This window comes from Polypterus senegalus, chromosome 2 (genome assembly GCF_016835505.1).
Source record: "Polypterus senegalus isolate Bchr_013 chromosome 2, ASM1683550v1, whole genome shotgun sequence".
Lineage (NCBI taxonomy): Eukaryota > Metazoa > Chordata > Cladistia > Polypteriformes > Polypteridae > Polypterus > Polypterus senegalus.
Genome location: NC_053155.1, coordinates 39,473,669 through 39,545,757, shown reverse-complemented (window position 1 = coordinate 39,545,757; position 72,089 = coordinate 39,473,669).

The window sequence follows — 72,089 nt, the reverse complement described above, 5'->3', positions numbered from 1 at the left end:
AAGCAGGATAGGCTTAAAAAATAGATAAAGTAACAGTAGTGGACATCTTGCATATAAATTAAACAAACCCACAGTATTTTGTTTTCACACATAACTTTTTATATCTATTACCCAACTTCATTTGGAATTCATACATGATGCTTTACCTTGACAGGTCCTTTTTATAAAAAATTGAAGCTAAGGCTTGTAACAGTGAATGTGACCAGAAATTGTTATGATCTGGCTGGGTAAATAAAAAAAAAAAAAAACATTTAGACTAGGAACTGCAGTGAGTCAGTCAGTCATTTTCTAACCCACTTTGTCCTGAACAGGGTCACAGGGGTGCTGGAGCCTGCCCCACCTAGCATAAGGCGCAAGGCAGGAACAATCCCTAAACAGGGTGACAGTCCATTGCTGTGTGAACACACACACACAAATACACCCCCCAACCACACACTACGGTCAGTTTTGTAATGCCAATCCACCTAGCCTGCATGTCATTGGAATGTGGGAGGAAACCCATACAGACACGGGGAGAACATGCAAACTCCATGAAGGGAGAACTCGGGACACGAACCTTCTCCTTACTGTGAGGCAGCAGTGCTACCACTGTACCAACTGCAAACTGATTTTTTTTAATTATTTACCAATATGAAGACATGAACTCTGGATCAGAAGTAGAAATCACAATACTAAGGAGAAACATGGAAATCAAAATTAAGAAATATACTATGGTCTGAATTAGAATGTGCTTTTTTTGTGCAGATGAATGTTCACAAGTGGTAGTAGGAAACAATGCAGATATTGGCCGAGGTGGAGTAGGTGAAAGTCAGATAGGTGGCTTCTGTAAAGCTGTGGTGTGAACAGCTACACAGAGCAGATAGACAGACAAGAAAAAGGGTGCTCACGGTCAGCCATGATGAGTACCTACTGACAGTCCCATCTGGTACAAACTAACAGAAGCGATACTGTGCCACAAATCATAGGCAATTTAGGTTATTATGGGAGTAATGGGTCACAATGTACACTGCATTGAACCCTGCTGCATATGGCACTTTGTAGCTGCATGCCAACCCTTATCCAATGTTGAAACAGCCTACATTGGGTATCTCAGCATTGGAAGTGAACCTTTGATCAGTGTAAGAAGGTTGCCAGTCATATGAAAATAATTTTCTATTGCATTATTTAGAAGGCCAGGTACATGTGCATTGTTTCCCAAAGGAAGAGATGGTACCAGGTTGCACTGTGGGCAGAAGAGAAATCAGTGGAAGGCGATGTTTTGCTGGGAATCCCTGAGTCTGGGCATTGGTGTGGATGTTCATTTGACACATTCCAGATGGAAATGGCATCTTTCAGCAGCATAATGTGTCCTGCCACACTGCACACACTGTTCAAGAACAGTATAAGGAACATGATGAAGAGTTCAAGGTTTTGCCTGGCCTTCAGATTCCCCAGATCTCAATTCAATCGAGCAACTGTGGGATGTATTGGAGCAACAAGTTGGATGTGCTGAGGATCCACCTTGTTACTTACAGGAGTTAGAGGATCTGCTGCTCACATCCTGGTTCCAGATAACACAGTACACCTTTGGTGATGTGTTGGCAGTTTGGGGCTGTTATGGCAGCATATGAAGTAGCAACAGCATGTTAGGCAGGTGGTCATAATGTTTTGCGTTTCAGTGTATTTTCCATCTGTCCTGTTTAGTAATTGTTGCTGTGGGTATTCTGAGCAGTTGGTGGTGCTTAGCTACTTTTAAAATGCAGGTAAGGTGACCATTCCATGTGTTTGTAAACATGTTGCTTTTGACTACAGAAGACATGTTCTTTCACTATCAACATCCATTCCAGTTTATATGTAGATACATTTCTGCATTTTGATTATAACTTAATTCTTTTGTATTTGTCTTTTTAGGTTTAATGAAAAGTCTTGAAAAACAAGGTGTCTACGGCACAGAAATGAGTGTTTTTAAACTGGTAGGTAAAAAAGGTCAAAGTAAATAACCGATGTTAGTCAGAAATACAGGCAGGGTCAGAAAACCAAGAGATTAAAATATACAAGCCAAATGCAAAGGCAAAGATCAAAAAGGAAAGTCAAAAAAGCAGCAAACCAAAAAAAGGAAGAAAAAAGCCAAAGTCTAAGATTTTAAATACAAATATAGCACAAAGATACTTTTAAGAAGCTGCACATTGCGTAATAATGAAATACAATACATTAATGTCTGTGTAATGTAAACAGCAATGGGCACAGAAACTTTAAGTAATATAATAGCAGCCATGACAGAAAAAGGCACAAAATGGTGGTGAGTGCAGCCAAAAGTGAAAAGAGAATGATGGCATGAAACATGAGAACAACTGAAGAATGATAAAATTTAAAAGGATGTACAAAAATGAGCCTTAAAATTGACAGATTATATTGCCTGATTTTCCAAAATTGTGCAAGTAGTCATCTCAAAAAACAGAAATGAATGGATAAAATATTGTTTTGTGAAATGTTGCAGTATAATAAGTTTGTTTTAAAATATCTTCAAAAAGTAATGCACTGATAGTAAAGTTTATTTACAGCCATGAATTAGCCAATGATTAATAGATTGCTATAAAAGTGTACACCTGCTGTAACCATTCAGGAATGAACTCCTCCATCCTTGAAGAATATATTCGAAATGTGTGCATCTGCCTGCCTCTTCATCAACTGTCTGTATAAAAGTCATATTATGTGAAATGATTTACATAATAATGGAGCTCTTGCATCTGTTCAATTGTTTCTTTTTCTTTTTTTTACATCATGTAAGGTGATAAAAGTAATATTATACATACACAGACGCACATTGGTTTTTTTTTCAGTAGCTTTTATCCCACTCATTTTTACTTAACTTAAAAGTTCACAGATCAATGCCTATTTATTTGATAAAGCCATTGTAATTAAAACCACAGACTGTTTTAATGTACATTATTCTGCAGTTTAGTTATTCCTGGAGTTTTAACACTGGTAGGTTAAATAACTTTGATCTGGGAACATAAATGGCTTGCTTTAACAATTAATATTAATACAGTGTATTTTGAACAGAGATAATCATAGCAATAAAAAATCCAGTTATACTGTTTTCTGTGGCTAATGATAAACCTTATGTTTGGTTAATATTTTTGTTATACCATTTTGGAAGCTATAACAGTATTACTATTGTGCAAACTACATTACAATAATATTAATTCAGACAATGTGGTCATTTTCTTTATTGACTAAAGTGAGGTCTCGAAATTCTATATTTAGGAATCCATTCTGAATTATTAGGGTACTGGAAGGAAGATTCTGTAATGTCCACTTGGGAGGCAATAAAGATATATAACAATAATAATAATAATAATGATAATGATAATAACCTACATGCTGAATAGATAAAGCATTGGATTTGAAGTCAACAATAACAGCAAAGTAAGCCACCTATTCTATGTGGATGACATGAAGCTGCCTGCAAAAGATAAGGCCCTTTTAAGACAAGGTTATTTATAAATTGCTCAAATAAATTAAAGGAACACTTTGAAAACACATCGAATCTCAATGGGAAAAAAATTCATGCTGGATATCTACACTGATATGGACTGGGTAATGTGTTAGGAACGATAGGATGCCACATTGTTTAATGGAAAATAAAATTATCAACCTACAGAGGGCTGAATTCAAAGACACCCCAAAAATCAAGGTGAAAAAATGATGTGGCAGTCCATTTTGCCGAAATTTCATTGCAGCAACTCCAAATCGTACTCAGTAGTTTGTATGGCCCTCACATACTTGTATGTATGCCTGAAAACATCGGGGCATGCTCCTAAAGAGACGACGGATGGTGTCCTGGGGGATCTCCTCTCAGATCTGGACCAGGACATCACTGAGCTCCTGGACAGTCTGAGGTGCATCCTGGTGGCGTCGGATGGACTGAAACATAATGTCCCAGAGGTGTTCTATTGGATTTAGATCAGGTGAGCGTGGGGCTAGTCAATGATATCAATTCCTTCATCCTCCAGGAACTGCCTGCATACTATCGCCACATGAGGCTGGGCATTGTCGTGCACCAGGAGAAACCCAGGACCCACTGCACCAGCATAGGGTCTGAATGGGTCCAAGGATTTCATCTTGATACCTAATGGCAGTCAAGATGCTGTTGTCTAGCCTGTAGAGGTCTGTGCGTCCCTCCATGGGTATGCCTCCCCAGACTATCACTGCCCCACCACCAAACTGGTCATGCTGAACGATGTTACAGGCAGCATAATGTTCTTCATGGCTTCTCCAGACCCTTTCACATTTGTCACACGTGCTCAGGGTGAACCTGCTCTCATCTGTGAAAAGCACAGGTTGCCAGTGGTGGACCTGCCAATTCTGGTATTCTGTGGCAAATGCCAATCGAGCTCCATGGTGCCGGGAAGTGAGAACAGGGTCCACTACAGGACATCGGGCCCTCAGGCCACGCTCAAGAAGTCTATTTCTGATTGTTTGGTCAGAGACATTCACACCAGTGGTCTGCCGTAGGTCATTTTGTAGGGCTCTGGCAGTGCTCATCCTATTCCTCCTTGCTTAAAGGAGCAGGTCCTGCTGATGGGTTAAAGACCTTCTACGGCCCTGTCCCGCGATCCTAGTGTAACTATTAAACAATGGACTGAGTGTAACTCAAAGGCTAACTAAATGTAACTTATAGCTGAAAGTGCAAGAGGTCTCTGCCGCATCTTAGAGAAACTACCAACATCCTTTTCGAAGGTTTGAATGAGGCAAATGAGTAACAAGCACCCCTCCAGATAGAGGGGATAAACTGATGGAAAGCGAATGCACCCACCTACAAAATCCACTAAATGCCCATTTTTTTTGGGAGAATCGACATAAGTTAGAAATTACTGGTGGCGTTAGTTGATTGGAAGAACTGATAAGGTTCTGCATATTAACTCTTTTAGGGCGGATGTCGACTTTTGTCGACAGGAGGGGTTGAGGGCGAATGTCGACTAAAGTCGACATCCAGGGATAGAGGGCGATAATCAGCTGTTAATGGCGACAAATCTCACTGTCACGTCACAGGCATTCCCTCTGTGCTTGGAAGAATGATAGACTCGTTGACTCGGCAACTAATCCTAGCGTGTGCGTGAGTTGCAAAATGTAAACAATGGCAAGATGGTATCGACATGTGACAATGGAGCGAGGCGAGTGCAGAAAAGAAAACACTCGGCAGACAATGACAATGTTTTGCGCATTATCGCGGAGTCGGACTCTGATTTTTCAGAATCGGATTTTATTGACAGTGATCAGGAGATTGAGCAAGAGAGTGAGAAGCCGGCATCAGCTGATCAAACCACCAGCCGATGCGCGCCAGCAGATCTGCTGCCAGCTGAGCGCTTCGCGCAGCCGATGCATCTACAGCAAGGTTCGCGTGGGATAAATACACAGACATTGATCCGTTGAGAGCCGAGCTGGCTACTGGACTTCACAAGACGGCATGGCTTGCTGTTGGACACGACAGATCACCAGCTGCTGTACTTCAGGCTGCTCTCTCCTGATGCTGCTTTTCAGCTACCGCCAGACGAGATAAACAGGTAGGCAGAGAAATTTTTTCAATCACGGGCTGCGTTTGCATCGCATTCTCATTTTTCAAAGTGTAAACACACAACAAAAGACGAGATGAAGCGTGCTGTGGTATTACAAATAGAGATGGGACAGAACTGGTGATATAACTTCAGGGAGCATTGGTCCAAACGTGCTTTGTCCCTGGTGGCTTTGGACAGGTTATGCAGCATGGTGATAGGTACGTGCTGCTGCAAAGTTTTATTCACTTCTGTAATAAACAGAAGCAAATCCCATGGGGTGAGCGGGCTATAATGCCATGCATAAAGTTCATAAAGTTTCAGAAGATGAAAAGAGGTGACAATACGGTTTTCATGCGGGCAGAAAACTTGGTGGCAGTGGAATGGCACAATGGCAAAAGGGTGACTTGTCTCTCTACAGCACACACTAACAATATATGTGAGAAAGTGCAGCAACAGACAATTGAAAAGTAGGCACCAAAGCAACACGTATTGTAAGCAGTGCAATGTGGCAATGACTGAAATTGGCTGCTTGGACCGAGATCAGACTTTGCAGGACTTTGCTGTGTAAAATGTATGTGATATGTATGTGAAATCATAGAGTATGCAGGCTCATACAACATGCAAGACAGTAATATTTGTCAAAAGTAAATATTTTTTGTTGATTTGATATGTTAAACAATTGCTTTGTGTTCTTTTTTAAAAAATGTTAGTTTTTGGAAAAATATTCAGCCCTGGGAGATAAGAAAAAAAAAAAAATTAGCCCTAAAAGAGTTAAGAGTGAGATGATGTGATGTAATCAGAAAAAAAGTAAATGAATTCTTTAATTGATTGCTCACTCCCACTGGTTGAGAACTGATATTGAAAAAGTAGATTGAAAAGCAAAAAGCTTTTGACAACATGAGACATACTTCACCTGAAGGCTGATGTCAAAAGATGTTATATTAAGACATGTGATGGTGATCATGGACTATTCAAACTTGAGTCTCATAACTCATCTGTCATCTGCCTAAGAGATTACATCAAGATAGGCAAGGATAAGATCATACAAGTAGTTAGAGACCATGATGCTGCCAAAAGTTACTCTCTTTAGAAAGAAGATTAAAAGATAAAAGAGAAATTAACTGAAGGCAGCTCAGAAGCAAGCTTAGAATGTCAAAACATAACTGAAGAACAGTTTTGAGAAAGTGAAAATAGAACTTCTCAAGAGCAAGCCATTACATAGACAGTTCTATTGAGACTTGGGAAGACCATGTGTTGATGGAGAATTGTCTGCACAATGGCTATGCAGTTTTGTTCTTAATTGAGAGACAGAGTACTTGATAATTATAGCTCAGGACCAGGCTCTCAACACCAGACACAACCAGAGAAACATCTTGAAACAACCAGAAGGCAGTAAATATAGATTATGCAACAAGGCAGAAGAACACATAAGTCATATTGTTGCAGGCTGTACAACACAAATACATACTGTCACACATGTGTGATTAGGAGGCAGTCAAAGAGCCTAAAGGTGAGTAAAACATCGCGAGATAGAGGGTTGTCACGTGGTACTTACCTGAATCTCTTTTGCCCGACAGAAAACTGGAAGAAAAATAACTCCTCCACTTCCGGATTCCAAAATGGTCGTGACGACGTCACTTCCGGTCCACCATGATGACGTCACTTCCGGCTCCATCAATTCACATCACCTCCGTCCCATCCTGATGACGTCACTTCCGGTTCCTGTTTTCAAACGTCACTTACTGCCAACCATTTCCTGTCCCATAATCCTTCCCTCTATAAAGTCGCCATTTTGTCTCAGGAAGATTGTTCATTGTTTTATTTTAAGACTTTGAATCGTGTTTTCTTTGATTGTCTGGACGACAATATATGGGGACGGTCCCCAAAACTTTTTCTTTGTTTGAGTATCATTCTTTTGAAGAAGAAACCTTATCACAATACACAGAAATAATAAAGTGGCCAGCTATGTTCACTGAACTATATTCAAGCATTGGGGGGTTCAAGATAAATACTATGAACATGAGTGCGACAAGGTCGCTAGCATCAATGATAGCATCATCAAGTGGGACATACTAATAATTACTGACAGAACCATTTTAGCTAATCATTCTAACATTGTGCTGACCTGCCTGTTGATCAATTTAGCCATTTTACATGATTCAAAAAAAAAATGAAAAGCTCAAGTAGATACAAGGACCTGAAAATGGAGGTCAGCAGGATGTGAAACTCTAAAACAAGAGTTGTGCCAGTTGCAGGTACTGTACTGTACTGTGATGGAACAGGTTAGCACCATACTCCCCGGTTTCTTTTGGGAGTGTTTTCAACCCAGCACTGTTGATAGTCATAGACCAAGATGAGCCAGGCATTTAGGACACACTTATATAGCAAGGGGTAGTGCAAATGTGTTCAATTTTTTTTTTAAAAAACCATCACAAAAAAAATCTTCAAAAAGTGCAGTGCAGTTTTTGAAATCTTCAATAAATACATAATTCATAATATTAGTGAAACTGTGTGGTTAAAAATCCAATGCTTTCATCTTAAATTGACATTTCCTCTGCTTACTCTGCCTGAGCTTTTGCAGCCAGAAGAGATGTCCTCCCGACAGGTGCAGTCAACCAGTACCTGGCTCGGGTCCCCATCTTCTGGACCTCGGCATTCATGGGGTGTCACGCCGCACCATACTTTGTCCCCTGCCACCATTTCTTTGGCATCTGTGGGAGACACCACATGTTAGGTTGCTTCTACACCTAGACAATGTTCAGTAGGAGTGCCCCTTCTTTAGCCTCATGCCCCCGCAGCCCTGAGGCTCCCACCCTACCACCTGCCTTCATTCTCAACAACAGGGCTGTCCCCGACCCTGCCTCACAATCTTTCTGATGTCAACCTCCATTCATTTTCCTTTTTCTTCTCACATTCTCACTGTTTCTTTCTGTTCCATCTTTGTCTCTATTCCTTTTCATTTTGCCGTTCCGTCTTCTGTCCCCTGTCTCTACTGTGCAGGCTCTGTATATTTCCTCGATTGGGTGCAAGTGTGATATGCCTCTCCTCTGAGGTAAGCATGAGACACCTAACTGATGCTCCGATGCTCGCATTCACACACATATGAGCGATCAGCCAGGCACCCCAACCATCGCTGGAGCAGAGCATGCTCATGCACACCCACACTTAATTCTGAGCCTGCATGTTCTGGGCGTGATTGTTTATTTAAAATTTGCAGAACACCACGGACCATTTCTCACGCCTACATTAAACTGATTTTATTACAAAAGTCCCTTAAGAAATTAGAATTGTTGACATCTCCGTCCTACAGTGTTCTTTACAAAGTTCACATGTCTAAATTTTCTACCGAGTGATTATTTATCTGGGAGTTTAATATTATAACTCTGGCCCATAAATATGCCATTAATATTACAGTGTATACATTTTTCAGTTACTAAACATATTTTCACTGTGCTTTTCACTCCTATGGAAAAAAAAATGGCTTAGAAAATGCAAGCCTTAATCAGAAAATTCAACACTAATAAGATTAAAATAAATTATGAATTATATGGAATGAAATGGAATGGATAGGTAATAAAATAGAATTAAAATGTAAGATTTTAACTGCCCTGTGGTGAGCTGGCGCCCTGCCCGGGGTTTGTTTCCTGCCTTGCACCCTGTGTTGGCTGGGATTGGCTCCAGCAGACCCCTGTGACCCTGTAGTTAGGATATAGCGGGTTGGATAATGGATGGATTTTAACTGCCTCTTATAAATGCAAAGTGCCCATTCACACTTGTGTGTTGTAAATTTCCAGTTTTGGGCAATTTTCTAGTACTGTATTTTAAAGCATTGTTTCTAGCATTGTGTCCCCAGAATCTCTTGTTTGACTTTCTGCTATTAATCCTGGTGATCACAGTATTACAGAGTATTACAGTGTTGTGAGCACAAATATTGGGTTCACCTCATTCTGCAGCAAAACATGTCTAGAACACAAATCAGGACTCTCTAAGATGAACTAGGGTAGTGCCTTGAAAAATTCTAGTATTATACATGTCCACAAACATGTACGGTGGGTGATATGTGATGGTGTCTTTATTATATTTATGTAAGAATATTCCTGTCACTTCAAAAAACTTATATTAAAGAGTCGATTATTCTATTGCTTCATAGAGATATTGCATGTGGCAGTCAGTACATCATTGTGCATGTGCTGATTCCGGTCTTGTAGTGACTGCTAATGAGGTAGAGGCTAAGTACATGTAGGCTATTTCGTGTAATCAAATGAGAAGAACTGAATAGGCATTATAGTCATATATATTTAATCCTGGTTGTTTTGAGTAGCGTATTTAATATTTTTTAGTATCACTGGGAACCAGATTATCACAACAGTACTGGGTATAAGGTAAAGGTCAGAAAGAAGGGTGCTGTGTCCAATTCTATAAGTATCTGCATAGTTTTAATCCACTTATTATCTATAGATATTTTGAAATGATTTGATCAAAACACAAAACATTGTGAGATTGGGAAAGGATGGAAAAATGGGATGGATGTTACTTCCTTCACAGTACACAGAGGACTAAATGTATTTTGTTATTTGAGAAGAATTACTGACACATCTCTAATATTCCATGTTTAAACCGATAATGATCTGCAGTTGATCACAGTCACTGGTACCAATGAATCTTGAAATAATGGGCAGAACCTGCAAACACCATACAGATCTTGGCTCTGTGAGCGAAGCAGGAATGACCTCTCTGCAATACCACTTTGCCTTAAAACATCTGTACCAGATGTATTACACTTTAATGTGTTCAAAACTAAGTGTATGCCTATAATGTCTGTTTTATTCTTATCACTTGATTGCAAGCTACAGGTGTAGTTAAGCTCTCGCTCAGTAGCTTTCACTAGATAGAGATATAAGAATAGGAAGCGGCTTCATCACTTTTATATTTTACTCTTGGAACTTTTTAAAGGCCTGAAAAAGAATATCTTAAATAATGATTTGGTATATATTTAGACAGCCATGTACAGTAAGGCTCATGATTAGGAAAGTCAGTTAACTTTTGAAAACCATCACCATAATTTTTAGAATATCTGTTCCTCTTATTGTTAATTAAGTTCATATATGCAAACAATTTCTGTTTTCCTTTCTGAAATCACACTGAGGTTGCCCTATTATTTGTTGGCTCTGGAGAACAGCTCCTGAGGAATAAATTACTTGAGATCAAGAAGTCTTTTTCTTAATGTTTAAGCTGAACTCATTTTAAAGTAACGGTCTTGATCCACTGTACTACTTCCCTCCATAATTTGAAACACTTCAATCACACTGCCTGTCAATCTCCTTGAACTTAAAAGCTCTTCTCTCTGCTTTAGATGCTCAGCAGTAAAGGAGTGTCTATAAGCCCAAAAGACCTGGTGGTATGGACTTTGGTTTTACACCATTAGCGCTTTTGTTTAACCAGTCCTTAATTTTGTCTTCTGGGGTCCGCCAATAGCAAACAACTTCGAGTCATACACCCTACATCCTCCTCTGATAAGGTACAGTGTCACTATTTCAAATCTCACGTTTGAAATCTTTGTCACACTGGCCGTTCTTTCGACTACAGGTAGGTTTCCATGGTGACCTTTCACCTTCTTTCTCTCTTTTAGCACACCTTTTCTCTCTGCTGGCAGCCACTAAATGTCACCTCTCTGTTCTTTCCTTTCCCTTCCTTCCTTCCTTCCTTTGGGTACACACCTTTGCTTCAATTTGAAGTTGCACCTGTAGATAATAAAGCACCATTAGACACGCGCCTTGATGTAGTGCTGGTTCAAATCCAGAAAAGCCTTGTTACTTGCAGGCCTTTGAGTCAGTGGATGACTCGGACAGGGCACCAAACACCAATGCAGCATTGTCCCACCACTGTATTCTCACTTGCTGGAACACTAAAAACCGTGATAAGCTATAATAACCACTACTTTTAAAGTGTCTGTGGACTCAGCTTACCACAATGTGTTGCATTGGAAGTGACAGCTGAAGAGAACAACTTTACTGAAATAAAGTTTGCAAAGCTCATTTTGTTTTCTTTGATAATCGTACTACAGACAAATATCCAAATTCAGAAAATCTTTGCATACTATTTTAGGAATAAACGGTCAAAGTTACTATATGAGATTTGTTGACGAGATTCAGGCAATGGACGCAGCAGGTAGCAGTGATTTTCTGGATATGAAGTCATGGCCAAGTTTAAATGCAAAAGACGCCAACCTGCAATCACACTCAAGCAGTAGTCATTTCACCAATGATGATGATGGCTTGTTTTTAAGTATGGTGAGTCATTATTTTCTAATATGACAAGACATGAGAGTTTATTTCTATCAATGGACACAAAATATACACAAAAAAATACCTTTTCACACACAACCGAGAACCATGTTACAAGTGTAAGCCTGTTATAAACATTCCTATTAGCATATAAAATAAAAATCCTTTAAATTTTAAAATATACTGATGAAGCCATTCACTTGAACCAATTGTGTAATTTGTTACAAAAACAATTATGATTATGTTCGATTTGTTATGCATGCTGTCCTTTAAATATTCTTAATAACTGTTGCAGATAACACTTAATTAAAATCACCATGGCCTTAGAAGTCATATTTTTAAGTGCAGGTGACATTCATGTTATAATTGGGGTAAAAGTAAATATAAGATCAAATGGATGGTGTCAGGCTGATGGTCAGCATTTATCTGCATCTGCCAAGGATACAGCACATTTATTCAATTAAACTGTAATCATTCAAATAGAATTGCTAAAATCAAAAAAATGTAGCAACCTTGAAGCAGAAAATTCATTATGCATGATGAGTGCTTCAATACAGAAAATTCACCTGGAACATGTTTTTTTCTGCGTGTCAAGACTCAAAATGTATTCTTTGGGAAATATACTGTTTTCTCAAGTTATGTTTTTTTTTTACTGGGCAAATGTTTATTCTTTTCCATACATAATTTTGAAAACCACTTCAATATTTGAATTTCAAACTTGGGTACTTTGCTTACTTGCTGACACTAAATTAGCCCTTTAGGATTAAATGTGGCTGTCGACCCCTACTCTCTTTTCTGTTTCTTTTTCCGGTTTCTTTCTTTCTTTTTCACCTACTCAAAGCTTCATGATGCTCCAACAACGATGGATGGATTAAAAGGCAGAAGTCTACGTGACCATCATCATCATCAAGCCCTTCCGTGAGAATCCTAAATCCAAAGAGGACTGTTTCATTTATGTTAGGTAGAATGCCCAGAGGGGACTGGGCGGTCTCATGGTCTGGAATCCCTACAGATTTTATTTTTTCTCCAGCCGTCTGGAGTTTTTTTGTTTTTTCTGTTCCCTTCTGGCCATTGAACCTTACTCTTATTCGATGTTAATTAATGTTGATTTATTTTGTTTTATAATTGTGTCTTTCATTTTTCTATTCTTTAATATGTAAAGCACTTTGAGCTACTGTTTGTATGAAAATGTGCTATATAAATAAATGTTGTTGTTGTTGTTGTTGTCTGTGTGAATGTACTCTACGTTGAACTGGCGCCCACAGTTGGTTGTTGCCTTTTGCACATTGCTGCTGCGTCAGGCTCTGGTTTGAAAATGACTTGACAAAATGAATGAATGACATTCTACATTATTACCTTTATTTCCAACTGAAATATTACCAGAGTGTCATTCAAAAGATGATATTGGATTAAAGAGATCTTGATATCTTATCTAACTCTATGTGTCTTATTCCAACTTTAGGTAAAATCTAAACAATTTTTCAAGTGCTTTATTTGTAGTTCTTTCTGGTTATTCTCAATGTTGTCTAGGTTCTTCAAGACTCTAATACCAGTTCCCAGTTTGGTCATTGGATTCTTGGTTTTGAATTCTGCTAGTCCTTTTGTATAAGAATAAGACTCACTCGTGTGTTATCAGTTACATCCATTAACTTTATTAGAAGGTTTAGCAGCCAAATTTATTAAAGATAGTGGTCTGAAACTCAGGAAAGTGAGAACACTACTTTAACAAAACAAAAAAAAATTCCACTCCTATTCAAAACTTTTAGGTGTATTTTATAGACTTGAGGGTGTTGAATCCAAATCTGGCAACAGAATTGCTGTATTGCATCCAATCTTCAAGAGAAATGGTAAAAAAATTAAAATGGAAAAAAAACTTTACACAAGATTACAACTGCAAATCAGAAAAAGTTGGGATGATATGGTTTAATGCAAAAAAAAAAAAAAAATGCAGCGATTCTTACAATTACTTTGGCTTTTATTTTATTGCATTCAGTATGAACCCAAGATATTTCGTGTATTCTTCTGCTTTACAGGCCTGCAACATATACCAAAAAAAGTGAGACGGCGGCAAATTAGGGTCAGTAATGAGGTAAAATAATTTAATAATGATGTGATTTCAAACAGGTGATGTAAATGTAATCATGATGTGGCACAAGAGAAGTATCCACGAAAGGCTGAGTCTTTGAGGAGCAAAGATGGGCAGAGGATCTCCAGTTTGTTAACAAATGCATGACAAAATTATTGAAATGTTTCAAAACAATGTTCCTGAAAGAAAGATTGAAAGGGATTTGCATATTTCTCCCTCCACAGTGCATAATACTATTAAATGATTCAAGGAATCTGGGTGGATTTCATTGCATAAAGGGCAAGGGAGCAAGCCTAAGTCAAACAACCATGATCTCCGATCCCTCAGATGACACTGCATCAAGAACTGTCACTCATCGATAGCTGATATAAGTACTTGGGGATGGCCTGATTACTTTGGCAAATCTTTATGTTAACAATGTCCATTAGTGTCTTTGATTTCTCTGGGCTTGGAGGCATCTGGGATGGACCATCACATACACAGTGGAACTGTGTATTGTAGTCAGTTAAATCAGTATTCTCTATCTTTTTTGGAAGAAATGGATGCCGTGTGCTCTAGACCAAAGACGAAAAGAACAATCCAGACTGTTATAAGCAACAAATCCAAAAGGCAGGGTCTGTCATGGCATGGAGTTGTGTCAGTGCCCTTGGCAAAGATAATTTATACTTCTGTAATGGCAGCACAATAATGCGGAAATGTATATCAAGATTATAGAGCAACATATGCTGCCTTCAAGACGACATCTTTTTCAGGGATGTCCATGCATTTTTCAATGAGACAATTCAAAATCGCATTCTGCACATGTTACAAAGACATGACTGCAGAAGAAGAGAGTCTGGGTACTGTACTGGACTGGTCTGTCTGCAGTCCTGACCTGTCCCCAATGGAAAATGTGTAGAGAATTTTGAATGGAAAAATGCAACAATGACGACCCTGTAGCACACCTTAAGATGTGTTTGCAGGGAGAAGGGGACAAAATAACACCTTATACACTTCATCGCTTGGTATTCTTAGTCCCAAAATGTGTTGTGAGAAGTAATGGTGACATGACGATGTGGTGAACGCTTTACCGTCCTAACTTTTTTTCATATACAGTAATCCCTCCTCGATCGCGGGGGTTGCGTTCCAGAACCCCCCGTGATAGATGAAAATCCGCGAAGTAGAAACCATATGTTTGTATGGTTATTTTTATATATTTAAGCCCTTATAAACTCTCCCACACCGTTAACATTATTAGAGCCCTCTAGACATGAAATAACACCCTTTAGTCAAAAGTTTAAACTGTGCTCCATGACAAGACAGAGATGACAGTTCTTTGTCACAATTAAAAGAATGCAAATATATGTTCTCTTCAAAGGAGTGCGCGCATCAGGAGCAGAGAATTTCCGAGAGAGAGAGAGAGCGCTCGCTAAGAAAAGCAAACAATCAAAGAATCAATACGTGCTTTTGTGCTTTTAAGTATGCCGAAGCACCGCGATAAAGCGGCATTTTTTAGAGGAGCGTCCGTATCCTCTAGGCAAACAGCCTCTGTGCAAACAGCCCTCTGCTCACACCCCCTCTGTCAGGCTCAGAGAATGTCAGAGAGAGTGAGAGAGAGAGACAGTGAAAAGCAAACAATCAAGCACCGCACGGGAAGCATATTGTATATCATTGAGGAGTTTTAGTTAATATGTAATACATGCTCTGATTGGGTAGCTTCTAAGCCATCCACCAATAGCGTCCCTTGTATGAAATCAACTGGGCAAACAAACTGAGGAAGCATGTACCATAAATTAAAAGACCCATTGTCCGCAGAAATCCGCGAACCAGCGAAAAATCCGTGATATATATTTAGATATGCTTATATTTAAAATCCGCGATGGAGTGAACCCGCGAAAGTCGAAACGCGATATAGAGAGGGATCACTGTATACTGTATATTAACAAGTGAAGTGAAGTTGACCAGACAATACAGGAATTGTCTTTAGGTTAATACTGTCTGCAATGAAGTAAAAGTCAAAGCAAATGTAATAATCACTAGATTTTGCTTATTTTTATTTTCCATTCTATCCCAACATTGTCTGATTTGGGGTTGTATATTTTTAACTTTAATTATTTAGACTTGGAAACATATACATTTCACAAAAACGTGTTTTAAATACAATAATCACTTACAAGTCACTTGGTAGTATTTTTTTGCAAGCTTGTGAAGATGTTTCATGGTGGAATGACCAACAGATCTTTGCTAACATACTCACTCCACCTCCATAATTCATCAGAGACCAGTCCCATGTTCTTTGGGAAAAACCCAAAGGAGAGTGCAGGAAATGGATTTTCAAAGATATGTTACCACCAAGTGCTTGGTAGGAAGAGAGAAGCTCCTCAACTAGTTACTCGTAGTTTGCCTCCTTTGCAATCCCAAAAAATGTGGAGCGTGTTTTTTTTCAGTAATGTAATGCAATGTAAAGTGTAATTTTTTCTAATTTACTTACATGTTACCTGTCAAGACAACCGGAACTTGTAAAAACCATTTAAACAACAACTTTCTCTCTTTTTAACAATAAAAAGGATTTTTTAAACCTTCTAAATATAAATTCCTGGCTATTTTGTAGGAATAAGAAGAGAGAAAAGAATACTTATTAAGTGCAAAAAATGTGTAGCCAACACTTGATTTTGGGTGGTTTCTACTTCAACTAACACTAATAATGAGGATGACTGCCATTTTTCAGTTCAAAATATACCTCAAATAATATGCTGAACATGAAAAATACTGATACAGTAGAGTCTCGCTTATCCGACATAAACAGGCCGGCAGAATGTCGGATAAGCGAAAATGTCGGATAATGGGAGGTGTCAAGAAAAAGCCTATTAAATGTCAAACTATGTTATAATTTTACACATTACGAACCTCAGTTCACGAATGTCTCTGGACACGTACAAATCGGGTTATGACCAAAAAGTTCGCCAAACTTTTGCATCTGTTCACGACCACACACTAGGTATACGAACGAGCCAGTTTCCCTTTCAGTTTGTGCGCGCCAATGATTTTCGCACATGTTCAGTCTCTCCCTGTGCATTCCCTGTGCAACAAGAGAGAGAGAGCGTGAGAGAGAGACACACACGCACGCACACATGTGCGAGAGAGACACACATGTGCGCGAGAGAAAGAGAGACACATGCGTACACACACGTGCGAGAGAGACATACACATGAACGCACGCACACACATGCGAGAGAGAGAGACACAGGCACACACACACACGCGCAAGCGAGACACAGGCTTGCACACGCACACACGCGTGCGCGAGAGAGAGACACAGGCGCACACACACACACGCCAGAGAGGGCTCACCACATAATCCACAGTAATTATGTTTTACAACAAAACAACAGAAAAATTTAACTGAAAAAATGAACTTAGCAACTAAAAATAGACAACGCTCATGCTAGCAACTTGCAGTTCTTGTTGCCAATTGATGCGTTTTGTTTTTTTGGGACATCGGATAATACAGAATGTTGGATAAGCGAAAGTTGGATAAACGAGACTCTACTGTACTATAAAAGGGTAACTTATTTTTTAAGAAAATCAACATTTTTTTAAGAAGGTATTTATTTCACTGGATTTAATACCTTGTGGAAATGGTTTGCGGAAGAGAAATTCAGATTTCACAAATTAATTCAGCACACCCAAATCTAATAAATACATTATTTTTTTCTGCACAGGAGGATTCTGGTGCAGATCAGTGTAATTGCTGTGTTAAATCTGTGGTTTAAATAGTGACAGAACATTCAGCATTTTAAAATGAAACTCCTCCAGTTTTTTAGGCGGTATCAATGATTCCCAAATAAGATATTGAGGTTAATGGTCTCCTATACAACTTAGAGGATCTCTGACCAAGGTCCTGAAGAATGGCTGAAACCTGATGAGATGCCATGGGTCCTGTCTAACTACACCACATTCAATCTTACCAGCAAGAAATTTGTGTGTAAAAATGTACTCTTTTTCAGTTTTTAACTTACCCTCATCTTTTTGTATATGACCATAAGAATCAGGTAATGCTAAAATTACTTAATCCATTCAAAAGGTATTCATTTTTTTCTGAAGTCTATTTTTAATGTGTTTGGTTATGCTAGCAAAAAATGCCTTCATAAATTTTGGGAAAAGTCTCTAACACTCTTCTTGTCCTTGTTATGTACAGACCAAAGTAAAACTGTCCTCTGAATGTATTCTCACAAGGGTATCATTTTCCAGTACTCATATTAATAAATGTGCAGGTTCATACTGGTTCAAAATATACAAATGCCCTGCTGGAGATCCAAGTTGCTGCCAGAGGCGGAGTGGGACTGTCTTTCATAATTGGCTTTGTGATAACTACTTGCAGTTGAACTTTGGGGAGAAAAACTGAGATTCTAATTGTTGCTCCCCCTAACCTTCACTCTGAGGTTAATCTCAAGATGGCTTCTGTCTCTCCAATTGCCAAGTCAAACTTTTCAAATCTTGGAGTTATTTTCAATCAGCCTTTAAATTCACATGTAAGGTCTGTTAGCCACTCCTGTTTCTTTCATTTAAGAATCCTTTCTAAATTGAGGTCTGTAGTCCCAAGGCCAGAAGTGGAGATGCTTTTACATGCTTTTATCAACTCGTGTCGTGAATACTGTAATGCTCTGTATATAGGGTGGTCCTGATCTAATTATGCAATTTTCATTACGCTATAACTTATTAAGTTTATTACATAGATAATTCACAAAAAAATTATTTTTGCTGCCGATAGATTGCAGCACCTTCCCTACATTCCAAAATGGCAGGGAGACAGTTGTCAGTCGAACAGCAGGTGCCTATGTGTTCACCTTTTCATAATTGCATAATTAGATCTGGACCACTCTGTATAGGCTTGGATAAATCCTGCACTTGGCTACAGTTAGTCCAAAATGCAGCTGCTAGGCTTTTAACTCGATCTGGTCAGAGGGCACATATTACTCCCATTTTGTATGCATTGCACTGGCTTCTAGTTTATTACAGAATGAATTTTAAAATTTTGGTGCTTACCTATACAGCTGTCTGCAAACAAGCCCCTCAGTATTGTATATTATTGGCCATCTGCACCACATTAAGGGCTGTTGGGCACTCAGGTCTGGGTGACAGGGCCTTGTACTCAGCTTAAGCTATATGGGGACTATGCTTTTCAATGCATTGCATCAAGGCTTTGGAATGGTCTTCTCTTAGTGTCACGCACAGCCAAGTCAGTTGATTCTTTTTGTAAGCAACTTAAGACATTTTTGTTTGAGTAGGCTTATGAACACAGCTGAGTAGTTTTTGCTTAGACTTTTTGTTTATTTTTAATTTGTTCTCTTGTTTTGTTTTATTTGGATGGTACTTTTATGTGTTTTTGTTGTACAGCGCTTTGTGATGTCACGTCTGTGAAAAGTTCTTCATAAATAAATTTTGCTTACATACTTACTTTCAGTCCTGGAGTGACATGATACAGACCAGCCCACCACCTGTCAAAGATATGGGATTTTGTGGAGGTGGCTTCACATTTCTACCTTTGGTAGTTAAGGCCAAGCCTTCCAATCCCTTTTACCACATCAGCAACATGCTCTGTCTTGGTGATTGTTGGAGATCAGAGCAGACAAAAAATATCAAGACTTTTGGAATGGGGATGTGCTATATAATCATAGCTTACAGCAGCCTTCACTACAGTCCTTTAATCTCTTCCTTTAGCCTCCTTAGCTGTTGTTGCCAGTACAACCCTTTCTTTTCTTTCACATGGATCTTGGAGTTGAACTAACTTCATTCCTATCCACAGGCCCAGCCTCATGTTTAATAACAAAGAAACAGGTAATCAATAGGACTGCTACAATGTAGTGAGTACTACCATGTATCATAGTGAATTATAACTTTGCAATACATAATACAGGATGTATGTATAGCTATATTATATTACTGTATGTCCTTCTATAGATACTTTCTTCATATCCTGCAGTCATAATTATATTTCACACTGGTCATGTAATTTCTGTAATATTAGTAAATACCTGCAAACCTCCATCCTGTCATCCAGAGCACAGAACCACATGTTGAATATTTAGTACCTGTTGCTGTCTTTTCTTTGCTACCTCCTGTCTCTGCCTTATCAGGTCACTGGACTGACACTCTGTCGCTGCTAAAGCAGATGGAGTAGAATGGTGAAGCACAGATGCTCCATTTTTGTTCTCCCTGGCCATTCATAGCAGGTAGTGTTTTGGTTACTTAAAGTTAACATCTTAACACTCATTAACCTTTTCTTTCTTAACACGCTACAAATTAGCCTAAATTGTAAAATTACCTACAAAAGCTAGGTAGAGACGCTAAGTTGCAATTATACTTGGTCACTAAGTCATTTAGTGTCATGTGATGCACCCCACATCGATGGCAGCTCACAAAAGACAATAAGGCTAGAAACTCAGTGCATTGGAGGTAACATGACAGATTGCAGGGCCAATCACATTTGCTATTTTATCTAGCTGGCTACTTTGCTGTCACCTACTGCTACTAGAGTCGTGAACCAATGCAGTGTTGTAAACAAATTACTTTTTTCAGCCATTCTAAATAAAACTGATATTTTCATACATCACGTTGCATCCTTGCTTTCTCAACACCACCTTTCTTTTTTCATTTGCCTTTGGTGTCCATTGTAAACGGGTTAAGTGTATTGAGTGGGTTAAGAAAAAGGATGGATGGTTGGGTAGTTTCGGTTTCACATGTATGGGGTTTTACCACCTGGGGATGGGGTCACCTCTTTTTCTCTTAGAAAAGATATGCACTGCAGTTGGACTGGCCCAGAAACATCACCAGCCCAATATGGAATCTCTGTTTTTTTTCCGATTACCACTCTGCTCCAGGTTTCTGTCTCTGTTCTTGTGAATCTAACTGAGATGTTGTCTAATGTGGATGTGAAGATGGCGAGAGAAATTGTCTTTAAGGATGTCTGTTAATGTTTTGCATTAATGTGTTTACGCATATATGGTCACATCCATAAAGCACTCTTTTCATGGATCTGAGTTCCTGCCTCATTTATTCTGCATTTAGTTACAATTATGCCTATCATGGTAGAAGGCCAGAGAAGAAATATATTTTTCAAGGCCTTAATAAAATAAAAATATTGCTTTATATTAATAAAAACACACAAAGTATCCTACACTTTGATCCAATTTTTCTTTATTTTTCTTTCCTTGTAGCTGTATTGTGCCTTACTTTATTGCATAGCTGACAAATAGCACATCTTTTTAAATACAGTTTAATAAATGTGTTCTGTCCTTGCAAATTACTTCTGTCAGTATACAGGTTAACGCCTTGAAAAAAATACTGATTTTTTTTAATGTCTATAATGGGCATATTGCTTTCCGCAGGTGATTTGCATACAGTTATCTGCAGTTTTCTTCTGTCTGTATTGATCATATGCACTTTCCAGAATTGTTCCTAAAGATAGGCAATGAAACCAATTTACTTTGTGACATACTGTGATATGGTATCTGTTGTTATCTATCTATCTATCTATCTATCTATCTATTTAACCCTAACCCTAGCCGTAACCCTATCTATCTGACGGAAAGTATATTATCAAAACCAAAACCTAATCATTAACCATTTAAGAAATACTCCACCAAAAATTATCTTTTTTTACATGCTACTTACCCCCATGTTGTTGTTTCTGATGGCTGAGAAAAATTTTCAGTCTCTAATTTTCATGGGACACAGACATAACATTTCTGATAAAACTAAGGACCAATGCTGACCAACAGCAAACAGTATAAAAACTTCTGTAAAAATGAATCTTCAATTCAAAAGCGGGACTTGTGTGAAGTCAACTAAAAATCAATCGATTGATTTATTTATTATCTTTTTGAGCTCCCGTTGAATTAAATAAAGTTATGAAAAGTAAATAGGAAGTAAACATAACACCACAATTTAATACACAATTAAACCAAAAGCACAAAATCAGACACCAATAACTTATCAGATGCAAAATTAATAACCTACATGCAGTAAAAGAAAAATGCTTTTCTAAAGAAGAGTTTGTTTTTCTGCTGGACAACAACAGAGCATTGTTCTTCACTAAGGCAGGCAGCAGTCTTTCCAACAGAGTGAAGAAACAAAAATGGGGATGCGACAGAGAATAGAGTAAGCTTCTGTAAATCACACCCTTAATTTGCTCTTGAAATCTGAAGACATTAAATACCTTTAGCACAGGTCTATATTGTGTTCTTCTGCCTTCATCTAGGTGCCAGCCTACACACCAGCCCCCAACCTCACAGTTTGATGCCTTTTAACATATTGGCAAGGGTGAAGCCATCATCGGTACAGCAAGACCAATTTGCTGCAATATTCTTAAAACGTTGTCTACTGCAAATCACCTGCCTATTCAATGCAGTGAAACTTAACAGCAGTTATAACAAGACTCGGAGTAGGTGTGTGTGAATGGGTATCAGCTCACTCCTAATAATCTAAATTTAATAATATACAGTATCACCATGTTTTATCATGAAAATGTTATCATTTAGCAAATTATAACTCATTGAACTGTCAGGGCATGAATTTAATAGGATCTATCTGGCAACCACTGTCTGTCATTAAGTTTGACACAAGTTAGCCAGAATAGGAAGTATTTAGCAATTAATGTATCAGCAAAGCAGATATAAATTACGAAGGATTTAAAATGCTACATCATTCAATTAAAATGCATAGATTCCTTAAATAATTAAAAAAAAAAACTCTTTCAATTTTATAATTTCTCTAGTTATACAGTAGCCATTATCCTACAAACTTTAATCAACTTTTGTATGATGTGTCATTTTCTTTCCATAATTAAGATGGTTAGAAATTTCACTTTAATGAATCTTTAATGAATGCAATTAATGCATTTTAATTGCATTAAATTAATTATTTTATGGGTGCCCCACGATTTTATTTTTAGTCACATATAACCAACAAAATCTTTTAAGTGCATTTTTGAATAAAATTGTTTCACTTAAAAATCATTTTCTATATATTTTTTTTTGTATTATTATTTCATAATGGGTGGCACGTTGGCATCCCGGGTCCTCTCTGCATGGAGTTTGCATGTTCTCCCTGTGTCTGTGTGGGTTTTCTCCGGGTACTCTGGTTTCCTGCCACAGTCCAAAGACATGCAGGTTAGGTGCATTGGCAATTCTAAATTGTCCCTAGTGTGTGCTTGGGGTGTGGGTGTGTGTTTTTGTGTGTGTGTATGCCCTGCGGTGGCCTGGCGCCCTGCCCAGGGTTTGTGTCCTGCCTTGCACCTTGTTGGCTGGGATTGGCTGCAGCAGACCCCCGTGACCCTGTAGTTTGGATATAGCAGGTTGGATAATGGAAGGATGGATGGATGGATATTTCATAATGAAAAAGAAAAATAATTTCACTTGAAAATACCACCCTTACCAAAGTATTATCTGAGATGATTGCTTTTTCACTTTACCCCACGTGCAGGCCCTGGTCTATATTATTTCTCCCTAAATCACCATGTAGAATCACTTTGTTCCTGTGAGGGTGTGGGTTAGCTCCACACTGCTGCTTCCCTCCAGGTGCATCTTGAACTCGCCATCCCAATACCATAACCGAGATGAGCCGGGCAGATGAGGACATCTACCTCCAAACAAAGGGTAGATACAAAATGACAAAGTGCTTTTATTAAAAACCATTGAACAAATCAAAGTTTCCACATAAATAGTGCAGTTAAATCTTAAATAAATAATCCGTAAAAAATCCATATAAACAAGGTTTCAAACATGGCAGGTATCTTCTCTTTAAAGTCACAGTGCCCAGTGTTTCTTTTTAAAACTGATGTCCCACCAGCTTACCCTGCTTGGGTCTCACAGCATGGAGAGACATCATCCAACAGGTGCAGACAACCTTCTGATCTGCTCATGTCCCTGCTTCCCATCCCTTGGCGAAAAATGGGTCACTGCTGAGCCTCCACCTCTTTGACTCATGCTGCCTTGCGGGGAATCCTCTGGAGTATTTTTGTTGCTTCTCCTCCCATGCTGAACTGGAGCAACCCTTAGCGATCTAGAGCACCAGCCACAGACTCCTCTGGCGAGGCTCCATTTCTGTCCACCTCCTTCTTTCTGTCTCTCTCTCTCTCTCTCTCTCTCTCTTGCCCTTCTTCTCCATCCTTTAACCTCCATGCTTTCTTTTGTTTCTATTTTTTCTTTCCTCCTTGTCTTTTGCCTCTTTTTTGCTGTGCAAGCCCCTCTGTGGTACCATTGAGGAACCTGACTGATCCACCCGCATTCTGCACGGTACCCCAATTAACCGCAGAGTGAAACACATTCAGGTACGCCTGCACCTTTTCACGTGTGATTATATAAAATTTACCTGACACCACAGACCACTTATCACAGTCCAATAACAATGACAAGCAGTAGATTTTATCTTTGAATCCATATTTGAGAGTCAGTAAGGGTGCAAAAAAACTATGTCTTCTCAGTTGAAAGCAAATTTTCTGCTTGTGCTATGGCACTTCTCAAAACTGGTCTTTAGATGAATGCAGATTACTGTTGCTTAAATAAAGCATCACATTTATTCTTAGACTACTTTCCTTTATACCTCTGATGCTCTATTTAAAAACAGAAATTCCCATAAGGATTTTTTGATGTGTATGGATAGAAAATAACTGAAAAGTTTATTTAATGATTTTTTATAAAACACCCTGACATCCAGTATTGTAATAAATCAATATACAAATTGTATTTCACATTTGTTAGTATGGAATAAACATGAGCAACTTTTAATTGAAATGCATGCTTCAATCAGTACTGAGAAGTATATGTTTCCAACAAAATCCCAACAGCACACAGAATAATATAATCAGTGCCTCAGTGAGAAACCCAGATTAAACCATGACTGAACAAAGAGAACATTTTAATCAGACCGTGCATGTTATTTTGCAAGCTAGGGTTGTAAGGATGAGGATTGACTGGGGTCCAGGAATAACATTTCCATTACTGCCTTTTCTGAAACAGCAGTGTCAGTGCAGCTTGAGAAAGAGTTGGCTGATTAGTTTGAAAATGTAATTTTCTAAAAATGAAACACCCATAGAATTCATATCCACCCTTTCTCTTGCAAGCAGATGACAGACATCAGTGAGTGTATTATTCAAAATCTGCTGCAGATGCTAAACTTCAAGTTTTGCTGACTCTGAACAGCATGTGCATGGAGCTGTTATCAGTGTAGTAATAAAATATCAGAGCCCCCAGTACATTAGCAAATACAAAAATGAAAACGAGACTGAAAATTCTTAAGAATCAGTACATCTTAAGTGTCCTGTATTTTTTTGATAACACTGAGTTTAAGGAGGCACAGCAGTGCAGCCACTTCACATTACATGGACCACCTTTTGATTCCTGGATAGACTGCCTTCTGGCTGGAGTTCAGATGCTTCCCTCTTGTTCATGTGCTCTTACACCATTTGTTGGATGCGCTTTAGTTAACTGTTTCTTTTGGGTACAGCTGAGATACAATGAATCAGCGAATGAAGTAACCCTTTTGGTCATAGAATTGGGCCTGGGAGCTTAATACATATGTCTAACCCTTTACATTATTATGTTGTGGAAATAGTGGCATTGTCTGTAATAAAATTATGCATTGCAATGCTGTAGGTTTCAGTGACAAGTGTGTAACTTATGGAAAACATCACAGTGTCACAATTTACCATACTTTCATAAAATAAAGAAAGAAAGAATATGCAACGCTGGTTTCTTATGGTTTGCTGTGGGTTTTACCTTGAGCATGAGAATTGTTTTCATATCTTCATTCATTAAACCGGCAACAGTCTTAAACAAGAAATCAAAGATTAGGGAAATGCCTGGCAATCAGCAAGAAAATGTGGCAAAAAACAAAACAGACATGAGTTGAAGAGAATAAAGAAAGGGTCTATCCTTTGGATGGTTTTGATCTACTAAAAATCAAGACCACAAAACCCTACATTAAATACCTAAAGCACACACAAATATTTTTTGGTTCATTAGTTTTCTCATTTTTATTCAACAGCAAAACAATAGACATAGTGGCAGAGCACATCATTTTGCCATTATTAAGAATGTTATGTTATTTTTAAATTCTTTTTAGTACAGTGGTAACTTGAGATACGAGTTTACTTCATTCAGTGACCGAGCTCGTAAGTCAAAATGCTCGTATCTCAAATCAATTTTCCCCATTGAAATTAATTGAAATGAGATTAATTTGTGCCAGCCCCCAAAAAAACACCCCAATTTTTTGTTAAATGTTTTCAACATAAGAAAAATGTATTTATAATGAACAAATATTGTATACAAACAAAATAAAACCTAATACATAAAAGAGAATCTCAAGAAATAAACAGATGTTGGCGAAGCTGATTAGCGTATTGTAAATTTTTTTTCTTTCACTTTTGCTTAACTTAATTTTCTTCTTCACTAGTTTTTTTTTCTTTTTTGCCATGCTTTCCTCACTTTCATTCTCAAGGTGTTTCAATAGAAACCTATCCAAGGAGCTTTGTTTAGTCCTCCCCTTTAGAATGCTTCTGAAATAAGTTAGGCAAGTCTCATTAAATAGCGCCTCTGCACTATCAGTTATAACTTTTTCGGGATGGTTCTTTTCAATAAAGTCAAGTGTTAAGCAAGTGTCATTAAATAGCGCCGCTGCACGACAATTTGCAATTTTTTTCAGGGTTTCTTTTCAATAAAGTCAAGTATTAGGCAAGTGTCATTAAATAGAGCTGCTGTGCGATCAGTTGTAACTTTTTCAGGGTGTTTCTTTTCTTTAAAGTTCGAAACTTTTTCCCACATTGCAAACACTTCCTTTATCTCACTTTATGAGGTAACATCCTCTGCCTCTGCCTCCTCTGCGATACTGATCTTCTGCAGAACCTCTGTATGTTGCAGCGTCTGTAGTTCCATCAACTCCTCCATCGTCAGTTCCTCGGAATGTGCGGCGACAAGCTCTTTAATGACTCGCATTTTGAATTTTGGCTCGTTACTCAAGGCAAAAAAATCGACCTAGTGATGGCTCGTAACTCAAAAAACTCATACGTTGGGGCACTCGTATCTCAAGGTACTACTGTATTAATTTAGAAGTTCATTTTAATCATCATTTTGTTAATGTTTTTCACATTACACTTATGACACCACCCTTGCTGAAGCTGATAAGAACATAAGAAGTGTTTGACCATTTACCTCAGCATAATTAATCTTCAATTCACCTAATGTTTCTGGAATCTAAAAGTCCATATTCACAAACCAAAATCTTCATTTAAATAGACTATGGTATAAATATAACTGAACCAAAAATGTCAATATTTCTAACCAAGGAATAATAAAGTGTAAGAGTGCCACAAACGCAAAAACCAAGTCAAAGCACCAAGAGCCATAATGGTTAAAAGCCAATTAAAAAAACAGAAAGGAATTTTGAGAATGTTAGGTACATTTGCCCAAGATTTGTTTTATGCTTTTTAGGGGTTTGAGTGACCTGCAGATGTTGAGTCTTGAGGTCTGCAGGTTATTGTGATGCAGAACACAAAATGGCAAAAAGGAATGAACAGGCCTCAAAATGAATGAAAACTCAACCAGTGCTTCACTAGTCAGCTTCAAAACAGGCCTCACCCTAGGCAGCCAGTCCCCAAATACTTAATGCAATAAAATAAAATAAATTGTAGAGACGACAAAATGACACAAATTAAAATATTACATTTCTAGGTAACATGGATTGAGACTGATTTCTACATCATAAAGTCATCTCAGCTGCTATGCTTTCATGGTCTTCTGAGCTAAGTTCCTGATGCCTCTTTTTTGCTGAGTGCCACTCATTTGCTCAACCATCAAAAGAACTGTATTTCTACAAAGGAAAATGAGAATTTAAAGATAATAATAATATTTATTAATAATAATAACAATAATTCATTACATGAATACAGCTACTACTTGATCTTTTGTATATTCTGCTGGATGCACGTATTAATAATATGGACCACATCTATGTTCCTCTTCTGGAGCTTGGCAAAGTTGCATGACATGGTGAAATAGTTGCAGAAAAAAAATTCAGTTTTGATCTTTCAGTAGTATAGCAAAAACTTCTGCTTCTCTGCCAGTATTGGGGTCAAAGTCACCTGAGACCCATATGCTCTCAAAACAGTGAATGAGGTCCTCTTTGTGATCAAACAAGGCATTGATGGCAAAGCTGTGAAAGTTTCATCTGAATTTGCTGGATGTTGGGAGTCTCTGGACCGCTATTTTATGAAGAATGCTTGACTGATTGGGTGATCTGGGAAAAAAGCTGGTAAAAAAAAATTCTTACTTTGGATATGTGAGAAGTGGACTGTTGCATTATCAGGTTAAGCTGATGAGTATAACAGTGAATGTAGTGGGCATTTGCATACACATCTTGCATTTTACTCTGAACACCTCCTGTGGGACCCCTCATCACACTGACTCCATGATATGCCTGGCAGATGAGCTTACTTTTCTGTTCCTCAGGAATGGTGGCACCAAGACACTCTTTAAATGCTGTAGCAGTGGACGCAGCTGTAGCTGACTGCATTGGGATGAACTCAAAAAATCTTTCCTGCACATTGTTTATTTCATCAATGTAGTTGAGACTGTGTGGCAATATCCATTGTCTCATTTGCCAGTGTTGAGAAAAAAATCACTGCTCTGTGTTTCTTTCATAATTACTTCTCTCATAACAGACAACATACAGTCCAAAAGCTCATTCTGTACAATTTTTGAAGTTCCCTTAAATACAGTTGTTCTCACGGTACTCTTTGAACACTCCATCAAGAAAAATCCACCAACCCATGGAAAGTCCAAGGCTAATCAGAGCTCTTGTACTCATCATGACCACAAAAAGCCAATTCAAATGCTCCACAACATTTTACCCAGTCTATTATTCTGGACAATATCTGTTCATTTTTGGGCACCTCTTTATTGTGCCTTCTAATGCCAATTCTGCAGCCTTCATCTAGCTGTTCAGCAATACTAAGCCTTAAAAAAATGAGCCACATGCTATTATCTAGATAACTGCAGCTAATTTCATGCTGCTTGCATTTTTTTAGAAAGATGTTTTAGATCTCATACTTCTGTCATTGTCCACAAAGATTTGGTACCGGCACTTTGAAACAGCAAACAGGGAAAACAAAAAAAGGCATTACTTACACCACACCCAGTTAGCCAACTCTGTTTGTCATAACAAGAACTGGAAAAAGTCTGTGTGTACTCTTGACCTCGATCACTTGCCTGCTGCTGAATTCTTAAGTTGGATCGGTGTGATCCTAGCTCCTTTATCTTTGTTTTTTCTTCAAGTGAACGATTTATGAAGGGGTGTTTCATTAAAGAAATAAACAAATTTTCTTTGATTTCTGAAGTTCTCCCTGACTTTGCCATTTTCTTAAAGTTGTGCTTGCTCATCTGTAGTTAGGTAATGTTAAAGGTGGGTGTTACCTGTGAACCATTGACATCAAAATGACATAGTGTGTTGACATTTGTCCAATCACATTAGACTACAAAAACCTAACACAATATTAATTCACTGCCAATAAATGCAGGAGTTTTATGGGAAGCAGAGAGCTGCATTATTGGAAAAATCTGACAGTAACCAGTTAAAGGGTGGCCTCAGGTCACCTGCTTTCCAAAATATCAAGGACCTGCATAGACTCTCATTTAAAAACATTTAAGTAACTTGTTATTCAGTTATGAAAAACTAGCCAACCCGCAGCGTACCATACGCTGCATAATCAGGCCGGTTTTTTTAATAATTTTTAAGCACAGGGAGAAAATTTAACATTTGCAAAATCGGTAATGTAATAAATCAGCAAGAAAAGCAACATTGTAACAATGCACGGAACGAACCAACACACAATCGTCCGTGCGGCGTAGCGAGGTGGGAGGGGGGTGTGTACAAAGTGCAGGAGCATCTAAGAAGACACATGTTTGTCGCGGATGCAAATTACTGTATGTAGCGTGTACAACACTTTGCTATGCTGCACACGGTCGTGCGTCGTAACCGAAAACTCGTTTTTTAAAGACTGCTCACTTCATTGTGTTTTAACCTCAGTTGTAAAGGAATGTTTTAATGATCCCATGGGATACCCCTCGCAAACAGTTTTACACGCCGCATATGGCGATTCGAGAAACATACCTCTATTAACAGTCAACGTGTGGGAGGGGGGGTGTGCACAAAGGGTAGGGACGAAAACAGTTGGAGCGTATGAGTCGCACTTAGTGGCAATTCCACGGTTTGCAGCCCGAATGGGGTTCAACAGCTTACCCACGCCTAGACACAGGCTCAATCTCATGCATAATTATTTATTGAATGGTAAACACTTCTGGAAAGACACGGTTGTCTAAAACAGGTTAGTGTGAGAATACAACAGTAAGTGAATGAAAAGATGGAACTCTGGATAGAGCAAAATACAACACAATAGTGAACCTGCAGCATAACAAACATAACATAATTATTTATTGATGTTTGAACACTTCTGGAAAGACACAAACTGTTCTACACGCCGCATACAGCGATTCACATCGGCGACAAACAAACTGTTTTACACACTGCATACAGCGAATCACATCCGCGACATGATTTTTCCTAGATGGTCCTGTCGCGTCCATTCTTGCACTCGAAGCATACACACTGCCTGCTCATGTGCTCGATAGCAAGCCACGTCCAGCCTCGTTCTCGAAGCATACACACCGCCTGGTCATGTGTCCGCTCGCAAGAGAAACTCACGGAGAGCCGCCCACCAGCTGCCTGTGTGTGTGCCTCTGTCTGTCTCTGGCGTGGCTTTCTCTTGCGCTGCCTCTGTGTGAATCGGTCAGGCACAGAGAAGGTCAGCTGCTGACAGAGCGTCTCGACTGTTGCAGGGCCTGCATTGGTGAAGCAGGTGAGACGGTAATGAAACAGAGGCACAGGGCTTATTGGTTTTTAAAGACTGATTCCTTCATTGTGCTTTAACCTCAGTTTTAAAGGATTGTTTTAAGGATCCCATGGGATACCCCTCGCAAACCGTTTCACACTCTGCATATGGCGATTTACCTCCACGAGAAACATGCCTCTATAAACAGTCAACATAGCTCGGAGGTACATGATATTAACCTGACCTGCACTGCATGTGACCTCTATGACAGACGAACATAAATGACGCCATTTTTTCTGTGTCGTCACATCCAAGTTGGTGGGCGTGGCCCTGCGAGTTGTCATCGTATCCGATGGTCTTGGAGTTGGTGGGCGTGGCTCCTTCCTGTGTGCGCCATAGGTGTCTCACTTGTCGGCGGCTTAGTGAATCCACGCCCCTTCCGGCGTGCTTTTCATGGTTGTCTTGCCTTAGTGAATTATATATATAGATATTATGAAACCTTGTGGAATACAGCAGTTACTCCCCTAAATAGAAGACAAAGCCAACTAGCTTGGTAAATACTTAGATTAAACTATGATGGGAGATGACCAATAGCAGGGTTTTTCATCAGCTGTATGACTGATTTTATTTTAAATGATCTTGGTGACCAACATTAAATGTTTAAAAAAGTCTAAAAAAATAAATGCAAGCCAGTCAGTTTTCGACGTTTGACTGTACTTAAAATTCTTCTTAAAAGTCTGATTGTTAGGTTGCACTGATTTGACAGTTTATAATAAAATCAATGTAGAACTCTCTAATGTATATCAAAAGCAGAAGTAACCATTGTGTTTTGGTTAAGGTTCTGTGCAATCGCCACTAGCAGACATGACTTTTTACATTTGCACTTCTCAGAATCATATGCTATTTTCAAATTCTCTGTAATTAGGATTATTTAAACGAAATAAGCAATGAAAGTGTTTATTCATTATTTCACCAAGATGCACATATCAAACATTATGCCACCTTACTGCATTTCAGATGAAGCTTTAACTGGTCTCTGTGTTCAAAAAAGGTCTCTACTGGCAGTGTTTAAAAATGCATGGAAGTCCTTGCCTAATTACATCCTTCTCCTACTCCAGTGAGATTACATAAAAATTTGTAAACTGCTTGTCAGCATTTATTTTAATGAAAGTAAATTACTTTTAGACATCAGTGTAACAAAAATTAGAGGTGTTTTTTTCTCTAACCACACTATAAAAACATTGTAGTCACATTAGTAATTATAAGTTTGCAGGAATGTGAAATTAAAACTAAATAATATTCAAGGGGCATATAAAAATAGCTATAATTGTTTTTGTTATATATATATATATATATATATATATATATATATATATATATATATATATATATATATATATATATATATATATATATATATATATATATATATATATATATATATAAGACACCTATTCTATGTGGATGACATGAAACTGCCTGCAAAAGATAAGGCCCATTTAAGACAAGGTTATTTATAAATTGCTCAAATAAATTAAAGGATCACTTTGAAAACACATCAGATCTCAATGGGAAAAAAAATCCTGCTGGATATCTCTACTGATATGGACTGGGTAATGTGTTAGGACCGAAAGGTTTTGATGGAAATCATTTGATGGAAAGGAAAATTATCAACCTACAGAGGAATTTAAAGACACCCCAAAAATCAAAGTGAAAAAATGATCGTCAGGCTAATCCATTTTACTGAAATTTCATTGCAGCAACTCCAAATCGTACCTGGTAGTTTGCATGGCCCCCAAGTGCTTCTATGCATGCCTGATGCTCATAATGAGATGACGGATGGTGTCCTGGGGGATCTCCTCCCAGATGTGCACCAGGACATCACTGAGCTCCTGGATACTCTGAGGTGCAACCTGGCAGCGTCAGATGGACCGAAACATAATGTCCCAGAGGTGTTCTATTGGATTAAGGTGAGGCGAGCGTGGGGGCCAGTTTATGCTATCAATTCCTTTATCCTCCAGGAACTGCCTGCATACTCTCGTCACATGAGGCCGGGCATTGTCGTGCACCAGGAGGAACCCAGCACCCACTGCACCAGCATAGGGTCTGACAATGGGTCCAAGGATTTAATCCCGATACCTAATGGCAGACAAGGTGCCGTTGTCTGGCCTGTAAAAGTCTGTGCTTCCCTCCATGGATATGCCTTTCATGTCTGTCACATGTGCTCAGAGTGAACCTGCACTCATCTGTAAAAAGCGCAGGGTGCCAGTGGTGGACCTGCCAATTCTCGTATTCTATGGCAAATGCCAATCAAGCTCTGCGGTGCCAGGCAGTGAGCACAGGGTCCACTAGATGATGTCAGGCACTCAGGCCACCCTCATGAAGTCTGTTTCTGATTGTTTGGCCAGAGACATTCACACCAGTGGCCCACTGGAGGTAATTTTGTAGGGCTCTGGCAGTGCTCATCCTGATCCTCTTTGCCCAAAGGAGCAGATTTCGGTCCCACTAAAGGGTTGAGGACCTTCTACGGCCCTGTTCAGCTCTTGTAGAGTAATTGCCTGTCTCCTGGAATCTCCTCCATACCCTTGAGACTGTGCTGGGAGACACAGCAAACTAAAATATGAGGGGGTAAAAATGTCAGTGGCCTCCACCTGTTAAACCATTCATTTTTTGGGGGGTCATCTCATTGTTGCCCCTCTACCACACCTGTTGTTAATTTCATTAACACCAAAGTAGCTGAAACTGATTAACAACCCCCTCTGCCACTTAACTGACCAGATCAATATGCCAGAAGTTTCATTTACTTGATGATATACTCTCACCAAAAAGTGATCAGTATATATACAGTATATATATATATGGTAAATATAAAAGGAAGACATATTAAAAAGGTGAAGAAGAAATTTTGGTAAAAAAAGGGAAATAAAACCCTTCAAGTGATCTTATCACATTTACAAATTGACAGTCTCTTAATCCAGGGTAATCTGCTTGTACCATAACGTGGATCTAACTCAGATTTTATTTCCTGCAGACCTTCCTGAATTGGCTGTTGGCAAGAGTAATGTGGCCATTTACTAGGGCTGGGTTAACCAGATCTTTAAATACACATATGTTCAAGAAACCATAGCAAGAATTGATACCAGAATTAAGAAAACCATAAATGATGTGGAAAGGAGACCGGCAAGAAGCTGAGTACCAAATAATGTACCATCATAAAAGCTAGATGTAAACCACCACAGGTATAAAATCAAAAAATGTATTGTCACCAAAAATAAATGGAAAGCTGTTCATTAACAAAGTTGAGATGGGAACTACCACAAGTCTTACATGCAATTGTAACAACCTAGTAACTGCCATTTTTTTCAAAACTGAGTTTTGTAATTTTGGAGTTACTAGATCTTTCCTGAATTTATAAGATAGTGGCGATGGCCAAATATGTCTTCATTCCAGGATTTGGATGCAATGGAAAAAGCTAGTATGTACACAGTATTTTACATACTGCAAGACAAAAACCTAGCAACTCCACTGACCATTGAGGAAAGACTGTCTATCAATGAAAATATCAGAAATCAGTGATGGAAAAATCAGGAAATGAATGTGTTTTGATGTGCAAAAGGTTATACTGCTACCATAAATTACCATAAAGGAACATTTCTTTGTGAGTAGAGTGGTCGTTTTTAATGAAGCATTTGCAGGTATTTCTGACCAGCCAGATTATGTTTGTTTATGGCATGAAGGTATATGAAGGCATTCAGCTGGTGATGCTATGTTCGCATATATATGAAAAGTTTGTCGCAATGTGGGTCTGACAATGTGGGCTGGCTACTCTTCAGCTCAAGATAACAGCTGGACTTTGTTCTCTGCTTTAGAACAAGCTGCTAGTGCACCATGGGGACCATGTCAGGTAACTATCAAATTTCATGTTCCACACGTTCCTGTGCACAGATTGTGTGCATGGAGTTATTGGTAGGAAAATGAAAAAAACTTTTGATGACTTTGTGAAATTGTGCCACACTGTTGGCAAGACAATCACCCCCTTAGTGATGAATTACTCTGATTTTTATCAATTTTCATCTCAGCAGCGAGTATGAAAATCAAAAAAAAGTTGCCATACCTTTGTTGTTTCAATTGTGTAAGGTATCTTTCAAGAAAGGCTCTCATTCAATGTTTTGCAAGCAGTCGTTCAATTAAACCCCTTATCAAGCGGGGTCATTTTTGCTAAATCGCTTGTAATTCGACCTCTCCAAATTAGAATCATTGCTGTTATTGAACTATCTGGAGTATAAACACATGTTTGATCTCTTTGTAAAGGTAACATTCTCTAGTTTCACCCTTAGTAGTCAGAATCACTGTAGGTGTGACTGATCAAAAGTTATGCACATTAGAACTCACAAAAAAAACGAATTTTTTTGTTCTCGCCTAAGTTTTTTTATGAAAATAAAGGAAAATAAAGCTGCAGTAGGTAGGTGGGGACAGAAACACACTATGTACCAACAGAATAACTTGTTGACTACTCACATTTCAAATTTGAAAAGAATACCTGTAAAAATGACATTTTTTACACCAGTTTTTATGTGGGCATGCCCAGGTGCTTTTTAGAGGGACCATTATACACATTTTGGAACGTATGGAAAAAGTGTAATAACTTTTGAATGCTTCATCCCACATATATCAATGAGGGCTCTACTGAAAGCTTACACCTGAAGGAATCTATATCTACACACATTGTCACTCTATTAGTTATGGAAATTCATGTTCCATAATAAAAACAATAAAAAATACACATTTCTATGTAAAAATAGTCAATACAAGTCTTATGGGCCAAAAATATATTTATATTTTTTATTTTTTACTTTTTTTATAAAATGCACACAAACTATATACATTTCTTTTACAAACTGCTACAACACAGCTCAGCGTTTTTCCATGTGCCACTTGATGGCAGCAATCACTAGCAAGCAGAAAGCACAAGGGCATGGCACATGTCGCTCTCTGCCATTAGACGTCTCCTGGGCCGATTGAATACTTTCACGCGCGCATGCATCTATTATTTAATCGAGCGTTTATTTACGTTTATCGGTACGTTTATTCATATTTAATATGCGAAAAAACTTGGCGAAATCACAATAAACAACCACGCACCAACTCTGCAGACTGGCACAAATGCCAACTTCGCACAGCTCCGATCGTTTTGTTTACAAGTTAGTATGGCAAGTTACATATCAAAATGCTCGGCTGCTCATTGGCTGTAAGTTTTAAGTGTCAGTCACAGTGTCCAATCAAACTGGTAGATTCTACCAGGGTTTTGAGTTGTACGTCATCGTTCAGCTGTCTGTGACACTCGTTGGCTATACGAGGTGCCAGTCAACCCCAGACCCGTCGTAATTGGCCAACTTAGGTGTCGATCAGAAGCTAACACTTCCGTGTTACATGCGGTAGCATGGTTATCGCCGACAGAAACAAATTACTTCTGATATGATCAATATAAATGAAAAAAAATTACGTAGCTAGTCTCAAGTTATGAAACGTTTTCTGGAGTTTTTGTCCCTTTGAGGATATATCGTGTGTTTTGGACCTAATCGTTTTACTGGATTATATCCGCTGGAGCCTTACGGACAGAATGGGATCAATACTGCTCGGAAATATTGATGTTTGACTTGCAGGGGGTCTTCAAAGGTAGGGAAAGTCAACTCTTAAAAGTATGTACTTCTCTGTAAAAAAGGCTTTAGTGTCAGTGCTGTGGTTGTTGTGTGTCAAAATGGTTTATATCATCGGTAAGACAAGACTTTGAAGTTTCATTTGATGGGTAGTATGTCGAGATGCATGGCAGATGGGCATGCACACATTACTGTAACGTTTTTAAAACGCTGTTATGTCCCGGGAAAGGTACGTGTGCGCGTTAAGGGTTGCAACAGAAGTGGACTTCTTGCATTTGAAATTTGATGTTAACATGTTTCCTGCAATGCTGTCAAACCCAAGGGGCTATTAAAGAAGCCATAATAACACTTATGGCAGTTATTCCACATTTGAAACACAAATTTTGGTTTGATTTGGCTGTCAACGAAGCCAGTAATGATTTGATAGACCATGTTAAGTAATGTCATTTTTTAAATATTTTGTTTTGTATTTGTATGTGTTACTTGTGCTTCATTTCCGTGTAGGGAATATTGAATTAACTGCATAATAAGACTGTGTCGTGTTTTGGAACCTGAATACTGATATTTATTTTGCTTTATTTTAACAGAATGTTTTTGTTTAGGAAATTGTCAGTGAATTTCATTTTGCTTTACCACTGCAATATTGGCATGTGGGCTGATTTAACCACTTTTGTGTCGTAGGCCTGGTTCTACTTTGATATTTATTGTGCAGTGCAAGACTTAATTCTGAGTGCCACTCCACTATTCTGTCATGCTTGTTTGAGTTCATGTTTTTCCTTGTTGCACGCCTATTGAAACTGTGATATCATAATTTCTTGTGATGGCATTTATTCGTTATTCAGTAAGAACTGAAGTCTGTGTACTACACTGCTAATTATCACTGACCATGATAAATGAGGTCTGTGATTATATCACAGTCTACTGCCATAATATTTCAATTTGTGTTTTATTTTTCTATGGTGCTTTTCATTTTTCATGTTTCCGGTATTGAATGTTAACCACGAATACCATACTGCTGTTTTTATTAGTCTTGCTGTGACGATTTGTACAGTTGCTGCTGCTGTTTTCATTAGCAATGCAGTTGCTATGTTAATCAAGTGAACTCTGCTGTCGATAGTTACGCAACAGAAAAACATTGTAACTCCTCTTTCACTAACTTTATTAATGAGATTAGTGATGACTGTCTGACATGTAATAATTGATGCTTAATTAACTGAAGCTGAAAATTAGATTGTTAATTAAAGGGGCAGCATAATTTTTTCAATTTGCCATAAACTTGAAAGATGTGACATACTAGGTTTTTCCATAGATGGTGAGAAGTAAATAATCAAAAGAATTTCACCACTGAGAGCACACAATGAAGGTAATGTTAATTGGAACTGTAATCTCACACTCTGCACTTAGTGTGGCTTATTAGCATTAATCCTTCTGGGACTTATGCCCCTTACAATATGTGCAGTACATTTCGACAAAACAACCTTTATATGTCCGAGGTTACAAGATGCTGACAAGGAAAACTCAAAAAATATAGATAATAAAATTTTCCAAACTTGTAGTTAAATTATTACCAGAAACCACCTATATATTAATCTTCTCTGATGGCTAAAGTTCCAAACAAACACGATACAGCAGCAGAAAAAAATGATCTGAAGCAAAAAATTGATAAGATGTCACAAATCATAACAAGTATGAGCAGATACTAAGTGCCATCTTAACTACAGCTATAATTATGATATAGATGTGACTATTTGAAACTGCACATTTAATATAAATGATACCATTTTGATAGAAATCTCCACACCTCTATGAGTGCCCACTTTATAGTTTTTCTTTTTTTACTAATGGTCTTAACCACAAAGAATTATATTCATTTAGCACTACTACTGTTCTGTGAGCTCTGCCATGATAACATGTTTACTCATTCCCACTGGCAAATATACTATTTACCATCACTTCAACATTCTACAGTAGATTCTAGAAAAACAATGTTTTAAGTTACCTAAGAATCCAACAATACAGTACATCAATATAAAAAAGTGCCTGTTTGTGTGTTTGCTTTGTCATCACATAAAAAAGGGTTGCAATGATATTCATAAAAATCTGAGGATGACTCATAGATGGTATTAAAGTGGGACGAACAAGGGTTGTATTCAGTAATCCCTCCTCGATCGCGTGGGTTGCCTTTCCGTGAAAATCCACGAAGTAGAAACCATATGTTTGTATGGTTATTTTTATATATTTTAAGCCCTTAGAAACTCTCCCACGCTGTTTATAAATATTCTCCTCACAGTTATACAGTAAACCCTCGTTTATCGCAGCTAATCCGCTCCATACAGATAAATGAATTTCCACGAAGTAGGATTCTTTATTTATAAATCTAATATTTTTGCAGTTAGAGCATAGAAAACCTGTTTACGACCTTCTAAATACGTTTTTTTAACATTATTAGAGCCCTCTAGACATGAGAACACCCTTTAGTCAAAAGTTTAAACTGTGTTCCATGACAAGACAGAGATGACAGTTCTTTCTCACAATTAAAAGAATGCAAACATATCTTCCTCTTCAAGGTGCGCGTCAGGAGCGGAGAATGTCAGAGAGAGAGAGAGAAAAGTGAAAAATCAAAAATCAATAGGGCTGTTGCGCTTTTAAGTATGCAAGCACCGTGATAAAGCGGCTGCAATGAAGGGATCAATGTGAAGGTAGCCTTTCAGCATTTTTTAGAGGAGTGCCCGTATCTTCTAAGCAAACAGCCTCTGTGCAAACAGCCCCTCTGCTCACACCCCCTCCGTCAGGAGCAGAGAATGTCAGAGAGAGTGAGAGAGACAGAGAAAAGCAAACAATCAAAAATCAATACGGGCTGTTAGAGCTTTTAAGTGTGCGAAGCACCACGCGGGAAACATATCGTATATCATTGAGGAGTTTTATTTAATATGTAATACGTGCTCTGATTGGGTAGCTTCTCAGCCATCCGCCAATAGCGTCCCTTGTATGAAATCAACTGGGCAAACAAACTGAGGAAGCATGCACCATAAACTGAAAGACCCATTGTCCGCAGAAATCCGCGAACCAGCGAAAAATCCATGATATATATTTAGATATGCTTACATTTAAAATCCGCAATGGAGTGAAGCTGCGAAAGTTGAAGCGCGATATAGCAAGAGATCACTGTACTTCAGGGTGACCTATCGATAGATAAATGATGCTGGGCTTGATGTTGTGGTAACGAACTTGCTTTCAAAGTAGTTAATCCAAATTTTATTCTCACCAATTGTATTTCTTCTTTACTCAGATATTTCTCTCACTATTTCTGACATGATTGCATGCCACACCAGTCTACAGCAGACGTGTTTGTTTCAATTTCAAGTCACAAACATAACCTCTCACCATTATGCCATCCTCACATCTTGCCCATCCCTGTTCTTCTGTCATGCTAGAAGCCACGATCTGATAACAGGTTCAAGTAGTTGTTACCAGGATGCAAATCATGTTCTGCTTTTGGGTCAGAAGAAGTCCTGAACTCCCTAATTTGGGCCAAATAAAATCTGAAAATGAAAATTTTAGGAAGGTCCCTAAGAAATAAACTTTAAAAGCATGTTTTTTGTTATAAATCAATGCACATTATTAGGTTTGTGAGAAAGTATAACAGCAGCTGGCAGACAGTTAGTTCTTCAGTCAGATAGTATGGGGAGGCTTCTGTCGACAAGTTCCTCACTTGTTGGGCTGGGCTACATAACTGAGTGGCCGCAGACTGTCTGGCAAGGAAGTGAAGTGCATCCTTTGACAAAGGGATTTGAAAAAGAAGGCAGAGACTTTGAGAGAAAAAGTAGAAACAAGAACCTTATACTGGCCCCTGAATTTGCCTTGGTCTCAGTAATACGTGAGAGTGTGAGGGTGGACACCAGAAAGTGACAGAAACTAGATACCATGATAGCAACAGTAGCCTGATTGCATATGAGGACTTTTTACATTCAAATTACATGCTTCTGCCTTTTGTGCTCTTAATTAACTGGAGCTGCAGCATTGGTCTGTGGCAGAGTGGAGAACTGTTTCAATTAGTCTGCATGATGAAAGAGCCATTATATTATTGTACACATTATAAGGTTTCTGAACCCCTTTAGGACCCCCTCAATGGAACAGTACACTGCAGCGCAACTGCTGCATCTGTAGAGGACTGCTTATCCATTGCCGAGGCAACCACAGTTTCACAGCGCAGGAGCAGAGTATAGTGGAAACAACTATGAGCTGATCAAGATCATGCTTTAAGCTGCTGTTGCCGATGGGTTATGCAAGGGACAATAAAAATGCAGGAACAGTATACTGTAATTTGGCCACTGACCTGACCCCGACTATGCCTGTTTTCTGTGTCTGTGTATAGGAAAGTGGTAGCTCTGGCTGTTCTGGTTTCAAGCTGAATAAAGCTGGTTTTGTTAAAGTTCTGAGACTCGGACTCATGTTTTGGGGTGCAAGACAGGGACTCACATATCACAACATACAGCATCATAAGTGCATATGCCTCAAGAGGTGGCAAGGAGGTAAAAGGTGGCATGACTGAGCATTCTTGCATGATGAGACTACTCTACTTAAGATAAACACATCCAGTTCTAATTTATTTTAATATTCCATAGTTCCAGCGTAAGATTTCAGTTTACACGGGGAATTTCACATAATGGTTATAACGGTTATGGTTATAACTGATAATGAATTGGGATCACCAATCATATTTAGTCTAAACAAAATTGATTTTTTCCATTTTAAGCTTACAGTAAAGTTTTGATATAATATTTTGAAAACACTGAATAACACAGCTGTTCTTAATTATAAAACAGCATTATTGCATATACTAATTTTGCAATATAACTCCTCATGAGTTAGATGTTTTGTTAAGACAAATGTTGTTGTTCATTTAACTCCTTGAGTATGCAACTTTTGTCTTTTCAGTTTTATTTTTTCAAAAGCAATTAATAAAATACATCACAGGAACAAAGAAAATATAATAAAATTATAAAAATTACAGGGTTATCCTAAAACAACAAAAAAAATCATGCTATCACTAGATTGCAGGACACATGCTGGTTGCCGGGTGTACATAAACTTAAGACAGCATAGAGTATAACCCATTGGGTAGATTTATTATACTACAGTAGCTTCATATTAATTTCAGAATTTTTCATATGACATCCTTGGGTCAGGTCAGTCATTGGTTAGTGTTGTTGACTCACAGTTCCAGAGACTTGGGATTAAAATGCAGCCCAAGCAATGTCCACGAGAACTTTATGCATTTTCTCCCTGGCAATGTGGGCACTTCTCTGGGTATTTAAGGTTCCAAATGCTTTTCAAAGAAGTGTAGGTTGGTTTGACTGGCGAGGCTTGTAAGAGAATGTACTTTTGTGTGCATGAGTGTACCCAGGGCAATGACTAGAATACACACAAAAAGAAGCTTGAGGTGTGTGTACAGAATTTCCCATGCAAACGTCTGGAATTTTAAAATCAAATTTGATGTGAAAGCTTGACAGGGGAACAAGCATTTATTTATGGCAGCTCTGACCGATGCATACTCAACTTTTCAGAGAAACTGGGAAATTACAAAACCCTTGATCAAGCAGGAGAATGCAACCTAACCAGCTAAATGATGACTCACACACATAATAATTAATATCACTGAGCCATTATTATAATGTATGTTGACGTGACAAACATTAAAACTCAAAAGTGTTTAATATGATATATAAACTGTATTTTAGTTACCTTTTAAGTAGGCCAATTTGTTCTGAAGAACGTTTTTGGTTTTTTGTCATTTTATACCTGCTACCTGCTAACACTTCTCAGAGAACTGTCTGACAGCTCAGGAATATCTCAGGCAAGCTCTGCTTGGTAACTATTAACTGAATGAGCAGACACTATATTCAGTTTTTATACTGCGTTGGTGCACATACATAACATATGAGATATTTTTGCCAACATAAAAAGGAACTTTGTTGCAGTGTCTGGTTTTCCTAATGTAGTCAGATCTCTTTAGGGGTCTCACATTGCAATGAGGGCATCTACTGGGAATGAAGGTGCTTTTGTTAACTGTAAGCTGTTATATGTCATTAATGTATAAGTCATTTGTGATATCAAGATGAGATTGACAAATTTCATGTCTCTATGGCTTGGGTCAACCCATGATTCATTTATTTTGAAGCAAACTAGCTTTGGCAGGGGTGATGGTATTCTGTATGTGATGGCTGGTTTGTGGTAAGTTAAAAGGCTGAACCCTCCATTTTTCATATGTTTTATACTAATTATTGTATCAGCAATCATGTCATTACATGTACCAGCTAATAGCAGCTGCCTACTCAGATGCTGACACCTTATGCCTTTGTTGGACCACTAGAACACAGAGGAGAGGAAGTACAATATGTCACAAAAGCAGACCACAGACATATTGTGCCTTGGCTGCAAAATGGAGTTGAAATTGATTGAGATCTTCACAGGTTTGAGTCAAAAACAGAACTAACTGTAATATGAAAAGATGGTTGCATTAAAGCCCAAGATCAGAAGTGACATCATTGGGACCGGGACTGGAAGTAACATCTTCTGGACTGGAAGTGCTGTCATCCATGATGCCAGAACCAGAAGTGACATCAGCCATGGTGCTGGAACTGGAATTGACATCATCACTGGTGCCAGGACTTGCCAAGATTTCCTGTGGATGGTCTGCAGAAGAACGAGAAGGTGAGTTAGTGCAGCTCGCCTCCCCCTGGTCTGGCGTGGTAGTACTATTCTGAAGGCCTTTCAGATGTCTCCCAATCACACATTTGTGACAAATGCTGTACACGATCTTGCACACTTAGTTGCAGAGCACAGCCAGATGCTCTAAATGCACTTGATAGGGTCTCGACACGTCAGGAAAGAGGCTGCTGTATTAGCCAATGAACATCTGTATGATGGTGAATATATATGTAGGAAGCTGATTAGCATCGAGGTGTTTTCACAATTGCACGTTTACAAGATGATTTTGAATTATAAAGATAAATTGCATAGAAATGTGCACATGCCAGGTTTTATAAATCTGATATTTTTAGCATGCCCATTTTCCTGTTTTTTCGGTGTGTGCATATTTTCAAAATGAATTCCACAGCAAGTTTTATAAATGAGGCCCCTGGAGATGAAGTAGAAGTTTTAGGACCAAATTTAAAAGTCATTCAGCAAAGATCAGATTGTACCAATACAAGTAGAAGCAGGAGAAAGTTTCAGACTTCATTTAATCTCCATGTGTTCACCATATATTAATCCCTGGTGTTTCACAATGTGGCCTTATTCTACCAACTATCGAATATTTCATTACCCTTGTTTTAATATATTCTAGTTTTAAGTAATAAATGCTAAACAAAATTATTATTTTCTCAAACCCTAAATAAATTTATTTCTGTTATGTTAAACTTTGCCATAAAAAACTTTATGTTTTTTATTACTGTATTCTTTAACAAATATCTATACATGGTTAAAACACAAAATTGCTTTTTTAACTCTGAACTGTTTTAAATCCCTAAATTGATAAAAAGAAAAAAGGAAAACAGCTTACTCGAAGGCTAATTTAATTTATGTTGCTACTTTCATTAATCTTTATCTACTTCTAGTAATAATTGAATTCTCACTTACTTACATTTTTTTCACTGCTGACTTCTTTTATATATTTCTGCTGTGTTGCAAACAAGTAATGAACACGAGTAACCATTATGGCATTGAGCTGTTATTTTTTCCCCAACTGTAAAGAACCACTCTGTTTTAAGGACTGGATTTTGTTAGGAAGAAAGGTTTGTATATTTTACAATAATTTGGCAAAAGATGTTTGATGGTCATTTCAAAATTACTGATAGATGAAGGTGATCTGGTTAAAAAAAGGAATGCAAAATGACATTTCTACTCATTTTAAATATTTATATGTAAAGAAATGCAATTTCCTTGTGTTTTATCATTGCATCACATGCCCAAAATTAGAATTACATCCAACCACACTGGTGCAAATAATTAGAAAATTATTTGAAAGTAATTTGGAGGGCTTTATCTTACATGAAAATTGCCAATATATGGTTTTGTTTTAGCAACTCTTTAAGGCCAAGATTAAATAATTGTTGTTGATACCTGTTAGTCTGGGAAGGGGTTGAAAGTAATTTCCAAGCAGTTTGTAGTCAATCATTAAACTAAATAAAGAAAGTTTCAGACCCCTGGCGGTCCATACAGGACATGTTGTTTTGCCATATTAAGCCCAAGAGCTGACCAAATGAAGCTGTGGGGAGGTCCCCAAAATACCAAAGGATTTCCTGGCAAATGGTGCCTCAGTCAGTAGCAAAGTCCATGGAGGAGGTTTTTAAAAGAGACTGCCTGACTTTGTCCTACATGCAAGGTCAGGAGGGGGGAAGTCTTTGTTCTCAATACATCTCAATTACATTTTGCCTGAAGATTAGGCCTGAGTTGCCTCGAAAGCTTGCATATTGTAGTCTTTTTAGTTAGCCAATAAAAGGTGTCATTTTGCTTGGCTTTTCTCAATAAAGAATACAGACACATGGCAGATATTTGCTAGACAAGGAACAAAAAGAACATTATTATAATTGTTTGCTATGGACAAATGAGACCATGATCTGTTTGGCGACAATGCCAGACATCGTGTTTGGAAAAAGACAAAAAATGACTCTGATCAAAACGACCTCAGCCCAACTGCAAAATAGTATGATTTGGAGCTGATTTTCTAGACAGCTTGCCATTGTAGAGTGAACCATGAGTTCCACAGAATGTGAGATTCTCTGTTAGCTCCAGCAAATCATTTAATTAGGTAGGTTTAATATTTGCTCTTTAATTAACTTAATTACACATGAAAAAGGAAATGGTTTCAGTTTAAGAATAACTTATGTTATTGATTAATTGTTCTGTTCTTTTATGTATTACCATGGCCTTAAAAAGAACACCTACTGAAGTAGTTATTTATGCTTGGCAACAAGCGGAAGAGGAAGTCCTCCACACACCGGCTCATTCCTGATAAAGTTTCTGTAGAATGAACCACAAGACAAGATTTCTGTTATTATTCTTCCTTTTATAGATATGTAAAAACGTAAAGTTAAACATAACATTCAGAGAATATTGCACATATTTTGGAAAAGGTTTTAAAAGTTTCAGCATAACTTTTGAAATTTTACATTAATAATGTAAATGTGAAAACCACTAAATGTGCTCTTTAGAATGAAACACAAAGATTCACACAAAACAAAAAAAATAATTCTTTAATGTATATTATTCTGTTTTCTTAGTATAATTTGTCACTAGTTAATAAAGATGTAAGTGCTACATTTCTGTTATTCTAATAATACCTGGTTAAGGTGATGATGCTGCAGTACCTAGTGCAGTGTAATGATAGAATTGCATAGCAAGTTTAGCAGTAGTTTATCGCTATTGAGTCACCTGTAATTGTATTTGTAATTGTGCTAACTTGTAGAAATGTAATTTTTGAGCAATTATAATTATATTAGTTTAATTAATATGGAAGACATTTGTAAATTGTAAATGTGTGCCAATATAAATGTTAAATTGATATGATTATTTATGGCATCATTATTTTAATGTTTTATAAATATATATATACATATATAGTCACACATGTGTGCATGGTAAACAGCTTAAAGGCTTAGGTGATATTAATTCTCTGCCAAGACAGGAGATGGCGATTGTTCTGCCCCTCATGTTGTTAGCTGTTAAATATTATTTGTTGAGCTGTGCTCCCCCTTCATCTTGTCATTTATTAACACACCTGTCAGTCACGTCCCACACTCTCAATGGTGCTATAAAAGCCTATGAAACTCACGAAAAGCACGTAGATCCCATAATAAACAATTGAATACAATACACCCTATGTGTCTCACATAGGCACCCCTTTATCTCTTGTTTCGGTCACGTCTTTAGGGTATATAAACCCATGGGTCTGCTTAGTTGTGGTACGCAGCAATTTGAACATCTGTCTACACGCTTCTTTTTGTCTTGATCCAACTGTGAAAATCACTCACCTTGTAAGTGTCTTTTAAAGGTTTATTGTTTAATGTATACTCTCTACTATGTATTGCTTTGTAAATCATTCTTTATTGTCTTTGGTTGTATACCTGTAGATACCTGTATATTTCTTTTGTATATATTTCAGTTTACAACGAGGTATATCCAGTAAAAGCCTTCAAGAAAGCTCACCCCTTGTCATTTTAATGTGGATGTGCCGAGTTGTTTAAGCTCTGTGCAGCCACGTTGCACGGACAGCGCAGAGTAAGGCAGAAAACCGATGTATGATAACAATCTCTCTTCTCCTCCCTCTGCAGAAAGGAGGGCAACATTCCATCTCTAACATCACTTCTGAGAAATTAGGAGAAGCTGCCATCTTGGGCAGTCTACCTAAGACGTAAATCGGGACGACTCACTTTTTGTATTATACACATTTTCTTTGCATTTTTTGTTGCTTACAATAATAAGTGTTGGTTGCAAGGTGTCTCAAAGCTTTAACTTTGTTCTGCTTATTATATGTGTAGATAGAATAATTCAAAAATATTTGCTATGTCTTGCCCTTTGTGTACCGTCAATGCATTTCCTCTATATTTGTATGTATGAATTTCTATTAACTGGTGCTCTGCCGCTCAAGTGCGTTCCCATAAAGCCTGCTCGCAGACTGTTATTATTTTTCAAGATAATTTCTCACCTCCTGTCAGGCTTTATACTTGCAGTCTCTGATAGAGGCTCTCTCAGTGTTGCTCATAGGTCTTTACTCCTCCTCTCATGCTTGCACATTCTCTTTCATCACACCATCAAAGCCAAACTGACCAAACACAACAAAGCTAATCTGACCAATCAGATTGCTCAGAGGGAATGGACACACAGACCTTAGTGTTTTTTTTTTTTTAAGTCAAAGCTTTTATTAAGTATATGCAAGAAAGCCCACCAACGTCACAGCAGTTGAAGGAATTCTGTAAGAGAATATGTCAGAAACTAACGGACAGTTACAGGAAATGCCATTAACAAAATATTGCTGGCAAAAGTGGGCAACAACAAGTAAAGGATCTGAATATTTATATAAATGCGAGATTTCAATTTTTGTTTTTTAATAAATCTTTCTATAAACATGTTTTCACTGTTTATGGTTTGGTTAGTGTGGATTAATGGCCAAATATGCCAAATGTGTCCATTTGAAATGCAATCTACAGTACAACACAATAAAGTCTGCACAAAGTAAAGGGGTCTGAATATTTTTGTATCAACTGTACATTCATTACCCAATAATCAATTTAATCAATACTTATTGTGGTTGTTGGTTTTCTGCTCTTGTGGATGCTATGGGGTAGTTTTGAGAAAATTGCTTTATCAGTGCAATTAGTTGTGAGGTCATTGTCCAGATAGATGGGAATTGGTAACAAATTGAGTTTTGCTGCTTTTGGTAACATTCCTTAGCTTGTCACTAAATAAAAACATGTAGGAAGTTATATTTAAAAGGGAGATGTTCAAAGATTGGAATATATTACCATTATGCAAATCTCTAAAATTCTCAAGCCATCTATGCGCAAAAACATATTCTGGCAGGGGAGGATTGATTTGCAGAAGTGTGAACTACAGCAAAGATAGCTTTGGGTTAGAAAGGTAACTGCAGTTTATATACACGTCAAAGATGGAAACTTATTTAAATGCTTTTCTACTTTTTTTCATTTTCATTTTTTTTGGTAATTTCACTTTATTGTTTACTAGCAAAATACCCGTGCTTCGCAACAGAGAAGTAGTGTGTTAAAGAAGTTATGAAAAAGAAAAGGAAACATTTCAAAAATAACATAACATGATTGTCAATGTAATTGTTTTGTGACTGTTATGAGTGTTGCTGTCATCAAGGATTTGTTTATCATTATTTCTTTCAATCAGGTTCGTATTTGGAGGATGTGTTGTGTTCAAGTTACATTCCGTGTTTGTCTAGTCTATCCCTGACCATCTCATCATCGTTGTCAACTGTTGTAAACATAACAGGTTTCATTCATCGAAGTGATCACCACCCAAATCGGTACTCGTGAATCTAAGATGTTTAACAGGCATTCCCGGTATTTAGTTGTGTATTTGACTGCGAATATTTAGCGGCAGTGTGTCTATGAATGTAATTTAAACTTAAGCTTTACACCTTGCTTTCCTATTGTGACGGACAGCCAGGTCCCATGCCCGGCCAGGATGCCTCTGCCGCATACGTCCCGGGGGAGCCATCATGGACATTGCAATACCTTCCCCGGGGCGCTTGGGGGCAGTCTCCCTGGCAGTGGATTCCTCCTCAATCTCCCCCGTGGCTCCATGGGACATGGAGTCCACCACAGCAGCCCGGTTGGGAGATGGGGTGGCCGCTAGGGGGTGCTGCAGAGAACCAGCCACCACACTGGACGGTTTATCAGCCCCACCCGGAGGTGCAATTAAGACCAGCTGGTCAGGCACCTGGATCACTTCCGGGTGGGGTATAAAAGGGCCTGCCTCCCAGCAATCGAGGTCAGAATCGGGAGGAAGAGGATGAGGTTGCATGGGAGGAGTGGTGGAGCAGGAAAGTGTTTGGTTGTGTGCTTGGGACTGTGTTTGGGCTGTGTGGCACGGGGAAGACGTGTCGCACGGCTGAAGAAACAAAATAAAAGATCCTTGAGTGTGAACACGTGCCTCTGCGTATTCTGTGCCGGGTCGGGCGCTATATAGCACCTTTATCACACTATTGATATGTCTACAAAGGTGTATTCAGTGTCAGAGGGTTGTTCCTTTCTTACTGCATCAATAAGCAGCTCGTCTTCCTCTTTATCTAAGACATCACACACTGCATGCACGGGTTTACCTTTCCCAGTCCTGCAAAGTCAGTTCACGTGAGCCGCTCAGAGTACATGCATCGAAGGTTCTCAGCTGTGCTATCTCGTGCAATGTCCACGGCTTTATTTAATGTTAGCTCAGACCCAGCACTTAAACGTTTCTCTCACACTTTTGCTGAGTTTGTGCCAAACACTATTCTATCCCTGACCATCTCATCTTCGTTTGCATAAGCACAGTCCTTCACCAGCAATTTTAACTCTGTTACAGCAATTTTAACTCTGTTACAAAGTGATCAAAAGTCTTGTTTATACCCTGCGTCTTCTCATTAAACTTGTATCTTGCAAATATCGTATTCGTCATAGGCATGACAAATGCCAGCGGCAGCCTGTCTATGAACTTAATTTAAACATAAGGTTTACACAGTGCTTTGTTTCCGCAGTAGCTGCACTTATGAAAATGCTTGTATGCGTCACTCGCTTCATATTCTTTTGCTGCCTTTTCAATTGTGTAATGCGTTTTTTGTTCACCGTTCTTTGGAGCTCTTGCTTGTTCTCTGTGTACTGTGTTAACAATCAGTTCACGTGAGCCGTTAGGAGTACATGCATCGAAGGTTCTCAGCTGTGCTTGTGCTCTCTCGTGCGATCTTGCGATGTCCACGGCTTTATTTAATGTTAGCTAAGACCCGGCACTTAAAAGTTTCTCTTGCACTTTCACTGAGTTTGTGCCAAACACTAGTCTATCCCTGACCATCTCATCTTTGTTTGCATAAGCACAGCCCTTCACCCGTGAATATTTAGTAGAAGTGTGTCTATTGGATTGCTGCTGACGGACGGCCTTATATGGGCAGGCACTCAATTACGTGGGAGGTGTGACGATGGGGGACGTAACTCCACCTCTCACGGCAACCGACCTGCAGGCAATGGCCGTATATATGTACATAAGTAGGTTCCAGTTATAAACGTTACGCGTAGAATTTAGAAACAAAACCTGCTTAACTTTTGTAAGTAAGCTGTAAGGAATGAGCCTGCCAAATTTCAGTCTTCTACTTACATGGGAAGTTGGAGAATTAGTGATAAGTGAGTCAGTCAGTCAGTCAGTGAGGTTGCACTTTCACTGAGTTTGTGCCAAACACTAGTCTATCCCTGACCATCTCATCTTCGTTTGCATAAGCACAGTCCTTCACTCGTGAATATTTAGCGGAAGTGAGTCTATTGGATTGCTGCTGACGAACGGCCTTATATGGGCAGGCATTCAATTACATGGGAGGCATGATGATGGGGGACGCAATTCCGCCTCTCACGGCAACCGAGCTGCAGGCTATGGCCGTATATATGTACGTAAGTAGGTTCCAGTTATAACCGTTACGCGTAGAATTTCAAAACAAAACCTGCTTAACTTTTGTAAGTAAGCTGTAAGGAATGAACCTTGCCAAATTTCAGCCTTCTACCTACATGGGAAGTTGGAGAATTAGTGATGAGTGAGTGAGTCAGTCAGTGAGTCAGTCAGTCAGTGAGGGCTTTTCCTTTTATTAGTATAGATACAGTATGAATTGGCCTTTAGTTTGTGTAACTGAATGGTATGATACTGCTACTAAGGTGCAGAAAGAGGGGATTGTATTCATTGCACTAAATACTTTTTTGGTGAATATTGGGGGTTTTATCTTTTTTGCATGTCTTTTGTTTTTTAAAAAAAAAAATAAAATAATACTCATAGACCTTCCACAACTGCATCACTTTCTGGTATGCCAGCTGCAACATATCCGACCGCAAGTGCCTGCAAAGGATAGCGAAGACAGCAGAGAACATTATTGGGGTGCCACTCCATTTACTACAGGACATATTTTACAAATGCAGTGTCCGCAAGGCCAGCAACAATTGTGCAGGACCCCTTACACCCCTCACATGGACTTTTCACACTTCTGCCTTCCAAGAGAATACACTGCAGTGTCAGAGCCAGATCCGACAGGCTGCAGGAGAATTTTTACCCCCAAGATGTAAGACTCCTTAACACCATGCTGCCAACTGGGATCTTCCACACTGCCTCGACCACCTCGAAAAACAGAACTTTTATACATGCAAGCCACTTTTCTCCAAAGACGAGTCTGCATGTAGAAAAGAACTGAAAATCTCATACTGACCTTTAAGTATTTTGACACTCTTGATATCCTTCTGCTGTGAAACATTCTGACCTGTCATTGTTTACACACGTCTTAAACAGCTATTATCATACACTGATAATTTCTGTATCTATTATTTATTTATTATATTACATATTTATTAACTATATTTATGTATCTACATTGCATAATACCATACATTGCATTGATGTTCATATTGCTTACTACACGTTAATATTGCTGCTACTTCTTTGTCTTGTCTTTGCACAATGTCTTGTCTTGTTTGTGTTTTAATTTTAATTTTAATCTTAAATTTAAATTTTAATTTGAATTCTAATTTTAATTTAATTTTAACTTTTTATTTGCACTTCGTGTTGTTACACTGTGGACCCTGAGCTTCGCAATTTTGTCTATCTGTATACTTGTATATGGTTGAGATGACAATAAAGTTCACTTTGACTTTGACTATCAACAACAACTGATGCCAGTTTCATGTCACTTGATCTGGAATCTTCTGCATATGTAGTTATTGAGCCACCATAAGCCTATTTGTGCTCCGTTTTTAACTACATAACATTGTAAAGTGCTGGTAAAAAGCACATATTTAGTGTAGTCTACTAACACATGTAATGATATTCTACAGTGACTGTTAATTTTGAATGTGACTCATTGTTACAAAAATATTAATAAACAAACATAACTGACTCTAATGAAGCAACCAATAAAATGTAAAATACTTCAACTTTCATATCAGTTAATTCAGTCCCCGAATTCAACTGAATGTTACACCATGCATACATTTCTATTTACTATATTTACTATGCACAAAGCATTTTTGGCAATATCTTTTACAGTGGCATCAGAAAACAGAAGCTTTAAAACGGATCATCTTGTATCTAGGATCAAACAATCTCGAAGATGGAATCAACAGCATTGCAATATTATGCACAGAATTTGATGAAACAAAAAACTTAAACTTGCTCAAAATTTTGAAAAGCTTTACAGAACAGAAATCAAGAAAGATTGCTTTAAAAGTATAGCTTTGTTGTAACATATTTTCTAGTTGCTTAGCCACTTCAAGGTTCAGCTAAGCTACAAGTTTATCTGTATGGAAGCACTCAATATAATGTGAATCCACATAGATATCCAGATGAAGAGGCTCTTAATTTATTACTAAGGAGGTACAATCAACATGGGAGTAAATTACATGAGGTCCCAAACTCCTTCTTAGTAAGATAAAGTCAGAATTTACTTCATTTCAAACCAACGCAGGGATGTTGTTATGCAGATGTTCTCGACTACCACAAACAAAACAAGCACCAAATTTAAACAGAAGTTTTTTTTTTTTTTTTGCACCTGATTTAAGCATTTCATTACATCAAGGCCTGTGGTGGGCTGGCGCTCTGACTGGGATTTGTTCCTGCCTTGCGCCCTGTGTTGGCTCTGATTCGCTCCAGCAGACCCCTGTGACCCTGTGTTAGGATATAGTGGGTTGGACAATGACTGACTGACTAGATCAAGGCAAATACCCACATCATATCTAATCTTTAAATCTTTTATATCTTCTAATAGCCTCAGGAAGGCCCTGTAGAAATTCTGATGGCCTCGTGCCAATGAGATCTCAGCTGCCAGACATGTAATTCCCACTACATTTTTACTTAAATAGCTGGAACTTTGACTCCTTCATAAAAGAAGGCTCATCTTTGTAGATTTTTCCTTCGGGGACATCAAGTACTGTATGAAATTCAGAAATAATTATCTCACTTTAATTAGTGTACCCTGTCCAAAAGTGCTGTTGCCTACTTGCTACTCATACCAACAAATAAAAACAATAAGTTCCCTGGAGGTTTTAAACAAAGTTGGATGTGAATCTAATACTAATACAGACACTGAGAAAAAAAAGTAATTTCTCTTACCAATTTTCATTTTAAGGGTGCTTCAAAGAGAAAAATACTCAACAAAGCTCCAGCATCAGGCCTATATTGTCAAACCAAACAGCTTAGGATGTCTACAAGTGAGACTTTGAAAAAAAAAAACAGTCTTTACATTTGATTTCGAATTTCAGCCTCCTTGCCACTATAATTAATCTTATAAGAACATAAATAATAAAATTTATGCACAAGAAACATGATGCTAAGGGATTTAGCAGGGACTGAGAGACAGATAAATGAAGCAGCATATGGGGTTAACAAAATCTAACAGGCCCAAGCAGGAGCCTAAAGATCACCTTCCTACATACCACTGGCTCTCAAAGTGTGGGCCACGGCCCACTGGTTGTCTGTGAACATGTGCCAGGTAGTCTGTCCTAGTCTTCTTTCTTGCTGATATAGCCACATGAAAACAGCTCTAAAACACTGTCGTTTTTATCTTTTTCTTTTATACCACTCCTTCCCACTCTGGCTCTGCATGCTTGTAGTAGTTGTTCTTTCCCTTTCTCTCTTTCAACATTTCTTCAAATGTGCCATCTCTATCTCCCATTCAGTCATGACTTATTCACTGTGTGGAACTCTTTTTTTAAATCCACCTTGTTGTCCACCATAAGAATCAATCCCTGGCAACAGCAACCTCCTCATTCCACCTCCAAGGCTTTGTTATGGATCATTGGCTAAAATCTGGGACTCTGAAAAGTAAATCAGAAAGGTTTGAAAGTTGTGGAATGCTGACTTTATTTCCAGGTGAAGGGTTGCACAACTGAGAGAAGAAATTCAAATAAAGACAGTGTATGCTACCCAGGCCTGATAGAAGACAACAGGTGAGCTTCAAAGACCTATGGGTAAAATCAAAAATAACCCATCATGGTAGCTCACAAAGTAGACATACGAGAATTAACTTGCAGTAACTTGCAGACTGAAGACGAGTGTGAGTTTGACGGAGCTTTCTGTTTGTGCTCAGTTCTGGTGGTCTTTCTTAATGCACCTTCCAAAGGCATAATAGCAGGAATAATACATCCCTGTTCAGGCATACTAACTCACTATTTGTGTCTGCCAATTGTTCTTCTTTGTATCCTGGATGTTTACAGTATTTTCCTAGTACCTGCAGAAAAAAAGAATGCAATAATTGTAATATCAAATTTACTGTAATAACTGGCTGTTAGCCACAGATGGTCCACCATATCTTTAACTTTGACAAAGTGGTCCTTGGACCCAAACATTTTGACAAACATGGCTATACACATCTTATCTCTAAGTGGTAGAACACCACTGCGCTTAAAAAATGATATTTATTATCAGAAATAACATTAATACAAAGAGACAAAGTACAAGCAATGAAGAAGGGTTAGTAGAGCTAAAAATGTCCAGGGTGATCACACATGGCATGCCAGCCGCGATGTCTCATTCATCGCTCTCTTGATGTCACCACATACCTGCAGTCTTGTGTCCCTGCACCGATGTCAGATAAAACAACCTGACAGTAAACTTTCAGAACGGTAATATCTGCATTTTTGTGGCTTTAGAAACTGCAACAAACCAGATAATTTTTTTGTTTTAATTTATTGAGCATGAAGGTCACATTAATATCAGTCAAAAAAACACATACAAAAATCAACATTGATTCAAATTAAGTTACTTTGAGTCATACTCAGCACTCAGCATCTTTTCCCATCACTGTTCATAGAACAATGTACTGTATATAGAGAGTTTATTATCAGGTAGTTATTCAGGTATATTTAAACATCAAAAGATAAAAAGGGTTAATCAGAGGACCAGTAAACTTATTTTAGAACAGCATTAACAAATTCTAACTAAATTCTGAAGAAGCTTTGGACCATTCCTTACAAACAAAAGTTGGAAGTTTTCTATTTTTATATAATATGAAACATTGCTTTACCATTCAATTGTGGAGTGTAGGTTACAATTCTTCTAATTTATTAATATAAGCAGCATGTAAGAAATGTGGTGTATGATATGTCAACAGATTTCATATTTCATAATCTTTTCCCATCTGATGATACTCCAAACAACATTGATAAAGATTATGGAGATTCTGTATTAACACTACCTGATAGTATTAATAATGTCTCTAAAACAATCTAAGTGTGACATAGACAGGCCAGTACTTGATTTGACAGTTTGTAATTTCAGTCTGATTTCTTACAGATTTTAGATCATTTTAGCCAAGATAGATGTGTTGCATACAATTTTTAGTTGAATTAAACTACACTTTGCACAGATTTAGGGTGTCTTTAGTTTCCTGTTTGTGATGTGTGCCGATTTTTACAGACGTATATATATTTAAAAACAATTTTAGCAAATTATGCACATGTGGGGCGGCACAGTGGTAGCACCTCGCAGTAAGGAGACCAGGGTTAACGTCTCAGTTCCTCCCTGTGTAGAGTTTGCATGTCCTCCCTGTGTCTGAGTTTCCCCCAGGTGCTCCAGTTTCCTCCTGTAGTCCAAAGACATGCAGGTTAGTTGAACTGGTGATCCTAAATTGACCCTAGTGTGTGACTGAGGTGTGCGTGTGTGTTCATCCTGTGATGGGCTGGTACCCTGTCCAGGATTTGTTACTGCCTAGCACCCTATGCTAGCTGGGATAGGTTCCAGCTCCAGGTTAAAAGCTAACTAACTGTTATGTACATGTTTTGTACATTTCGAGCATATGACTGGATGACATGATGTGTGTATTATTCTTGTTCAATGTCATCCTTCTGTGGTAGGGTTGGTGACAAGAGGGGTCTGTCTTCATGTCTCACAGTCTTTTGTTTCCCAGACCGCTTTGTTGATTGTCATCCTAGTCCACTCAGAAATATTCTCAGTCCATCTTCTCCTCTGTCTCCCTCTGCTGTGCTTGCCTTCTGTGCATCCCTGAATAATGTTTTTCTCCATACAGCCAACTTTCCTTGTAATGTGCCCAAAGTAGACAAGTTTTAACTTTCTTGCTTTATGAAGTAGTTCTTTGGTTTCATTTAGCTACTTGAGAACCCATCTATTAGTACAGTGTTCTTTCCAGTAAAGTGAGATTTTTTTTTGCCTTTATACAACAATAGTCACCGTTGTCTTCTATTATATCATTAACTTTTTTCTCTTTGTTCTGCATGATAACATGGGATAAACATTTCACTCATTCAGCACTACAAACTACATGAGGTAAATAATTTATAAAAAAAATATAATTTTGGGTGGAGTATTCCATTAAGATCCCCTTTTGCAAGATTATTACTAAGATTACTATTGCAATAATTCTAGCTGGAAACCCCCAAAACATGCATTAAGTTGGGCCGATATCTATTATCAGTCATTTGTTTATAATAATATACTGTACATGTATATTACTATAAAATCTAAGTTTTTAGAAGTCCTAAGTCATTGCAGAAAAAAAACGTTTGGTAAAGTTCAATGGGGATAGCTCTTTACTGTACTATGCAAATCTGGGTTTGAGTATAATATGTATGTGCATGAATCTGATTACTATCGTCTAGCCCAGAGGACTTTTTTTATATAAACAATTGTGGATGATAGAGGTTGCTGATGACCCTTAAACCCAACAGACAGATGCACAGGACACAGGTTAAAAGCACCCAGAAGATATTTATTAAATATTTCTTCTTCCACAGTACTCCCAAAGCACCACAGTCGCCAATACATAATTAATAAACACAATAATAATCACTCATATTTCTCCTTCACACCTCCCATAAGGTCTGTTCAATTCCTCCCGACTCCAGAAGTACTTTGGAGCTTCTGTCCTCGTGACTTGGGAGTAATTCCGGGCTATGGAATAGGTATGACTCCTCCTGTCCTTTCACATCTTCCCCTGGCGGCACCCACGGTACCGAACAGGACTGAGCAACTGAACTTCAAGTCCCAGGATTCCCTGTAGGAATCCGGGGCACCGTTACACTCCAGCGGGATGGGAGCTGCCATCTAGCTTTTTGAGGGAGGCAGTGTCCGCACGTAGCTGCCTTCGCCCATCCTTCCATGTCAGGGCCGTCTATCACATAATATAAACTATGACTCTTTTACAGTTGAATGCAGAACCAAACAGAGAAGAACATCGTGCCTAATGCTTCTTTGTAATTAGAATTGAATCCCTGACAGTCTGTGTTCAGAAACAACTAGAGATTAGGGGGTCATCATGGAGTCATTTCAACAAAAAAGTATCTCATAGCACTTTATATAACTATTTCCATTGCCACTCATATTCATTTTTTTGGACAAATTTCATTGGTTCTCCGTACTCACTAAAATAAGAGCTTAATTTTCACAAATGTTTTCACAAAAAAGGTTTGAAAAAAGGTGCCTTTGGAAAAAAAAATGCTCGATAGTGTTGTTTCAATACACGTAGAGTCGAGCTGATACAAGTATATCATCAAACATATTGGAAAATATAGAGAGAATATTAGAAATACCATAAATTCATCACCATCCTAGTTGTGTGCATGTAGAGTGGTCACAAGCAGTTTTTTGGCTTGAAAGGGACATTTATTGTAGGTTGTGATTCCTGGAAAAAACTTGGAAAAATTCCGGAAAAAATGCATTCACAAAGGGCATTTTTCATTTGTGATTCAGGCTGTTTATATTTTACTATCTCAGTTTGTAGCTGGAATGCTCATTGGTGGTGAATACCATTCCAGACATTACATTGTAGCCATTATCACTACTGAAACATGCTCACAATTGAAACGAAACAGCAACAGCACATTTTAAAGTATTTATAGCACTGGATATAGAAGACAAGTTGACAACAATGCACAGGCTGTCCATCCATTTTCTTGACATGCTTATCCCAGGTAGTGTAATGGGAAAGCTGTGTTCATATCGTCTAAGCATTAAATACAATATACAATGTGACTGTAATTAGATAATTTTGGTTTATTTATGCTTTCTGTAGAAGCAGATTGGTGATGCACAGAATACCACGACTGCCTTATACGTAGGTACAGAAAGCTGGGTTGTGAACCCCACTTTGGTTATGATATGTATAGTGTACGTATCTCCCCATGACTCCAGAGTGGGTTATCTACAAATATTCCAGTTTCTTCCTGCATCCCAGGATTACCCTTATCAAGCCAATTGGAAACTTTAAATTGATTCACTATTAATGAATAGTAGATATTTCCGTTCCTAATACAATAAAACATGAAGTTATTTTTGTTGGTCCACAAATCAGATATGCCATCAATAACAAACGGTTCAAAGATCTACTAGTGGGGCAGGAGGAAATTGCAAGAAAGGCATTCATTTTCTGGGCAACTACAGAGCACCATATTGAATCCAGCTGGTTGACAACATGCTGATACATACAAAACAATGAAGTGCTATGAAACATTTTGCTAACGATTCATTTTCTACATTTATCCTTAAATTTCTTCCTTGCTAATCTTGGTGCTGCCAGTGACAAATATGGTGGACAGGTTTCATCCTTATATTGCAGTGATGGAAAAGTAGTATTGGGGCAAGTGGAATAAGTCAATGCTGGATGACTATTGCTGGACCCCAGAATGAGAAGTATCAGATGGCGAGTACAAATGAAAATCAACAGTCAAACATTTTGAGTTCAGCTGAACTAATTCAATGCACATGCATCATTAAGGAATTAAACAGTAAATTTAATAAAAGTTAATTTCATGTTCCTCCCAATCCCTACATAATATAGTTTATCTAAAATATATTTGTGCTCAGTTTAAAGCAATCGATCACAATAAGCCTTTTTTTCAGAAAGTAAAACTTTTGAAAAAATATTTTGTCCTGTAATATTTAAGACCAGTAACGGCACCCTGCACAATAATGTGCAGTGAATATACTTGACTTGAGCATTCATAGTTTTCATACTCTTTCTCTGTACGTTTAGCCTTCATTTGCTCAGAGGTTGATGCGCTTGCTGCTTGTTTCATCACCATCTTTTCACGTTAAAACTGAATAAGTCAGTGTTTGTGCTGCGATTACTTAGTACGTTTTCTTTAATTTTTCTACTTAAGCTGGCACTTAAGTCTTCAGTTTGCCTCAAGAATGATTTAAGATATGAAGAAGTAGAGGAAGCGACGGTGAAGGTGGTAGGGATGAGAACACCGCCCTCCTGGCCGCTACCTAGAGCTTATTCTACAATAAAATAAAATAAAAATAAAAAGAGGAATAACCTTGGAGATCAGTCATCACCCCGAAAGTGGATAGTAGACGTCACGTAGTATATGTGTACCAAATTTCAGGTCAATAGTTCAAACGGTTTGCGAGCTACAGGTGATTTAAAATCCCAGACAGACAAACCAGCAGCCACGGTAGTGTATTATATATAAAGATTCTAGGCATGGTAACTGGTGCAAGATGTTCCAGCATGAGGCCTTTAGTGAGTGCAGTGTCTGTATCAGTAATGAGAGTCCCAGCCAGTGGTGCTGATATGGCCAGGAAGAGAACATTAATGAAATAGACTGCGGAAGGCCTACATGACTTGTGCAGTATAACAGATGAGCTAAACTTAGTTAACTAACTGCTGAGGATGACAATGGGGTTTCAAAATGTACAACTTAATTTAAACATGTTTTGGGGGCTGCAGTGGGCTGGCGCCTGCCCGGAGTTTGTTTCCTGCCTTGAGCCCTGTGTTGGCTGGGATTGGCTCCAGCAGGCCGCAGTGACCTTCTAGTTAGGATATAGCGGGTTGGATAACGGATGGATGGATGGGTGGATGTTTTGGGGGTTTAAAATCCAAAGAATGAAATTCTGCAATGAAATTATTACTTTGAGCGTCCATTTTGAAATTGATATATTTCTACTGTCTTTTCCAGCACCATTTTGGTTTGACAATGGCCACCACCATTTTGTGGTATTTGTGTTATCTGTTTCCATGAGGATTCTCTAATGATGCACTGGGGATGTCCGAGTTGTGATGTCATCAGTGATTCCCCCAAAACAGTCACTTCTATCAGAGATTAGACCAAATATAGCCACTGATTACAGGTTATTGAAACTAAGCTCTGCCTTTTGACTTTAGTTTGTGGTTTAAATTTTAGCTGAGACATCCTATTCTTTTGACTTTTGGCTTTGACCTTTGCTTTGTCTTGACTCTTTTCTTTCTCCTGTGCTTCACTCCTATTCCATAGACTAACTACCCTTTTTGCAGTCATTTCAGGCAGATACTGAGGGCTGTTAGAATCCAGAGGTTGTGGGTGTATAGCTGTCTGCCAACAGTTAGCACAGTACAAATCTGTGAATTTGAGAAGGCTTGTGGTATGTTAGCCCATGGCAGAACAATGTCCCAGTAAAGTCTGGCTACTCAAATGGCAAGAAAGGGAGAAACTCGGCTGACCGGCCGACCAGCTGCAAACATTACCTGGCAGGTGACCACCCAAATAATCAGATTGAAATTCAGACCTATGCCTGTAATACTCCGATCTTCACCCTGTCAAGTAAGGGAACCAGCCGCCGTGGCACAATGTCTGAGGTGCTAACGTCTGAGGTTTGATCCCTGCAAGGGCAAGCAAAGGTGCGTACACCTGATGAGCCCCAATTAGGGTGAAAGACGTGTTGTGAATTCTTTGTGTTATCTGACAGGCATTGTATGACAATTTATTAAACATCTGTACATTTGTATTATACATTATGTATTTATATATTGTGTTGTTTTTGTATTTTTTATTTTCTGTATGTGAGATATTTATAAATGATAATTGATTTTCTATTATGAGTCAGGTCATTTCTTTCTAATTTATTTGAAATTATTTGCCACTGGTGTTTCACTAAAATTTTTTTCTCTTGTTCCTGTTGGTTGCTTTTTTCTCCCTGATAATCAAAATGTATAAACTTTTATTCTACAAGATTCTTGCATTCCAAAACAAGTATCATTGTTTCATGTAGGTTTGCTCAGATTTACTCCTTTCAGCGAAATGTAGCATTATGTCTTTGTACTTTTCAGGTCATCTTTGGAAATTCTTAAAGCAATCACCATCAGTACTTGCCTTCAGGAAATTCAGAGGGCAAAGAGGAATCGTTAGTTGAATGCAATTTGTCATTTTTTCTTCACTTTTTATGTACTTCAGATGTCTTTAAAACCATTTCCTTAAAATCACCTATATTTAGCATAATATAGATGATGGTGACAAGACTGTAAATATGAAAATGTGAACTCAATTACGGTCATACATATGCATTAGGAATCAGCAATCAAAATTTCCCTGAAGACCATCAGGTTGTAACTGCTAATATTAAGCTCAATTAAAAAGATTATTTTTTTTATGTCTTTTCTGGTTCCTTAACTTGCAATTACTTTTTTGCATACATGCTGTATTCCTCATCAAGGCAATACAAACGAAAAGAGCTGGCAATAAATTTATTTTATAGGCTGATTGATTTCTCAATTGTCCTGCTCCTGGCTATTCAGTAAGAACATAAACAATTTAGCCAACTAACCAATCTGCTTCAAATCAGATACAACAGAAATAACAAACTGGAATATTTTTAAGATTTTTCCCACTTCAATGGAAGTGCATGGTAGAGGCCAGATTACCAATTAGAATTTATATATGAGTCCACTGAATGTACAGTACATACAGTCGATAAGCTGGGCTTTTTCAAGTACAGGATTGTTGGACCCAAAATCAGTTCTGTCAACACAATGCAAAGGGCTTGCTTTATATTCATGGCATTAAAGTCACGCGCATCATGCCACACCTATTCACACTGGGCTAACCTGATATTGCTAGTTAGTCTATTCTGTATATAGGGTCAAAATTGAGCAGCCAGAGATAACCTACATAGATATGCCAAACACGGAGCAAGCCTGGGAGCTATGAGACAGCAGCATTAGCTTTGATGCTATCATGCCATTCTTCCAAAAAGAAACATTTACATTTGTATACATGCTTCACAAAACACTATTTCAATTAACTTTCAGAAATAAAAGGACTAGAACAAGTGTTGATTAGAAGCAGGCAGTTAAGCAAGTTTTTTTTCCCTGTAATTGCTTATGAATGTCAGCTTCGAATGTCAGCTTTGAGATATTTTGGTCCATTTCTTGTTGCAATTTTGAGTCTCAGCTACTTGGTGAAATTATTTATTTTTCAAATAAATTCTGTTTAAATCCATTTCTCTGTAATGTATGATTGGTGAACATGGCTACTAAGCCAGTACACATATTATGTAAGCATGAACATGTGAAAGAGAGGGAGCAAAAAGTGGGATACTGTGTACATCTGCCTCGTAACTAATATGTGACACTCCACAGCATTATGACACAACTGATATATAAAAATCTATAGAAATAAAAATAAGAATCTGCCTATTTGTTTGATCATCAAACACCCCAAAATGGCTGAACTGATTTTCACTAAATTTTGCATTTTTGTGATGCCATTGCCCCAACTTAAAATATAGGCAATCCAAAAACCAGCATCGACGCAGGACAGCAATTCCTGTGCGCTGAGGCCTGATGGAAGGACACCTTTATTATCATGCGCAGAGTTGTGTACTTGCCAAAGCAAAATATCATGGCAGCATTTTTCCTCAAATAATTTGGATAATAATTTTATTGACATACTGAATTACAGTTTTATTCTAAGAGCATATCATTTTTGTCCATTGTGGGTTGTGTTTAGCTAAGTTGAATTTCCAAAAGACAGCTTTTTCCCCATTTATTTTCATCTACCTCTTTTAATGCCAAATATGTGGGGCACATTGTTGCCAAACTCTTTATCAGTACAGTCGACCCTTGATATACGACCGGCCTGACATGCGAACTACTTGATTTACGACCAAAATGTTTGTTTTGATTTACGACCAACATCTTGCGTTACGACCCGAATGCGGTCATGTGTTTCCGCTTCTGCGATTGTAAACAAACAGCCGAGAGTGTTTGTAAGCGTCAGTCGGAGCCCAGATACATGTGTTTGTGGATGTAATTTCGGTCAGTGCAGTGATTTATCTATATATATAATTCACTAAGACCATGGTAAGCAAGACGCATAATTGCTAAGGAAGGAAGAGAAGGTAACGAAGGTAAAGAAAGTAATGTTAAGGGATGTAAGCTAGCCTGCTGGCGCGGCACTTGATGATGTTATCAGGCTGAGTCAGCACCGGCTTGCTTTGGAGTGTATTATTAAAGCAGTTCACAACACGACCAGCTTTGAACTGAGTGCTCGACTACTGTCATTATTAACTTGAGAAACAGCGATCTCAATCGAAACGAAGAAGGAAATTGTGCAGAAATATGAGAGTGGTGTTCGTATGACCAATCTGGCTAATATGTAGAGCATGTCGAAATTCACCATTCCGACAATTTTACAAAGAAAAGATTTGCATAAGGAGGCTCCTTCTAAACAATAACCACCTTCCATTTCATTCTCCTCCTCCTACCTTCCTGCAGCCCAAAGATGTCAAATTAAATGGTGAGTACAGTATGAAATTGTTGTTTCTGGTAGGCTAGGCACTTTTGTAACATTGTTGTTTTATAAAATTATTGGTGTTTTGGTAAATTATGCACTTTATACAACCCTTTTTTATTATGAAAAGGTTAAGTAAGTGTTCCTGTTAGAAGGTTCGGAGCGCATTATGGGTATTTTCATTATTTCTTATGGGAAAAATAAGTTAAAACCAGCCCTCGCGAACGAATTGAGTTCGTAAGTCAAGGGTCCACTGTATTTCTTTCAACACCCAAAAAAACTCTAAAACACCACTTTCAACGAGTTTCACGGGTGCACAAGAAATGCAGTATAGTATCAATTTCACAGAACTGTGTGCAAATGGAAACTTGGCTGTTTGGCTCACCACTACCTATTATTATGTTATATTATGCATAACCACCAGAGTGAGATTCAGGCTGCGAAGCAGCGACACTGTGGACCTGCTCCATGCTGGTCAAACATGCAGATAGGAATTTCACTGCACTGTGTTCATATGACATCAACTCTGAAATGAAGTGATGGCAAACCATTTTTTATCAAAGCAAAACCATTCGTTTTTGTAAAAGTCAATCCTATCTTACACATGCAAGAAATTGCTTCTGTAAAAAGCCAAATTTTCCCCTGGGGACAAACAAGGTTCTATCAAATCTAATCTAATCTAATATAATATAATCTAAAAGTGTTTGATGTACATTTAAGTGGTCATAAAAAACGAATGAAATGGCTTTCTTGTTTACCATTCACACAGAATAACAATTACTTATTCTAAAAATGGGTACTCTTTGCTTTTTAAAGACATAATCCACCCAAAAATGTTTTTGTTTATGTTACTTATCCCATGCAGTTTGTAGTGATGGCTGAAAAAAATGTTAAATCTCATGCATTATGGAGAGAAGAATGTTTACGATATAACAGAAGTCTTTTACTTTTTGAATTGAAGACGTACCCCTTTCCCCCATTCACTGGTCAAGACTAGTGTTGAATGGTCGAAATTTGCATTTTTCACAGTAATTATGATATGTGACCTTGTTTGTAGAATATTTTCATAGAAATTAGCCGCCCAGGCAGGATATGCAAACATTTTTTTTCCAAATGCCCCATGATGCTTTCCAAGACCAACATGACCTTACAGAGCTGTAGCAACCATGTGTAGAACTTTTATGCATGCCTACCGTAAGATTTTTGCAAGCACACAAGTTTGTTGTATATTGTTTGTGGTATTTGTTCCATCTGTGTCTTTTGTTGTTTGAAACACGGTGTCACAGTGGTTAGAACTGCTGATTTACAGCTCCCAACATATATTTACCCACAATAATTGGTCCAGAATTGTTGGCAGACACTTAAAAGACCATTGTATCATTATATTCAGTTCCTCCTCCCCACTGACTTTAATGTGTTTCATGGAGTTTTGCAAAGTTTTCAAACATTTGCATGATTTAGCCAAACTCAAGGTGAAGAAAATTCAGCAAAGTTTACTCTAATTCCGGTGCCGCATCCGAGTAGCAGCCTTTCCAGCAGCTCTGTGTATGACTTTATCTTTTTACCTTTTTTTCTATTTTTTTTTCTCTATTTCACTGATCACTTCTACCACTTTCGTTTATGTGGAATCGCTCCCTGGACACTTTTTACTATTTTTACTACTTGACATGGATTTTTACACTCTGAGGCTCGCCTATTCAAGTAGTCAACTTAAAGCACTGAGAAGAAATACTCATGCCGGTGTGGTTCGTTATTTACCTGACGAGGTAAGAAGACAATATCGGGGCAGCCGAGCTTGTGCAAAGATAAAAGATAAGATAAAAGCCAGGAAACTTGAGAGAAAATGACGTTATAAACCGTTGGTGCCTTCTGTTATCCTGGGAAATGTGAACTCACTAACAAATAAGATTGACGAATTGGGTGTGCTGGTGAAAAATGTTAGAACCTACAGAGAATGCAGCTTGCTGTGTTTTAGTGAAACGTGGTTAACAACTACCATCCCAGATGCTAACGTGGAGCTACCCGGGTTTAGCACAGTTAGAGTGGACAGAGACGCAAATACCAGCGGGAAGAAGAAAGGAGGTAGCCTCGCTTTCTATGTCAATACAAAGTGGTGCAACTCAGGACATGTAAACGTTAAAATCTCCACTTGCTGCAAGGACATCGAACTGTTGGCCATAAGTTTGCGTCCTTATTACTTGCCCAGAGAGTTTGGACACGTGATTGTTGTTATTGTTTACATCCCCTCTCAAGCGAACACGGAGATAGCGAGTGACATCATCCATTCCACAGCTGCTAAGTTACAAACGCAGCACCCTGAGGCACTTGTGCTAATCTCTGGAGACTTTAACCATGTGACGCTGGACAAAACATTACCTGCCTTCTCCCAGTATGTGGAATTTAGCACCCAGGGAAACAGGACTATCGACCTACTGTATGCAAATGTTAAAGACACATACAGCGCCACCCTGCTGCCTGCGCTTGGGAAAGCAGATCATAACCTGGTTCTGCTTCAGCCTCACTACAAACCAAGAGTGAAGGTGCTACCTACAACCACACGATTATTCAGGAAGTGGTCCCCTGAGGCAGAGCAGGCTCTGAGAGACTGCTTTGGAACTACAGACTGGGATATACTGCTGGGGTCACATAGTGAGAACATTGAAGAGGCTGTTGACTGCACAACTGATTACATCAACTTCTGTATAGACATTGTAGTTCCAGTAAGAACAGTATGCTGCTATGCTAAGAACAGTATGCTGCTATGCTAACAACAAGCCATGGATTACAAGTGACATCAAAGGCCTTTTGAACCAGAAGAAAAGGGCTTTCAAAGACGATGATCAGCATGAGCTCAAGCGTGTGCAGAAGGAACTCCGAGTCCAGCTCAGGGCGGCGAAAGAGCAGTACAGGAGAAAGCTGGAGCAGAAGTTCCAGAATAACAGCATGAATGAAGTGTGGGATGGGATGAAGATTATCACTGGCTGCAGCTCAAAGCGGGGTGCCGCCATCGAGACAGACGTGGAGAGAGCAAACCAAATGAACCATTTCTTTAATAGGTTTGATCACCCTAACCCACTCTCACCTTGGAGTACTGCATCCTCCAACCATCCTTCTGTTGATACCAGCATAGGTGAGACATCCCCACCCACAATTACAGCAGCCCATGTGAGCAGAGAGCTGAGAAGACTTCGTGCCAGCAAAGCAGCGAGTCCAGATGGAGTATCGCCACGACTGCTGAAAAACCTGTGCGTTGGAACTGGGGAGTCCTCTACAGCGCATCTTCAACCTGAGCCTGGAACAAGGGAGAGTCCCGAGGCTTTGGAAAACATCTTGTATCACCCCAGTCCAAAAGGTATCACGTCCTAGTGAGCTGAATGACTTCCGGCCTGTTGCTCTGACGTCACATCTGATGAAGACCATGGAGCGGCTGCTGCTTCACCACCTGAGGCCACAGGTCCGTCATGCCCTCGACCCTCTGCAGTTCGCTTACCAGGAGAAGGTGGGAGCGGAGGATGCCATCATCTATATGCTACACCAATCCCTCCCCCACTTGGACAGAGGCAGTGGTGCTGTAAGAATTATGTTTTTGGACTTCTCTAGCGCTTTCAACACCATCCAACCTCTGCTCCTTAGAGACAAGCTGACTGAGATGGGAGTAGACTCACACCTGGTGGCATGGATCGTGGACTATCTTACAGACAGACCTCAATATGTGCGTCTTGGGAACTGCAGGTCTGACATTGTGGTCAGCAACACAGGAGCGCCGCAGGGGACTGTACTTCCTCCGGTCCTGTTCAATCTATATACATCAGACTTCCAATACAACTTGGAGTCCTGCCACGTGCAAAAGTTCGCTGATTATACTGCTATTGTGGGCTGCATCAGGAGTGGGCAGGAGGAGGAGTACAGGAAGCTAATCAAAGACTTTGTTAAATGGTGCGACTCAAACCACTTACACCTGAACACCAGCAAGACCAAGGAACTGGTGGTGGATTTTAGGAGGCCCAGGCCCCTCATGGACCCTGTGATCCTGTCATTTTCACTAGTGCATCACTATATGTCATAACAGCAAACAGTCTAGATAAGCTTTGTGGTCTATATACTCTATGCTAAAACACTGTGGCATTTTCAATTAGAAGGTAATGTTAATTTACTTTATTCATTTAGATGTGTTGTCAAAAGGTGGATGTTGTGCAGCCTTGGCGTTCTTTTGCAGGTGTCGTTTGGCAGATTTTTTGATTCGGATGTGTTGATTACAAACTGCATCTCCTGGGGCTCTTTGTTATCAGCTCTCTTAACAGCAGTCGTTTTGAGTGTGACATATCATTTACTTTAAATGCATATTTTGCAGTTCATATTTTCATCAATATAGCTGCCAATTCACTCAATCTTACATTGATTTCTACACTATTGTCATAAAGCTGAACAAAAGAGAGCACACACAGCACTTGTGTCAAAGTATTGTTCATGTTTTTTGTCTTCAAATGCCAATGTATAATCTGAGTGTACAGAAAGGTTTTTCCCATGCAATAGGTTATTCTTATTTTAAACCTATGCAATGTGCCCTCTCTTTAATAGGAGGTCCTTTTAGGAGACTTTTGACTGTACAGTTTATCTTAATCAGAAGCTTGCTTTTTGTCAGACCAGTAGAGCACCTCTGCTGTTTGCAGTTGAAAATTACCGCCCCTACTTTGAGCTCCGCCTTCATAAGGCACTGGATTGGTTTAGAAATGTGACACTGGAATAGCTGTCTAACTTTTCCCACCCAGTTTTAAACACAATTTACTCATGGCTGTCTCCAGACATATATATTATACTAGCTGTGCAAGCCCATGCTTTTAAAAAGCCTGGGGTCCTAGAAACTATTGAAATCATCAGAAAAAAAATTGAACTGTAGAGATGTCAGGTAATTAAAAGGAACTACTCTGGGCATCTCTCTGCTAGGAGGATTCACTTTGCCGACATGCTTGCCTCACTTGTGCATTAACGGCGGGAGGAAAAGTAAAAGGGATACCATTTTGCCGGTTAGCAGCTAAGCGACTTTGTCTATCTTCAGAGGTTTTGTTTTACCTACGTGCTCGCATCGTTTGTGCATTAGCGGTGGAAGGAAAAGTGAAAGGGATACCATTTTGCCGATGTTAACAGCTAAACGACTTTGTCTTTCTTCTGGGGTTTCATTTTGCTGACGTGTTGGCCACGCTTTTGTTATTAGTGGCTAAGCGAGTTTTCTGTTTCCTCAGAGGGCAGCCCTTACATCGACTCCACCTCTCAGTTCAGGGCCAGACAGACACACACACTTCCACGCATAGACGTTTATACTGTATATAAGATGTCTTGGTTAGCGAGACTATGTATTCCTAAACCTGCTCAAATTAAAAAAGGGTCATGGACACCAGAGGAAAATCTAATTTATATAAATTATACATGGATGTTGTACCATGTTAGCCATTATGAATGTGGTGTGAAATCAAGCAAAATAACACCTTTTATTGGCTAACTAAAAAGATTACAATATGTAAGCTTTCGAGGCAACTCAGGCCCCTTCTTCAGGCAAGATTTAGTAAAAGCTCTTTATTGTAAATACAAATGCCTCAAAGATATGGTACATTTTTCCTTTAAGGATCATTAATGAAAGCTTGGCAAGACTTTAAGACTCAGTTTACATTTGTGTCTTTTTATTTCCAGAGCCTTACTGGGACAGTATTATGTTTAAAATAATAATAATATTACAAACATATAATACATACAGTATAAATGAACTGAAATCCTTCCAAAACATGTGCCAGATATACCATCAAAAATCCTGTCAATTTATAATCTATTATTACAAAATGAAAATCCTACCTATGTATTTTCAAAATAAAAAGAGTTAACAATGGAAAATTAATGGAGCTGAGAACAAAGAGAGGACAAAAAAAACTAGATACGTTTAAGACCTACATGTACTGTAACTTGATCTTGATACTGATGGTATGTGAAAAATGCAAATTTCTAAAAAAGCTTTTCAGATTCTACATGTAGGTACTTCTGTCCCTGGTAAATCAGATCCCAAATTCTTAAACATACAGCATATCTATGTTATGCCTTCCCTGGAGTCATTAATGTGTTTTTTTAATTTTCCGACCGGAACTGCTAAATTACCTTATCAGATTTTATACAGGTCTATTGTATCATGTAAACAGGTGTTATTTGTATAAAATGTATTTGATAATTATTGTTTTAATTAAACTTTCCCTCTGCTGCTTTTGCAAGCCTAGAGGCACATTTGCTTAGCAGTCTTATTGCAGCTTAATCTTTGCATTTTTCCCCACAGTCCTATTCCTTGATTGCACTGTTATGTATTTATCTAGGGGTCAAAGTTAATGAGGCGTGGAACAATCTTCCATGAAATTAATACTCATTTTGAACTCTAGAATGCTGCTTACTTTGCACCGTCTTTACTTGACTGGTGCCTTGCAGCTGCAATGCTTTCCTATGCAGTATCCCTGAAACCTAATGCAGCATGCAAAAAAGATTCAAATGAGACGTCAGAAGAAATAGCCAACGCATAATTATTCATTTAGATCTTTGATTAGGAAACAGTCAGCTGTTGCAAAGTTCTGTCAGGATATTCTCTTGTCAATAAAAGATATTTAGTTCTTATTAAAGTGTATATTTTTACTGCTTAGTATTTTGATAACAGCCTTTACAGCTTTAATGCATTGACAATCTTCTGTTTAATTCATATCTTTTTTAATAATCACTCCTTCTATGCTGACTTTTCTCTTGTGAATATGGTGGACCTCTTAAGGGGACTGACTTTAACACTGGGGAGGATTTGGTATTCACAGTGCTAATTATCATTTCTCTATTACACCCTCATCTAGGAAGACAACTTGTGTGTGACTACTTGTCCCGACCAATTAAATCCCAGCCATCAGTCAATATGGCATTATAGGTAAGCAGTGGCTGAAATCAGAACATTTTTAATGTTATAGTTCAACCCAGGCTCTGACTCTTGTTATTAATCCTGATATTATAAATATTGTTTTGTTTATTTAATACTTATGTTATGGTTATGGTATGTGTAATATGAAAATAATCAGAAATTGGCTGAGGTACACATTACAAATCAGTTAGACTAATTTGTTAGAGCCTGAACCAAAATCAAAATACAGAGTCAAGAAACGAGTGGAGAGTCAACAACAGCAACATCATTTATTTATATACCACATTTTCATACAAGCTATGTAGCTCAAAGTGAAATAAAGGATGAAGAAAAAAAAAAGAAATATACAGGGTGCGGCAGAAATAACTCCCACATTTCAAAGGGGAATTGAAAAAAAATGCTACGAGGTATCACCAAAAAATTTTATTTCCCAAATGTAGATATAAAAAAGTTTTTTTAGTTTACGTTTTAAAAATTATATCGTCCAAATGGTGGCCTTGACGGCTGATACACATTTGGAGCCATTTTTGGAAGTTTTCCATCACACTCACTAGCATGTCGGACAAAATTCCTTCAATTTCTTCTTGAATAGCCTCCTTTAGTTGGTCCAACCTCCTGTTGCCCTTACTCTTTGAACCCACAGCAAAATCGTTTTCCAGTCTGGAACACTTTCATTAGCTCGTAAACCAAACCGCGTGCGAAACGCCCTCTGCGTCGCAGCTACAGAGTCGCCATTTTTGAAAAAAGCCTACAAAGTCTCGATGCTCACCCGAACATGGCATGATGATAACTGAAAATTTTATTATGTACCGTACCTAACAGACCCCTCTACCTGCTTTGGGGACCCCACAGTGATTTTTCGAAATATGGGAGTTATTTCTGCTGCACCCTGTATAAAAATAAGATTAGGCAATACTAAGTAACAAATAATAAAGTAAGGTCCGATGGTCAGGAGGAGAGAAAAAACAAACAAACAAAAAAAAACTTCAGAGAGTTGGAGAAAAAAACAAAATCTTCAGGGGTTCCAAGACAATGAGACCACCCATCCCCAACTGGGCATTCTGTCTAACATAATTGATCTAAATCAGTCCTCATGGGTTTTAGGCTTCACGTGGAAGAATTAGATGATGATGGTCATGTGGAACTCTGGCCTTTGACCCATCAATGTAGGGACTGCACGTGCTTTGATCAGGTGGTGGTGGTGCAGATCGCCGCCACAAAAAAACAGAAAAAGAACAGCAGAGAAAGTAGGGCTTAGTACGGATTTTGGAGATATGATAAAGATGACAACTAAATGCATATAAAGAATATCATGGTTACACTAAAATGTAACTATGAGAAAGCCCTATTAAAATAATGGATTCTAGCAGTTTTTTAAAATGCTCTACTGTATTAGCCTGGTGAATTTTTATTGGTAAGCTATTCCAGATTTTGGGTGCATAACAGTAGAAGGCCGCCTCACCATTTCTTTTAAGTTTAGCTCTTGGAATTATA